At 54.3% G+C, this 70,501-nt stretch overlaps 2 protein-coding genes across 4 annotated transcripts; both read left to right on the top strand.

Annotated features, from left to right (window-relative positions):
* The first annotated feature begins 7,061 nt into the window (after window positions 1-7,061).
* On the top strand, window positions 7,062-12,601 carry LOC140845714 (ral-GDS-related protein-like). Of its 2 annotated transcripts, XM_073220537.1 has the most exons (3): window positions 7,062-10,167; window positions 10,918-11,130; window positions 11,475-12,601. In XM_073220537.1, exons 1-3 carry the CDS (start codon window positions 9,886-9,888, stop codon window positions 11,631-11,633), a joined length of 654 nt encoding a protein of 217 aa, XP_073076638.1. In that variant the 5' UTR covers window positions 7,062-9,885; the 3' UTR covers window positions 11,634-12,601. The 2 variants fall into 2 exon arrangements, with proteins under 2 accessions (XP_073076638.1, XP_073076637.1); XM_073220536.1 differs by having other exon boundaries at window positions 10,918-12,601.
* A 37,554-nt stretch (window positions 12,602-50,155) lies between these two features.
* On the top strand, window positions 50,156-58,255 carry LOC140845713 (ral-GDS-related protein-like). Of its 2 annotated transcripts, XM_073220535.1 has the most exons (3): window positions 50,157-55,821; window positions 56,572-56,784; window positions 57,129-58,255. In XM_073220535.1, exons 1-3 carry the CDS (start codon window positions 55,540-55,542, stop codon window positions 57,285-57,287), a joined length of 654 nt encoding a protein of 217 aa, XP_073076636.1. In that variant the 5' UTR covers window positions 50,157-55,539; the 3' UTR covers window positions 57,288-58,255. The 2 variants fall into 2 exon arrangements, with proteins under 2 accessions (XP_073076635.1, XP_073076636.1); XM_073220534.1 differs by having other exon boundaries at window positions 50,156-55,821; window positions 56,572-58,255.
* The last annotated feature ends 12,246 nt before the right edge of the window (window positions 58,256-70,501 follow it).

Genomic DNA, 70,501 nt, shown 5'->3' with positions numbered 1-70,501 from the left:
ACTATTAGCAGACATAATATAGGGGGGCCACGGGGAGGGCTGTACAACACAGAGAAAACAAGTAGGGATTCTATAGCATCTTACTATGCTGACGGACACTGATTGTAATCGGGTATGTGGGGGGGACTTGATGATGGGGGAGTCTGGTAAACATAATGTTGCTCATGTAACTGTAGCTTGATACCAAAAAATAATCATAATAACAACTTAATAAAAAATTGAAAAAAAGATTATCATTTAAATTTGAAGGAGGGATTAAACAATTTCTAGATAAGCAAAAGCCGAGAGAATTTAGCTCCCAGCAACCATCTCTACAGTGTATTTTTGAGGGACTGATATAGATGGAAGTGTTCCTAACATTAAATAGCTGTCACCAGAAGTAACAAAAGGGGATAGACAAAGAGTACAGAATATGACACCTAATATATAAAGAATGAGGAGGGAAAATTAAAAAAACAGCCTCCCTTAGACTGTTTGTAATAGCATACTTAACTGAGTTAAGATAGATTCTTAGATAGTAAGGAAGGTAAGGCACCCTTGAACCTTTGGTCACCACGAACCTAAAGCCTGCAGTGGCAATAAAGACATACCTACTGCTAATCACCCTAAATGTAAATGCTCTGAATGCACCAATCAAAAGACACAGAGTCACTGAATGGATAAGAAAACAAGACCCATCTATATGCTGCCTACAAGAGACGACTCACTTCAAACCCAAGGACATACAAAGACTAAAAGTCAAGGGATGGAAAGAGATATTTCATGCAACTAATAGGGAGGAAAAAGCAGGTGTTGCAGTACTTGCATTAGACAAAATAGACTTGAAAACAAAGAACGTCACAAGAGACAAAGACAGACGTTACATAATGATAAAGGGGTCAATCCAAAAAGAGGATATAAGCATTATAAATATCTATGCACCCTACACAGAAGCACCTACATACGTGAAACAAATACTCACAGGATTCAAAGGGGAAATAGAATCAATGCATTCATGTTAGGAGACTTCAACACTCCACTCACTCCAAAGAACAGATCAACCAGACAGAAAATAAGTAAGGAGACAGAGGCCCTGAACAACACATTGGAACAATGGACCCGACAGACATCTACAGAACTCTCCACTCAAAAGCAGCAGGACACACATTCTTCTCAAGTGCACATGGCACATTTTCAAGAACAGATCATATACTAGGCCACAAAAAGAGCCTCAGGAAATTCAAAAGGATTGAAATTGTACAAACCAGCTTCTCAGACCACAAGGGTATGAAACTAGAACTAAATTACACACAGACGAAAAAGCCTACAATCACATGGAGGCTTAACAACATGCTCCTAAATAACCACTGGCTCAATGACCAAATAAACACAGAGATCAAGCGATATATGGCGAGAAATGACAACAATAATTCAACAACGAAAATCTGGGATGCAGCAAAGACACCGCCGAGAGGGAAGTATATTGCAGCACAGGCCTACCTCGGGGAAGAAGGGCAATCCCATATGGACACTGCAAACTCACAACCAACCAAGCCAGACAAAGAAGAAAAACTGAGGCCCAAAGTCAGTAGAGGGAGGGACATACTAAAGAGTAGAGCAGAAATAAATAAAATAGAGAAGAATAAAACAATAGAGGGAATCAATGAAAGCAGGAGCTGGTTCTTTGAGAAAATAAACAAAATAGTAAACCCCTAGCCAGACTTATCAAGAAAAAAAGAGAGTCAACGCACATGAACAGAATCAGAAATGAGAAAGGAAAATACAGTACTGACAGCACAGAAATATGAAGAATTATGAGAGAATACTATGAAAAATTATATGGAAAGAAACTGGATAACCTAGAAGAAATGGTCAACTTTCGAGAAAAACGCAACCTCCCACGGCTGAGCCAGGAAGAAACAAAACCTGAACAGACCAGGGGCCGCAGGGACGCTGACCCGGGAACCCCCGACGGCAAGGCCGACAGGCACCTCGGGAAACACTTCTGATTCCGAAGGCGCGGCCCCCGGCGGCCCGTCCCCCGCCGCCCCGACGCGGGCACCGCCGGGCCCCTCAGCGCGCCCGGCCCTCGCCCTCGAGGCCGCCGCCGAGAACCTCCACACGCGGCAGGACGCCCTCCGGCCTCCCGCCTGCGCGGCCCCCGGCCGGGCCCAGCGAGGACCCACCACCCGCGCAGCCCGCCGAGCCCTCGCGCGGCCGCCCCCTCAGCGGCGCCCCCGCGCCCGCAGGCGGAGGCACAGGTCCACGCGGACACCTACCTTCCGGCCCGCAGAGCCGTCGCTGTCGCCTTCACCCCTGAAGCGCGGCCCGCCCGGGACGCTCGGCCGCAGGTCCGCCGGGAGGAAGGCGCCGCCGAGCACAGCGCGGGTCCACCCTCACGCGGTCTCCGCGGGGCCCGCTGCGCGGACGGGGCGGCGGCCCGGAGCATGGACGGAGCCGCGGGAGCTGCCTGGGCCTACGGCGCCCGCGAGGCTACCGACTCTTGAATGCGGCGGCGGCGGCGCCTGCAGCTACTCAGCAGCCGCCGGGCTCACTGGTTCCGCGCGCTCGCCCAATGGCTGCCGGCTCCGCGGCGCCGCCTGGCTTATTGGCCGCGAGTGCCGTCAGTCGGAGGCGGGCCTTCTCGAGACCTGCGCGCTCATTGGCCGCCAGGGCAGTCCCGCGCCGGCTGTCATTTTCTTCGATAGACTTTCTGATTTTTCATGAGATGACCCACGCGTTAGTTTTTTAAAAAATTAATCAATTAATTAATTTAGGTGTCCTTAATACACAATCACATGAGCAACAATGTGGTTACTAGATTCCCCCCATTAAGTCCCCCCCCACCCCATTACAGTCACTGACGATCCGCGTAGTGAGACGCTGTAGAGTCACTACTTGTCGTGTCCGTGTTGTACCGCCCTCCCCGCGCCCCCCCTGCCTTCTGTGCGCTGCCCCTGCTGCCCCTCTTTCCCCTTGTCCCTCCCTCCCGAGTCCCTTTCCCGCTGGTAACTGTCAGTCCGCTCTTGGGTTCTGTGCGTCTGCGGCTGTTTCGTTCCTTCAGTGTTTGCTTTGTTCTTATGCTCCACACGAGTGAAATCATTTGGTGCTTGTCTTTCTCCGCCTGGCTTGTTTCACTGAGCGTAATACCCTCTAGCTCCGTCCATGGTGTTGCAAATGGTAGGAGTCGTTTTCTTCCTATGGCTGAATAATATTCCATTGTGTATATGCACCACATCTTCTTTATCCATTCATCTACTGAGGGACACTTAGGTTGCTTCCATTTCTTGGCTATTGTAAATAACTCACCTGTTATTAAGTTATTTAATTTTCAAGGGACTGGGGATTTTCTACATATCTTTGTATTACGGATTTGTAACTTAATGCACTACGGTCAGAGAACAAATATATTTTGTATGATTTCAATTCTTTGAAATTTAGTTCAGTTTTGTGATCTATGTGATCAATATGTTATATGCTCCTGAAAATTCTGTTGTTGTGGAGTGGGATGTTCTATTAGTGTTGACTAGATCTAGTTGGTGGATACCATTCAGTTTTTCTGCATCTTTGCTGAGTTTTTTATCTACTTGTCCTATCGGTTACTGAGAAAAAAAGTGTTGACATATCCAAGTAGATTGATGGACTTGTCTGTGCTTTCCCTTGAGTTACATTAGTTTTTCTTTTCTTTCTGTTAGCATTTTGGGATGCTTTTAGGAGGTGCTGTAATATATCCTCCTGGCGAGTTTATACTTTCCTCATGATGTTTGGAGATGGGTGTGAGCGCGCGGCCCGGTCCCGCTGCCTCTGCGTGTCTTCGGCGCGGGCGCCCCGGCACTTACACAGCGCACCTGCTGTTGCGGGAGAGCAGCGCGGGACGCGCGGCAGCAGGGTGCCCAGGGCGGCACGTGGCCGGCGGCGGGCGGCCCGGTCCGTGCCCGGGGTGGGGGGCGGGGCTCGAGGCCACGGACACCACCCTCGGGCGGCGGGCGCGCCCAGGGACCCAGGGACGGTGGTCCCCTCCTGTGGGGCCGGGCCTGCCCTACCTCCCTACCGTGGCCAGGAGGGGAAAAGCCCTGCCTCCGGGAGCGCAGCCCGGGCCCGGGGACGGAGGGTCTAAGGCCGGCGCTGGCCGGCGGGTGGGCGCGAGTGGAGGCGATAGGAGCGCAGGGCTTAGGGGCTCCCGCGCTGCGGAGGGAGCCCGGAGGGAGCCCAAGGCCTGCCTGCCTGCGGGCTGGGGAACCCGCCGGCCTGCCCGCGGGTTGGCCCTGCCTCTGGGCGGGGTTGCCAGGCTGAAGGCGGGTGTGCCCACCGCCACCCCCAGTCCCGGACGCGTGTGGGGGTGGGGGACGAGGCCCGGCAGCCGCAGGTGGTCACGGTGGGGCGGGGAAGGCGCTGGGCGGGGGGGGGGCACCCGCGGTCAGCGGGCAGGAGGGGCAGGTGGCCGCGGACTCTCTTGTCCCCCCCGCCAACCCCCACTGGCCACAGGAGCTCTTTTCTCCGACTTTCTCTCTAAATAAAAGCCTCCCTGGCTTTCTTTCCTACCTTGATCAGTGTTTGCCAAGTTCAGTCTTTGACTCTGGGAACAAGAACCCCGGTATCATTTTAGTCTTTTAAAATTCCCCGTTCTGCCCCCTCATTGTTTCTGTGTCCCATCAAGTATTTTATCAGACCTGTCCTGTTTTATATTCCTGTGAATTACTTCCCTTTCCCCTTGAAGTCGCAGACCCTCACCCCTTCTCCTTGGTTCAGGATGACACACAGACCTCATTCTCCCCACGTAACCCCAGGGAGGGGAGATCCCAGGGCAAAACACATTTGCAAGCCAAATCAGGCAAAGGGAGAAATAGTGTTCAAAAGCCGTTTATTGCCTACAAGCAGTCGCCCTGCGTCTCCCTCCCTCTCTCTCCTGCTGCAGTGGAAGAGAGCCAATACTCCCACCAAGCTCTCCGGTCCAGGGAAGCCCTCGCTCGCCCATGGAGACGGAATACCTCTCTCCACCCCTTGGGAACCCCTGTGGATGCGGACACGCACTAAAGCCAGCCCAAGAGAGTCGGCAAATACTGCAATTTTACCCACACCCTGTCTGTGGAACAGATGTCTATGGCTTCCCTGGATGTACTTGACTAAATTTTGTTACTTTTCCTCCTGTTCATCTGTTTCCTGTCAATCTGTTTCTTACTCCAGCTAAGGGAACCTCAGGGAGAGGAGAAATTCTTCCTGCCACCACCGGTCAAGTAGCTGTTTACCAAGGGCTGAACCAGGACCTCCACCTTTTTGTTGGAAGGAGCAGGATCGTGTGGAGAAAATGGAAATTATAGCCAGGCTTCTTGCCTGGGTGTCACACGTTGTAGACCTGAAGGGCCTGTTAGCACGTCTATGGGATGTTCACAGAGAGGCTGGTCAGTCTTTGGAGTGTTAGGCAGAAAGTCAGCTATGAGCGGGATGAGAGGGAATTAAGGCCAGTAAAGCCCACTAAAAAAGGGACTCAAAGAGCATTCTGTCCCAGGGGCTGAGGAGGAGCAGAAAAGAAAAACAAAACGCTAGGGAAGTGGCGCAGGAATGTCTGCTTTGGACCCTTGCAAGCAGCTACTTCATGTGTCTGCACCCCAGCCTCTCTCCTACCATTTCCCCTTGAAAAGCCCTGACCCCTTGCGTGTCAGGAGGACGGCGGTTCTCTAAGGCAGGAGCCTGCCACTCCCTTATTTGCTAGCAAGTCAATAAACTATTCTTTCCTTTCCTCAAAACCTTGTCACTGTGTTTTGTGATTTGACCTCAGGGACGAGGACCGGGTCTTGGTATCACGAGCAGCACCCCCGACCCCGACCAAGTGCCCGCAGGGCCGCTCCCTCAGTGTCAGAGGCCACAGGGCCGAGCTGTCAGGGACGCAGAGCTCCCGGCTTCCTCCTTGCTAGCCACAGGGGACTGTGCCGGCCAGGAGTGCCTGCTGTGTGGCGGGTCAAGCACAAGCCTCTAGAACTCCCTGTAAAGTATACATTGAAAGCAGTACTGCCTTCCAGGAGAGCTTACAGACTGGAGTGACCACCAAGGCCTTGGAAGATGTCGGGTGGTGATTTCCACAGACCCTTATTGAAGTCACTCACTTGGCCTACTCAGAAAAAGGATGAATCTTGGAGATGACAGTGCATGATGGTCACCGTGATCGGAGTGTCTCAGATTGCAGTCACTGCTGCACATGGGGCTTCATCACTTGGTCCCCAAGCACCCAGTGTGTAAGTATTGGTCAGGAAAATGCTCTTTGTTCTCCTCCTGTGAGTAAAGACCAGCAGGGCAGTTATCTTTGAGCCGGCAAGGAGAGAAAACTATCTCAGAGGTATGTCCAATCTCCAGACTTAGGTTGTCCCTTAGTTCGAAGGAACCTTCCTGTTCTTTTCCTTCCAGAAGCCGTCACACTGGCCAATCCCATTGATGGCACTACGCCCATTGGACCCAGGGATCAGGAAGTACAACTTGTCTAAGCACCCTGATAGAGCAGTCACGGGTCAGAAGGTGGGAAATAAATGCAACACAAATTCAGGGGCCTTTCATCTTCGAGAAGTTTCTACAAGTCTATTGTGTGGGCATGCCTACCTCTCCTAAGGTGATGAATGAGGTGCTGTACCTGGACTCTCCTCCACCCCCCACACACAAAGGGCACAGCAGCCTGGTAGACCAACTTGCATTTCAGAGGCAGCAGAGACCTCATTTCCAGTCTGCTACTCTGACCCATTTACTGATTGGTCTGAAAAGCACCTAGTCTGAGAGCAGCCTGGACCTTTGGAAGGTGGATGCCAGTAGATGGCAACACCTGGAACGCCTTTCATTGCTGCACCTTAGAGGTGCACCCCTGAAAACGGCCTACCGGGGGACTGACCTGCCCAAGATCACAAGGCCTGAACCCAAGCCTGACTTGCGTGGTGTTCCACGCCCCGTGCCAAGCCTGGTTTGCATTCTGCCATCTCCGAGTCTGTGCATCAGACACACGTGACACCAGCCCCCAGGAGCTGGACGGTCATCCATATATCCCTGGGGATGTCCCTAGGGAGGAATGTCTGGCGTGACCCTGCCTGTGAAGGTTGGGACGTTGGGCACCTCCTGGGAGATACTGTGGCCTCAGCGGGACAGGGAACTGGGGAGAAAAAGAGGCCTGAACTCAGCTGGACTCCTCAGAGCTGGGACCCTGGTGACACTGCCAAAGAGTGAGGGGAGGGCTCTTGTGGAGATCTGTGCAGTCGTGCTGGGCAAGGGCCAGGAGGGTGGGCAGTCAGCAGCCCAGAGGGGCATGTGGGCGTGTCTGAATGCAAGGAGGGGCCCCGGAAAAGGACCCTTGAAGAAGTGATGTCACTGAAGACACGCCCAGTAGAACCTGAATTGTGACCCGGACGGAACCCAGATCCTGGCCGCAGACCCCAGTCCTGCTCACTTGACCGGAGGCGCTCGACAGAGCAACATGCGGTCTTGTTGTGCGGAGCCTTCTGAAGGCGTGGGAGTCAGGGAAGCCGAGACGGAGAGTCCTGCTGCTCGCTGTGGGCGCTGGCTCAGTGACCTCCTCCACCGCCTCTGTCCATGTCTCCCGAGGAGCCCCGAGGTAACATAGGGTGGCCCAGAGCGGGCCCCTCCAGGGCCAGGCCACAGCGTGACCCATCCCGGGCTGAGCTTCCAATGGCTCTTCCTGTGTATGTGTGTGTGTTGGGCGTGGGGCATGGGTGGGACTGAAGGTTGGGGATGAGAGGGGCCGTTCCTGGGTGGCAGCATGTTCTGAGTTGGTGGACCCCTAGCAGGGCAGTCAATATCACAGCTCTGGTCTCAGCATTCATGACATGGAGGTGAGTGTTGGGACCAGGTACTTCCACGCACATGTTAATCCTGAGCCCGGGGGTGTCCTCTCCTTCCCTCAGGGACTGGATGTCTAGGCAGATGGCCCCGTGTGCCTGATCTCGGGGGCATGGTTTGGGGCCCACACTGGCGCCTGCGGGGAGGTCCGCGCAGCCCCAGGTGCCTCCTCCGCAGCTATGAGGGGCCAGCTTTGCAGAGCTCCACTCTGGGGTGCGACGTGGAGCTGGTGGATGAATTCACCTACTCCATCTCCCTGGACCCGGGGCAGGCTGTCTACACCCAGGACCCTGTTCCAAACCTGGCAACCTGCCAGGGCCCTCCCAGGGCTGCCCCATGAGAGTGGCCGACAGGCCCACTCCAGAGGGCCTGGAACCTCGTCCCTGGGGGCACCCCGTGCTTCTCATTGCTCGCACCGCAGGGGGCTGGAGGCTCTCGGGTGAGCTGCGAACCTCCCTCATCCTGGTGGTGCCTGGGTTTCCCACTGACTATATCCCTGCTGCCCCCCTCAGCCTGAATATGAGTCAACTATTCATGGGACTAAGGTCCCCAAAGTCAGGGATCCCTGGACACGCGTGAGAAGGAAGTGGAGAAAGCGCTCGGCACGAGTGGGACCAGCTCCAAACACCAGCCAGAGTGCTCCCGAGGCTACACTCCTTCCCGACCATGCTGACCACCCTACCACAGGCCAGCGGCTCCCCTGGTGAGTACCCAACCCCCTCCTCAGCACAGTCTGGCCTCTGCCCACAGTCCGTTCTGTGTCTTGAGCGTGCCCACATGTGTCTGAGCCATGGTGTGTTCCTCTGACAGGTAGAGTGGCTGGTGATCAGCCTGTTAGGGTGCCCATGGGGAACATGGGAGGAGCGTTAGAGGGGCTCCCCAGGCACTAGGTGCTGCAGAAAGGACTGCCGGCCAAGCTGGGCCACTTCGGGGCTATTACTTCTCTGTACCTGACGAAAAGCTTTCGGCGTCACCCGTCAGTGGCCTCGATTTGGAAAAGCACAAGGAAAGCAGCCTTGGGAGCAGAGGCTCGCGATTCCCTCTGTCTGGGCCCGGTCTTGTCCTCACTGAGTTCACATGAGGGGCCTCTGGGGACAGCAGAGGGGTACCTGGACAGGTTCTGCGGGGACTTCCTTCAGCAACAATAGGTGTGCAGCACCCATTTGGTGCAGGCCCTTTGGGCACACTTAGCATAACTGTGTGAAGGAAGCAGACACAATACTGGGACCCTGTTCCGGGGGGAGTCGGGAAGTCACTTGAGGTGTAATCCGCAGGTCATGGCCGGGGAGCGCCATGGGCGATGCCCTCACGGATTCCTCATGTGATGGGGGGCATGACGAGGGCCCAGAGAATGAACTGAGAATGTGAGTTTTCACCACGCCCAGAGGGGGCACCGCCCGTGTGCACAGAATGGGGGGAGGAGGCGTTTGGGGCTTGGGGCAGGGGGCGCCCAGCAGAGCCCAGCAGGTCACCCATCTTTGGATTCCCACGGGCCGGCTGACGACTGGGGACTTCCTACTCGGGAGGACGGGAGAGGATGGGGACCCAGGACAGACACGCAGGGTCAGGAAGGGGGGTGGCAGGTGCCTGGGCAGGCAGGGGAGGGCAGAGCGGCTGGAAACACCAGCCTTCTCACTCTGCCACCCACCTGCCTTATCGCAGCCCGAGGACAGGACTGGCTAGGCGCCTTCCCTGGGAGCCCGAGAGTGCGCCCGCGGTCCACCATGACAGCCAGCCTTCATCCACCCTGGAGGGCCAAGTTCTCCACCATTTGGTCCAGGAGGAGCACCTGGGGCCCACAGTGGCAGAGCTGGAAGGTGAGGGGCTGCAGCCAGGGGACCTTCTAACGTGGGCTTCCCTTCAAAGCCATGAGGGCTTTTCTGTCATTGTGGGGCGTGGGGAATCAGGCCCGGAGTGACCCTTTCTCTGTGTCCTGCTCCAGCACTACGTCAGAATAAACAGAGATGGCGCTGCCGGTACCTGTCGTGCCAGCTGTATCTACAGCCACTTAAGGAGCTCCCTGAGACCCCTGTGCTGGAGCTACACCCGGCGTCACCTGCTTCGGTCCCTGCAGAGATGGAGGACGTCCCAGCAGTGTCCTCAGTCCCGGTGCTAGCTGTGAGCACCGGGGACATCCCAGGAGTGGTCTCAGGCCCCGAGCTGGAGCCCCTTGAGCCCTCAGGCCCGGGGCTCAGGGCACCTGCAGGAATGGCACCAGGCCTGATAGAGCCAGAGGCAGACCCGGAGCCCACCAGCCCCTGTGCCGCGAGCACCCCCTGTGCCGTGAGGGAGGAGCCGCCCACCATCCTGCAGTTCACCCCCCGCCTGGTGGCTGAGCAGCTGACCCTGATGTGTGCGGTGAGCAGAGCGGGCTCTCGGGGTCGGGGCTGGGCCTTCCCTGTGTCACGGGCTGCCCGAGACCTGCCCTCCCCTGACGTGGACTCCTGTGATCTGGGCCCACGTCCCAGCTTCCGCACGACTCACCCTGTGCCCTGAGAGACCCTCCCCACGCCCAAGACTGCACTGAGCACAGGGGGACGGTAGGGCTGGCCCGTAGGGGTCCTTGCCGACCAACGAGGAGTGGAGGGAAGGTGGGCAGGGCCTGGCTGGGCTGGGAGGGGCAGGGCAGGGGAGGGGTGTTCAGGGAGGTGCTGCCAGGGCCTGAGGTCCTCCGGCCATTGGCCTGGCAGTCCTCCACAGCCTCGGCACTTCAGAGGCCCCTGCCATGGACCTGACGGCGTGGGAGACACAGACACCACCAAAGGCCCTGGGTGCAATCGTTTTGGGGAAACTACACCTGAGTGGGTACCGGGATCCACGGGGTGGCAGAATGGGAGGTAGATCCCCCAGGATGGCAGGGTGAGCTGCCTTGTGCTGCAGGGAGGAGGTGAGCGAGGGTGCCTGCGAGCAGAGCCCCTCCGTTCCCCACCACTGTGGGGCCATGTGCATCCGGTCCTGGGCGACTCAGTGGACGGGCTGCAAAGCCCGGATGGCCACAAGGCTCACAGCACACCCCCAGCTGCCTGGGCTCCAGCTCTGAACGGTCACCCTGCCTGGGCATGGGGGCACGAGGGGCACACCTGGATGACACACACTTGTCATCCCTAGGAGCTGTTCACCAAGCTGACATATTCTGAATGGAAGGCCAACCTTTGGCACCAGGCACCGACAAGAACCATTGAGCACCTAGCCCCCACCATCCATCAGATCAGGCAATCTGGTGCCACAGCTAACGTGGTCACCTCCTCCTGCCTTGGGGCCCCGAGCATGACGGACCGGGACAGGGCCCGAGTGGTGGAGTTCTGGATCTGGGTGGCCAAGGTGAGTCATGGGACAGCCCCTGGGGTCCATCCTGGCATCTTGGGACCGGCTCCCCTCCTTGGTCTGCTGTCAGGATGGGTGCCTGGGGCTGCCTACACAGTATCTGGGCCCCTCCTGCCTGGGGAATGTGGACCTGGACCCACAGGCCCCAGGGGGCGGGGGGCAGGGACAGTCATCCCTGGCCCCTTCCTTGGGTTGAGCTACAGTCCTCCACCCAGGAGGGCTGCTCAGCAGGTACCAGGTGTGCTGCGCTCCCTGGGTGTCTGTCTCCTTAAGGACAGGAATTCATGGGGGGACAGAAGCAGAGAAGCAGGCCATGCGCTCAGCTCTGTCTTCCCTCCCAGGAGTGTCTGGCCCTCAGGAACTTTGCTGCCCTACATGCCATTCTCTTGGCCCTGCAGTGCCCTGCTATTCGTCGTCTGGAGAGCACCTGGAGACATGTGTCCTGGTGGGTAGTCCTGTACCAGGGACCAGGGTACCTGAGGGGACAGGGATACCCCTAGGTCTGGGAGTGTCCCCTCAGTCGGCTGGGACCTCCTGGGAGGCGGCAGAGCCTAGGGACAGGGATGGCGGGCACTTGGGGCCCCCTGTGGGTTAGGTCAGCGATACCCCTGGAGGAATCAGTTCCCCGCAATGTCAGGTGTGGGGTGAAGCCAACTGGAGACCTCGAGCATGCGTTCTGCAGCAGGAGGTCTCTGCCCCAAGGACAGCGACCTGGCCCAAAGCAGATTCGCCCCTGGGAGAACTGGGAATGGAGGCCCCGGGTGGAAACAGCAGCCCCCTCCCCAGGCCACGGAGTCCCCAGGGCTCAGGGCCGTGCTGGAAAGCCTCCTGCAGGCTAGTGGGTCTCGTGGATGCCCCAGGAAAAGGGGTCTGCCCCCAAACTCTCCTTCTGGCCATGTTTCTCCCTGCTCCTGTCCCCTCCCCGTAGGAAGAGCTCCTGGATCTACAAAAAACTTAAAAACACGGACAAGGGGGTTAACAGGAAGCAGCACCTCAAGGTAAGTGGGGGCTGGGGGTCTGGAAGGGACGGGTCCATGGGGCAAGTCCTCTGCCGTGCTGTGGCCCAGCCTTGGGGCAGACTTGAGGTGTGCGCGGTGGGAGGGGGAGCTGATGGGGGAAGTAGGGTCCCCCAGGCCCCTAAGGCCCTCGTCTTTCTCCCTCCCTGGCCCCACTTGACTGGGGTCCTGGCATCCAGTGAGGACCCAGAGGACAGGCCCCTGGTCAGGGCTGGGGCTGGCGCGGGGTCGGCAGCAGGGGTGGGGCCCGTGACTGAGCAAGGTCGGCCTCTCCCTGGATCCTCTGAGACCGTTATCCTGGGGTGCGGACCTGCCAGGTGGGCAGGGTCCAGGGAGCACAAGACGGGCTTCAGCTTTGTGCACCCCACCTGCTTGTGTGAGGGGAGTCATGCTGATAGCCAGGAGACACTGAGACCTAAGGGCACCCTGGGAGGCAGGGAACTCTCCTGACACTCGGCAGGTGAGGAAGCCCCTTGGGGCATCCAGATGCCTTCTGAGGACACCTGTGATTATGGGTAAGTTCTGGAGCTGCGATTGGCCTACACTGAGAGCCTGCTGGAGGTGGGGACAGCATAGCTGCCAGGGGGCTCAGGCAAAGCATCCACCCACCACGGTCTGCTTGTGGGAGGCATGTGGGAGGGGAGCACGAGCACCTGAGTGTCCGGGGCCTTGCAGGAGGCGACAGCCACCATGATGCAACAGCTGTGGGCCCCCAAGGGATCCCAGGATATGAAGAAGCAGGTGAGAGTGGCGTGGCGCGTGTCACGGGCGGTGGGGGTGACCCTGCACCTGCTCCTGGTCCCACCAGCTCTGAACTGCCAGCTCTGGTGTGACCAGGAGGGCGAGAGCAGCTGGGTACAGGGGGAAGGTGGAGGACAGGTGGAGGGACCACAGGTCCTGGGATTGGCCAAAAGCCAGCCCTGGGAGTGCCCGGGAGGGTACAGCAGGGTGAAGGGAGGGGAGGGAGGCAGCACAGGGTGGTCCACAGGAGATGGGGGCTGCGGGTATGGGGTTCAGGGGAGGCCCTGTGGGATTCCCTGGTGCAGGTGGGGACTCATCAACTCCCCACCCCGGTGGCACAGGGCATGGTCCCGTTCCTCGGAGTGTTTCTGGATGACCTGCTCGCAGACAAACTCCTGAAACATAGGGAAAACGTGAGTGAACCAGCAGGGCACAGGGGGTCAGGATAGTCAGCATTAGAGAGGAGACAGCGCCCACTGAGCCTGGACGTCACAGCACCAGCCTCACCAACCTCCTTAGTGCCCCCAACTCTACCCCAGGAGCTGGGCTTCTTGGAGAGGGATGGAGTCAAGAACCCATGGGCAGGACCCTGTCTGGCACATCCCCTGGGTTTAACGTATCTTCACACAGTTGAGACATGCAGAGCTGAGGACACTAAAGGCTTTGTCAGGTGGGGGGTGGGGGTGGCATCAAGGACACCTTCCTGGAGGAGGAGCTGGAGACCCAATACAAGGAACAGGCAGGGTTGGTTGGCATTGGAGTAAAGGCAGATTCCAGTGAGCAAAGATCCAGGACCATCCCAGTGACCACTCCTCACCCCCCTCCTTGTCTACATCCTGTACTTCCTCTGCCACAGGTCACTGACATCCTAGATGAGATCATGGCATACAAGGGTGTGGCCACGCTGTATGACCTGGATCCCGAGAAGCGCTTCCTGTCCTTTTTCCGGTCTGTGGAGCCCCTGGATGAGCAGCAGAGGTGAGGCCGGCAGGAGTCAGGCGTGGGCTGCAGCTGCCCGCAGGCTCTGGGAGAAGGTACCCTGACGTGTGCCTCCAGGGGCTCACAGGTGTCCTTCTGTTCCGCAGCTACAACCTGTCCTGCGAGCTGGAGCCAGAGGGCCAGAGGGCCGGCAGAAAGTGGCTGTTGCAGTTCTTCAAGTCCGACAAGATTTAACCTTCCTGACCAGGGCCAGGTGAGTTTCCGTGCAGGGGTGATCGGCAGGGGGTGGGCTGCTCCACAGCCTCAGGGAAGCTTCTGGCCACATGGGGTGTGGGGGCGTCCTAAAGACAGGTGGGCCTGTGATCCCAGCTGCACGACAGACCAGTCCTGTCAGACTGAAGGGTGGTTCCCCTCCCCCTCTGGGACTCAGCCTCCTCCTCTGTGAGTAGGGAACGCCCAGGACGCTTCCCGAGACACGGACACCCCGGAGGCTGGTGATTGACAGGACCCTTCGTACAGGGGCCAGAAGCCCAGAGGGCAGTGGGGACGGGATGGAAGCAGGATAACGGGGGGAACCCGGGATAACCTGCCTCTTCTGTTCACCTGTGTGGCCCTGCAGCTGCCGTCCTCTTCCTCCCCCTCCTCATCCTCAGCCTCTGCTGCGGCAGGTCCTCTGGCACCTCCTCCATCAGTCGGCAGACCCGGGCAGCTCCCCAGGCTGCCGCAGCACCCTCAAGGACCTGTACGTAGCTGCAGCCAATCTGGCCTCCTTCGTGCTGGGTCGTCCCCTCTGATCGTGGCCCGTTGGACAGAGGCGAGCTGCCCCACCACGCGGAGGGTGTTACCAATTGTGCACGTGGCCTCCCGTATTGTCAATACCACCTGCTGCCTGGGTGCCATCAGCCACCGAGTTCTAGCCACACGGTTCCAGGAAAAGTTGGGGCCGTCCTCACCAGGCCTGGACATTCCTGGGATGGACACAGACACAGCGCAGTGCTGCGCGGAACCACGACCTCCTGGGTGCCCAGAGGAGCCATCTGAGGATGCAGGGGTGGACAGCGGTCACAGGTTCCCAGGGGTGGCCCTGAGCAACTTCCACCCCTCATCCCTAAGAAACAGCCTCCCTGGGGATTAAAGACGGCGGGGTGAGAGGTGAGACAGAGACCTCCTCCCAAAACCACATATAATATGAAAATATAATTCATACAACACAGCCTGAAAGAATAACAGGAAAGAAGGCTACGCAGACTGCACACACCTAGAGAAAAGAGCAGACCTCGCGGAACAGGGTAAGGTTCCAGAGCTGTGACCCGGCCGGACTCGAGTCCTTCCCCAACCCCAGCGCATCGGCAGGAGTAAGAGACACACACCAGGGACGGGATGGACGCCTGGCACTGCTGAACACCCAGCTCTGGAGATCTGTTCGGAACACAAACCTACATTGCATGGTGCTCTGGTGATTAGCGGGGCTGGAATACCTGGAGAGATGGAGATTCCCGCTGCTTGTGGAGAACAGGGATTCATATCCGGCTACTCTGGGCGGGCAGTCTCAAAAACTTCCTAAAACCAAGAGGGCTGCTGAAGGGGCAAGGATTGCACAGAGCTTACTGCTCAGGAGAAAGGACAGGTAGACAGAATTGGGTGGGTGCACTCTGCCCAGCAGGTTGGGAACTTAAAACGATCTTCAGGCGCTACATCCCTCTGGCTGGCCACGCAGCTCCGAGGACCCCCACGCTGATATGCAGCCTGCTGTGTCTTCCTCCTGGCTAGACTGTACCTGGCTCGCAAAACCGCCTGTCCCTGCCCTGGCATCACGCCGACCAGACGGACGTCCCGCCTACTCCAGGGTACAAACACAAAGCACAGAGGCTGACACCTGTGTGTGCGGCCACTGGTTCTGGCCGTGGAGAGAGGCACAGCAGCTGGGAAACAGGGAACAGCTCTGTCCTCCCCGAAGGCACCAGCACCACTCCCCTGCGACCCCCAGCACTTACAAACATGAAACCTCAAAAGAACCTCGTTCAAAGCAAACTCTAAACACTAGAGAAAGGATGGAGTGAGACTGAATTAATAAATCTTCCTGAAAGAGATTTCAAAGTAAAAATCATAAACATGTTCATGGAGGTACAGAAAAATATTCAAGAACTCAGCAACGAATTTAGGAAGGAGATCCAATCGCTCAAGAGCACAATAGAGGGTATTAAAAGCAGGTTGGATACGGTGGAGGAGATGATAAATCAAAGAGAAATTAGGGAAGGGAAATACAAAGAAGCTGAACAACAGAGAGAAAAAAGGATCTTCAGTAATGAGAAAATACTGAGAGAAATGTGTGACCAATCCAAATGGAACAATATTCATATTACAGGGGTAGTAGAAGAAGAAGAGAGAAAAATGGGTGGAAAGTGTCTTTCAGGAGGTAATTGCTGAAAGCTTCCCCAATCTCAGGAAGGACATAGTCTCTGAGGCCACGGAGGTGCACAGATCTCCCAACACAAGGGACCCAAGGAGGATAACACCAAGACATATAATAATTAAAATGGAAAAGATCAAGGATAACGACAGACTATTAAAAGCAGCCAGAGAGAGAAATTAGATCACATACAAAGGAAACCCCATCACGCTGTCATCAGACTTCTCAGCACAAACCTCACAGGCCAGAAGGGTGTGGCATGGTACATTTACTACAACGAAGCAGAAGGGCCTCGAACCAAGAATACTTTATCCAGCCAGATTATCATGTAAATTTGAGGGAGGGATTAAACAATTTCCGGATAAGAAAAACCTGAGAGAATTTAGCTCCCACAAACCATCCCTACAGTGTATTTTGGAGGGACTGCTACAGATGGAAGTGTTCTCAGGGTTAAATAACTGTCACCAGAGGTAATAAAAAGGGATGGACAGAGAGTCCAGAATATGATACATAACATATAAAGAATGGAGAAGAAAAAAAGGGAGGAAAAAAAGACCTTTATATTGTGTTTGTCATAGCACAATAAGTGAGGTAAGTTAGGCTCTTAGTAAGGAAGTTACCCTTGAACCTTTGGTAACCACGAATCAAAAGCTTGCAATGGCAATGAGGACATACCTACCGATAACCACCCTAAATGAAAATGGTCTCAATGCACCAATCAAAAGACACAGAGTCACTGAATGGATAAAAAAACAAGACCCAACTATATGCTGCCTACAAGAGACTCACTTCAAACCCAAAGACATACAAAGACTAAAAGTGAATGGATGGGAAAAGATATTTCAAGCAACCTATAGGGAGAAGAAAGCAGGGGTTGCAGTACTTTTATCAGACTGAATACACCTCAAAACAAAGAAAGCCACAAGAGACAAAGAGGGACATTGCGTGATGATAAAGGGGTCAATTCAACAAGAGGATATACGCATCATAAATATCTATGCACCCAACACAGTATCACTTACATATGTGAAACAAATACAGAATTCAAAGGGGAACTAGAATGCAATGCATTCACTATAGGAGACCTCAACAGTCCACTCACTCCAAGGAACAGATCCCCCAGACAGAATATAAGGAGACAGAGCCATGGAACAACACATTACAACAGATGGACCTACTGGACGTCTACAGAACTCTCCACCCAACAGCAACAGGATACACATTCTTCTCAAGTGCGGCACATGGAACATTTTCAAGAATAGATCATATACTCGGCCACAAAAAGAGCCTCAGGAAATTCAAAAAGATTGAAATTGTACCTCCCAGATTCTCACACAACAAGGGTATGAAACTAGAAATAAATTACGTAAAGAAAATGAAAAAGCCTACACACACATGGAGACTTAACAACATGCTTCTAAATAACCAACGGATCAATGACCAAATAAAAACAGAGATCAAGCAATATATGGAGACAAATGACAATAATTCAACAACACAAAACTTGTGGGACACAGACAAGGCGGTGTAAGAGGGAAGTACATGGCAATACAGGCCTACCTCAGGAAAAAAGAACAGTCCAATATGAACAGCTGAAACTCACCGTTAACCAAACTAGAAAAAGAAGAACAAATGAGGCCCAAAGTCAGTAGAGGGAGGGACATAATAAAGATTACAACAGAAATTAAATCGAGAAGAATAAAACAATAGAAAGAATCAATGAAAGCAGGAGCTGGCTCTTCGAGAACATAAGCAAACTAGATAAAACCCTAGCCAGACTTATCAAGAAAATAAGAGTCGACATGCATAAACAGAATCAAAAATGACAAAGGAAAAATCACTACGGACACCACAGAGATACAAAGAAGTACTAGAGAATACTATGAAAAATTATATGCTAACAAACTGGATAACCTAGGAGAAATGGACAACGTTCTCCAAAAGGACAACCTTCCAAGGCTGACCCAGAGAGAAACAGAAGATCTGAACAGACCAGTTACTGGCAACAAAACTGAATTTGTAATAATAAAAGTACCTCAGGACAAAACCCCCGGAATAGAGGGCTTCACCACTGAATTTTACCAAACATTTAGTGAAGAACTAATAATACCTATTTATTCTCCTCAAAGTCTTCCAAAATGTAGAAAAGGAAGGAATACTTCCAAACGCATTCTATGAGCCCAGCTGATGAACATAGATGCAAAAATTCTCAACGAAATACTAGCAAACCGACTTCAAAAATGCATCCAAAAGACCATCCATCATGATCAAGTAGGATTTATTGTGGGGAAGCAAGGATTGGTACAGTATTAGAAAACCCACCATCATCATCCATATCAACAGAAAGAAGGACAAAAAACCAGATGATCATCTCCATGGATGCCAAGAAAGCATTTGACAAAATTCAACACCTATTCATGATAAAAACTCTCAACAAAATGGGCACAGAGGGCAAGCACCTCAACATAATAAAGGCCATAGATGACAAGCCCACAGCCAACATCATATTGACAGCGAGAAGCTGAGAGCCTTTCCTCTGAGATCCGAAACAAGACAGGGATGCCCACCCTCCCCACTTTTCATCAACACAGTACTGCAGGTCCTTGGCACAGCAATCAGAAAGCGCAAAGAAATAAAAGGCATCCAGATTGGTAAGGGAGTCAAACTGTCCCTGAATGCAGATGACATGATATAGTACATAAAAAACCCTAAAGAATCCACTCCAGCACTATGACAACTAATACCTGAATTCAGCAAAGTAGCAGGATACAAAACTTGGAAGCACGGGGGGAGGGCTGCTCTGGGCCCAGGCACGGGGCTCTGGGCACAGCCCGTCATCGGAACCCACAGAGAAGCCATGTGGCCGAAGCTGCCAGCACCATCCATGCCCGCAGCTGCTGCTCCAGGGGCAGGGACGTCAGGAGCCTGTCCCATCCTCTGCTGCACTGGGCAGATCCTCTGGGTGCCCAGTGTATGGACACAGCCCCGGCCCCTCCCTTCAGGGAGGCCTGTTGGCCAGAGGGGCAGCTGGCCAACTGAGCAGGGGAGGCCCTGGCCCTTGCTGCCCACCACTGAATTTTCATGTGAAACCTTCATAAGAGTGTATATCAATAATACCTTAATAAAAAAAAAAAAAAAAAGAAATAGCCTCCCTGAGGGCAGTGTGATGTGGATGTTGTCCCTGAGGGTCACCCCTGTGCAGGTGGGATGCAGTCAGTGAGAGGACTGCCCCCACACTGCTCTTTCTTCTCAAAGCTCTGCCCCACAGGCAGACATCGTGTGCCTCCCGACCCCACCCCGGCCCTCAAACTCTCTGACACAGGGACGCCCTGACCTCTGCCAGAGTTCCCACCATCCTCTGTCCTCCCCCATAAGGTGCTCAGGAAGAGCGGAGCGCTCTAAGCCCCAGGCGGGCACACCTTGGCAGCACTGGGGAGGGCTGCCCAAAAAGAACCTGGGCCTTATTGCCTGTCACCTATAGATTATGATCAGACATGAAAATCGATTGATTAGAAGCCCCGGGGTGTCTCCTCACATCTGGGACACCAATGCCCATGTAACCCAAATAGATCCCAGGGTTGCAGGCCACCAGTCTAGCTGTGTCCCATTGATGAGACACAGCTGCCCCACACGTTCAAGAAATTCGGTTCCCAAAAATATTGAACTTGGACTCTGAATGCACCTTCAGGAGGTGCGTGCCTTCCATTGGGGGGGCTTTCTCTGAGCCCAATTTCTCCACGCTTCACAACTCACAGCACCCCCCAAAACTCCCCGGTCCCCAGTCCTACACCCATGGTGCCCCTCAGCTGCCCATCCCTAGAGCAGGCTGATGTGAGGCCCTTGGTGTGCCGCTCCTGGGTCCTGGCTGAGTGGCCTGAAATCTGTGACAAATGGCTGGGGAGGCTGAGCGGAGGCACTTGGCTCTGATTCTCCCCACAACGCTCCCCCAGGGCTCTCAGGATGTGTTCACCCTCCCAGAAGGGGAGGCCTGGCCTGGAGGGGAGTTCCAGGATCAGCACAAGCACCCCTTTGGGGGTCTCCAGGCTAGAGACAGTCTCCAGGGCCTTATGCTGCAGGTGGAGCCCCAGACTGGGCACTGGGGAAGCGGGCGTGGGCACTACTGACAACTTCAGGTGACCAGGTGACAGGAGATAAAATCGGGACACCCAGGCCCAACCTACATTCCCTGCCTCCTGCCCACCAGCACCCTCAGAGCCATCTGCCTGCATGGTGGTCCCAGGGATGACCTCAGGCTCCCCAGCCACATAGGGAGGGAGGTTTGGGCAGGAGGACGGCAGACGGGCCCCTAGCAAGCCAAGGGCCCAGGTCAGACCTGTCATCCTGCACGGCCCCACCAGCCTCAACCTGACACAGAAGAGCTCTGGGCCCAGAAACAAAGCAGCCAGCCCTGGGCCTGCTGGGTGGTCACTGGGCCAGCGGTCCGTCCTGCCCAGGGTCTGTGCGTTACAAGCCTAGACCGCTGGTGCAGGGACACCAGGATCACACGGCGGCGTGGCCACCCTGACTGTGGGCTGCAGCCCACCTTCTCCACCCGGCGTGTGCTCGGGGAGGTGGCTGGGCCCTCTGGTCCCTGGTGCGCTCCTCTGCACCCAGGCACGGGCTCTGGGGGCTCCCCGTCTTTGGGCTCTTCCGAGAAGCTGATGCTGGTGTTCTTGTTCACAGGCTCAGAGAATGAACTTTGCAAGCACTCAAGGAAGGTGAGCATGGGCGAGGCTTCTATTTACAGATAACGCAGAGGACAGAGCTCCTGGCTTGCCCCTGCCCGAAGGGGACAAGAGAGCCCTGGGGTGATGCACTGTCCTAGGGGATGTAGAGGCAGGTGAGAGACAAAGGGCCAGGGATGCAGACCTGCTGAACGGTCCCCAAATGCTTATCTTTGAAGAGACAGTTAACTTTCCTACTTGCCTACATTGCACATCATTTGGTTAGGGCTAGAGGAAGAAAAGCAGCATCTGGGTAGTTAAAGAAAATGAGCTGGGCCTTTGAGCAGCTACGGTACATTTTACAACAGCCTCATTGAATGGACACAGTGAAGACATGGGCGATGCTGCGGTCTTTTCGTATGTGGGGGATATTCAAACATTTCAGGCCAAGTCACTCCTGGCTTCTTAGTTTTATTTAATCTCACACAACAACGCTTATATTACTTCAGAGAATGAATGTGACTGACTTTGCTTAATTGTCTGATACGGAGTTTTCAGTAGGGGTTTTATTCCGGAGGCCCTCACCCGGCTCTGTCTGCACCCACGGTCCCCTGCCTCGCCAGCACTCAGGCCCCGTGGCTTCCCTCCCCAGCTGCCATTCCCTCCGAGTTCCTCCTCCAGGCTTCCCTTCCACACTCCCCAAGCTCTCTGCTCCCATCTGCTCGCACCCCTCTCCCCCCGCCTCCCTCCCACCCTTCCCCTTCCCCCCACCCCTCCCCTGGGCTGGGACTCCTGTTAGGAGGGCTTGTGTGTTCTCCTGGGTTCTTGTCCCCTTGCCCCGCTGCAGCAAAGAACTGAGGGGCAGAGACACAGTAGTGAAGGAGAGTAAAAGTTTTATTTAAAGAGAAAAAGTGTGCCCTCAGAGGAGAGGGGACTGTGGGCTACCACAGAGAGAGGCACACTGAAAGGGTGAGGGTTCCCCGTTTTAAGGATTTTTGAGGAATATGACAGAGGGCTAGGGGTGTGGACTTCTTAAGTGGTCTCAAGATGAGACATGAAGTTTCTTATCAGTCCTCCGGGTAATTCTGCAAAATTAACTTAACACAAGAAATGCACTGCTCGGATTCCCTCCACAATAGCAGCTTCCTGGTTGGGGAGCATATCAATTAAGACTGCCTTTCCTGCCTCCAAGGTGGGCTGAGTTACTGTATGTTCGCTGAAGAGTATGCTAAGTGTGGATAAAATGAAAATTCCTGGGGCCAGGATTCTCACCTGGGCCTAGTCGGCTAGCTCACTACTCATGTGGGCAATCGGTTGCTGCTGACTCTATATAAAAGTGCTCCCACCCAGTGCTCTGGGTGACACGGTGACACGGCTGCGAGGCTGCAGGAGAGCAGAGCAGAGGCTGGAGTGGTGGCAGCGCTGAGGTCAGAGGCCTAGAGGATGTCTGCAGGACGGCTGTGCAGGCAGAGAGGCCCAGGGGCAGAGACCGGCTTGCTGCATGCAGACTCGCTCTCATTGGATGGCATGTTAGGGATTGACCTGCCACGGTGGAAATAAAGTTGGGTATAGCCCTTCCACCCTGAGAACGGTTTACTGTCATTGCTTTGATCACATTGAATCCATAGCGAACTTGCCTGGGGTTGAAATCGATCAGCAGGACATTAAAACTCTTACTTCTTCACTTCCTGGGCTTTGAAATGCAATCTTAGCTTTACAATCGACTCTTTCCTGTCTTACTGTGCTGCGATGGCTGGGCTGGCGTGCTACGTGAACTGTCCAGTCCGCAAATTACTTGAATATACGGGGATGGAGGAGGAGAAAGAGCACATAGGTACAGGTAAAAAAATAAGCTGGGCCTTTAAGCAGGCTACGTGAGTCTCACCATGACATGATTCACTAAACACAATCAAGACAAGGGTGTGCCGAGAGACCTTCCTTTGTCTGGGGAATACTCAAGCATTCCAGGCCAGTTACTCCTGGCTTCTGGAACTTTAAGTGATCTCACTGAAGAATGCCTATATTCTTAGTTTGCTCTTTTTACCCTAGAGAAGGGAGAAGCACAAGGTGCCAAAGAGCCCCGTGCACCTTATTAAGAAGTGCAGACTCTATTTCATTGGCCATACAGGGTCAGAGAAGGGTTCTGAGCAGCGAAATATGATCACTTTCTGATAGGTAGGTCATCTACACTAGTGAGGGGGAAGAATTTAAGTGGGAGGCACTGAAGGCTTGGGGGTCAAGTAGGAGGCCACTGCACAGCTTAGGGGAGAGACGGTGAGGGCTTGGAAACCCAGTGTGGTGGTGAGAACTGAGAGGAGACACAGACGTGAGAAAGAGCAAAGTCACTGGAACTGGGCCTGACTCGCTATGCGCAGGACGGAAGGGGAAGGCGTCCCCTGGCCCTGGGATGGCTGGGGGACAGGTACCGATACTGGTAAGAAAGTTGGGGCACAGGAAGATAATGGACTAACTTTGGAAGATTTTAGGTTTGAGATACTTGTGAGTAACCAAGGTCGGTAATGTGTAACAAGAATTTGAATTCATGAGTCTGAAGGTCAGAAGAGTCAGCACGGGCAGCTGACCACTCGAGCAGATGGCTCACCTACGCAGGCTGCAGGAAGAAAGGAGCAGCAGCCCGTGGGGACAACCTTGGGTTTTCCCAAAATTCAGGAAAATCTTGATCCTTTTTGGAATAAGCAAAAACAATTCTACACGAAAATGTAAAGCAGGTCTCATATCAAATCCTGAGAGCCAGCTAAATGTCAGAGAAAAACAGAATGGTTAACTTAATACGATATATCCACACCCGAGAATGTTGACTATTTTAAATGATGTGTAGGAAGAGTTGACAGAAAGATAACACGTTTATGATGAAATGTCAAAAGTTTTTTACCTTTATTTTTAAGACTGTGTGTTGTGTAAACCTTTAACAATATGCATAACAAAGCCTATAAATAAATATATAATTATATTAAAGTAACTTTTCAGATTATTCCAGATTGTCCGCATAATATTTTATAATGGGGAAACAACTGTTAAGAGTACACTTCCCCACTACGAGATGACAGCTCACATCGTAGGTGTCACCTATTGTAGGGTGGCTATATCAAAAAGAGACAGTGGCGAGGATAGGAGAAACTGTGACCCCCATAAATTGCTAGCAGAGACGTGAAATGGTGCAGCCACTTTGGAAAATGGCTTGACAGTTTCTTAAGGTTAAACGCAGAGTTACCATGTGACCCAGCAACTCCTAAGGATATACCCAAGAAAAATGAAAACATACATCCACACAAACACTTGCACAGGGCTGTTCATTCACAGTAGCCAAAGAGTCCAAACAGCCCAAACATTTATTCAAATGGTGACTTAAAATGCAGGACAGCCATACAATGTAATATTATTCAGCAATAAAAGGGAAGGAAGTACTGACATGTGCTCCAAGTTGGACGAACCTTGAAAGCATCATGTTAAGTGAAAGAAACCATGCTTCAAGGACCCCAGATTGTAAGGCTCCATTATATGAAATGTCGAGAGCAGCCGTATCTTATGGACACAGAGGACGTGGGGAGGTGGGGAGAGGAACTGGGGTAGACCAGTAAGCCGGATTGGATTTGTTTTGGGGGTGATGAAGTCCTAAAATTAGATATTGATGGTGACTGTGCAACTCTGTAAATACACCAATATCCATTGCACTGTATACTTTAAGCAAACCATCTGGTATATGAATTATAATATCTCAATAGAGCCTTAAAGAAATGTTTCCTCAACAACAAAATGAAAAGGTAACTTACTGTATGGAAGGACATATTTGCAAATGACAAAGGGCTAATATTTACCAATATGGAAGGAACTCATACAACTCAACACCAAAATAACAACAAATAATCCTATTGAAAAACGGCCAGGGGTCCGGAATAGACATTTTTCCAAAGAAGACATACAGATGGCCAACCGACGCTTGAAAGGATGTTGCACATGGCTCATCTTCAGGGGAACGCAAATCAAAGCTGCGCTGACGTATCACTTTCACACCAGTCAGAATGAATGGCCACCATCCAAAAGACAAGAAAATAACAAGTGTTGGTGAGGGTGTGGAGAAAAGGGAACCCTTGGGCGCTGCTGGTGGGAGCGTAAAGTGGCGCAGCCACTATGGGAAACAGTATTTAGATTCCTCAAAAATCTGGAATAGAAACACCACACAACTAGGTAATTCCACTTCAGGGAATTTACTCAAAAGAAAACAAAACCACTAATTCGTGAAATCGTATTTGCGCAACCGAGTGACAATGCGGCCCCCTGTGCCTCCACGCTGTATTCGTCTCCTCTGCTGCCTTAACCTTTGGGCCAAAAGGAGAAAGGACGAAGGGCTTCTGCTCAGGCTGCAGCCCTGCACACAGGCTTGTTGATCTTTCAAAGCAATTCGGCTGACAGGGTGAGATTTCTGTCAACAGCCCCTTACCTGAAGCTTGCCTCCCACAGGACATACGGAAATTATGTATCAAAATAATGACTGTCTTGTCAAGGAGTTTTAGGAACATCCGGCCAGATCTAAGTCGGCAAGAGTCACCTAAGCAAGGACACAGAGTTGCTCAGCTCTCCGTGGAGCCTCGCTGGCACCCAGATGTCTGCAGGCTTCTCACGCCCAAACCTGCTCCCCCTCCCGTTCCCCCTCCCGTGAGCACAGAAGCAGCTCGCAAACAACCCTTAGTTAAGGTGGGGCTTTAAGACACGAGTGCCCCGTCTTCTTGGTCGGCTGGCTCTCCGAACAAAGCTGCTTTCCTTGGCCCGCCGCTGCTCCCCGTCCAGCCCCGCTGCTGCGGCGCCTCCTCCTCCAGCCCCGCGGCCGCTGCTCAGTGTCGATGCTCCTCCTCCCCCTCCTGCCCCGCCGCTGCAGCCCCTCCTGCCCCGCCGCTGCAGCCCCTCCTGCACCGCCGCTGCAGCCCCTCCTGCCCCGCCGCTGCAGCCCCTCCTGCCCCGCTGCGCCTCCTCCTCCATCCTTTCAGCCGACAGGGGGAGAAAAGTATCTCAGCAGTGCATCGCATCTCCAGACCGAGGTTGTCATTCCGTCAGAAGGAACCTTCCTGTCCTTTCCCTTCCAGAAGCCGTCCCGCTGGCCCATCCCATTGACGGCACCACGACGCCTGCACCCAGGGATCAGGAAGCACACCCTGTCTGAGCCCCCTGATAGAGCGGTCACGGGTCAGAAGGTGGGAAATAAACGAACACAAATTCAGGGGCCTTTTTCTTTTCTTTCATTTACCATTTATTCTTTTTTTCCTTCTTCTTGATCTTCCCTTTTTCTTTTAAGTTTTATTTTGGTATTATTAATCGACAGTTACATGAAGAACATTATGTTTACTAGGCTTCCTTCCCCCTTCACCAAGTCTCCCCCCCCCCACAAACCCCATTACACTCACTTTCCGTCAGCATAGTAAGATGCTGTAAAATCACTACTTGTCTTCTCTGTGTTGCACAGCCCTCCCCATGCCCCCCCCCATAGTATACATGCTAATCATGCTGCCCCCTTTCTTTTTCTCCACCCTTATACCTCCCTTCCCACCCGCCCTCCCCAGTCCCCTTCTCTTTGGTAACTGCTGGTCCATTCTTGGGTTCTGTGATTGTGCTGCTGTTTTGTTCCTTCAGTTTTTCCTGATTCTCATACTCCACATATGAGTGAAATGATTTGGTCCTTGTCTTTCTCCTCCTGCCTTAGTTCACTGAGCATAATACCCTCTAGCTCCATCCATGTTGCTGCAAATGGCAGGATATGTTGTCTTCTTACGGCTGAACAATATTGCATTGTGTATATGTCCCACTTCTTTATCCATTCACCAACTGATGGACATTTAGGTTGCTTCCATTTCTTGGCTATTGTGAGTAGTGCTGCGATAAACATAGGGGTGCATCTGTGTTTTTCACACTGGGCTACAGTATTCTTAGAGTAAATTCCTAGAAGTGGAATTCCTGGGTCAGATGGTATTTCTATTTTGAGCTTTATGAGGAACCTCCATACTGCTTTCCACAATGCTTGAACTAATTTACATTCCCCCCAGCAGTGCAGGAGGGTTCCCCTTTGTCCACAACCTCGCCAACATTTGTTGCTGTTTGTCTTTTGGATGCTGGCGATCCTTACTGGTGTGAGGTGACATCTCCTTGTGCTTTTAATTTGCATTTCTCTGATGACAAGCGATGTGGAGCATCTTTTCAGGTGTCTGTCGGCCATCTGAATTTCTTCTTTGGAGAACTGCCTCTTCAGCTCCCCTGCCCATTTTTTAATTGGATTATTTGCTTTGTGTTTGTTGAGGTGCGTGAGCTCTTTATATATTTTGGATGTCAACCCTTTATCGGGTTTGTCACTCATGAATATATTCTCCCATACTGTAGGATACCTTTTGTTCCATTGACGGTGTCCTTTGCTGTACAGAAGCTCTTCAGCTTAATAGAGTCTCACTTACTCATTTTTGCTTTTGTTTCCCTTACCGGGGAGATATGTTCATGAACAAGTCGCTCATGTTTATGTCCATGAGATTTTTGCCTATGTGTTTTTCTAAGAGTTTTATGGTTTTATGACTTACATTCAGGTCTTTGATCCATTTCGAATTTACTTTTGTGTATGGGGTTAGACAACGCTCCAGTTTCATTCTCTTACATGTGGCTGTCCAGCTTTGCCAGCACCAACTGTTGAAGAGGCTGTCTTTTCCCCATTGTATGTCCATGGCTCCTTTATCATCTATTAATTGACCATATATGTTTGGGTTAATGTCTGGACTCTCTATTCTGATCCACTGGTCTGTGGCTCTGTTCTTGTGCCAGTACCAAATTGTTCTGATTGCTGTGGCTTTTTAGTAGAGCTTGAAGTTGGGGAGCGAGATCTCCCCCACTTTGTTCTTCCTTCTCAGGATTGCTTTGGCTATTTGGGGTCTTTGGTGGTTCCATATGAATTTTTGAACTACTTTTTCCAGTTCGTTGAAGAATGCTGTTGGTAATTTGATAGGGACTGCATTGAGTCTGTATATTGCTTTGGGCAGGGTGGCCATTTTGACAATATTAATTCTTCCTAGCCAAGAGCATGGGATGAGTTTCCATTTGTTAGTGTCTTCTTTAATTTCTCTTAAGAGTGTCCTGTAGTTTTCAGGGTATACGTCTTTCACTTCCTTGGTTAGGTTTATTCCTAGGTATTTTATTCTTTTTGATGCCATTGTGAATGGAATTGTTTTCCTGATTTCTCTTTCTATTAGTTCATTGTTAGTGTATAGGAAATCCACAGATTTTTGTGTCTTAATTTTGTATCCTGCAACTTTGCAGAATTCTGGTATTAGTTCTAGTAGTTTTGGAGTGGAATCCTTAGGGTTTTTTATGTACAAGATCATGTCATCTGCAAATAGTGACAGTTTAGCTTCTTCTATACCAATCTGGGGTTCCTTGTATTTCTTTGCTTTGTCTGATTGCCGTGGCTAGGACCTCCAGTACTATGTTGAATAACAGTGGGGCGAGTGGGCATCCCTGTCTTGTCCCCGATCTCACAGGAAAAGCTTTCAGCGTCTCGCTGTTCAGTATGACGTTGGCCGTGGGTTTGTCACATATGGCCTTTATTATGTTGAGGTACTTGCCCTCTATACCCATTTTGTTCAGAGTTTTTATCATGAAAGGATGTTGAATTTTGTCGAATGCTTTTTCACCATCTATGGAGATGATCATGTGGTTTTTGTCCTTCTTTTTGGTGATGTGGTGGATGATGTTGATGGATTTTCGAATGTTGTACCATCCTTGCATCCCTGAGATGAATCCCACTTGGTCATGGTGTATGAGCCTTCTGATGTATTTCTGAATTCGGTTTGCTAATACTTTGTTGAGTATTTTTGCATCTACATTCATCAGGGATATTGGCCTGTAGTTTCCTTTTTTAGTGGGGTCTTTGCCTGGTTTTGGTATTAGGGTGATGTTGGCTTCATAGAATGAGTTTGGGAGTATTCCCTCCTCTTCTTTGTTTTGGAAAACTTTAAGGAGAATGGGTATTATGTCTTCTCTGTATGTCTGATAAAATTCCGAGGTAAATCCATCTGGCCCAGGGGTTTTGTTCTTGGGTAGCGTTTTGATTACCGCTTTAATTTCGTTGCTGGTAATTGGTCTGTTTAGATTTTCTGTTTCTTTCTGGGCCAGTCTCGGAAGGTTGTATTTTTCTAGGAAGTTGTCCATTTCTTCTAGGTTTTCCTGCTTCTTGGCATAGAGGTTTTCATAGTATTCTCTAATATTTCTTTGTATTTCTGTGGGGTCCGTCATGAGTTTTCCTTTCTCGTTTCTGATTCTGTTGATGTGTGTTGATTATCTATTTTGTTTATTTTCTCAAAGAACCAGCTCTTGGTTTCACTGAGTTTTTTCCTTTTGTTTCATTCTTCTCGATTTTATTTATTTCTTCTCTGATCTTTATCATGTCCCTCCTTCTGCTGACTTTAGGCCTCATTTGTTCTTTTTCCAATTTTGATAATTTTGACTTGAGACTATTCATTTGGGATTGTTCTTCCTTCTTTAAATATGCCTGGATTGCTATATACTTTCCTCTTGAGACTGCTTTCGCTGCGTCCCACAGCAGCTGGGGCTTTGTGTTCCTGTCATTTGTTTCCATATATTGCTTCATCTCTATTTTAACTTGGTCATTGATCCATTGATGATTTAGGAGCATGTTGTTAAGCCTCCATGTGTTACTGAGCCTTTTTGTTATCTTTGTACAATTTATTTCTAGTTTTATACCTCTGTGGCCTGAAAAGTTGGTTGGTAGAATTTCAATCTTTTGGAATTTACTGAGGCTCTTTTTGTGGCCTAGTATGTGGTCTATTCTGGAGAGTGTTCCATGTGCACTTGAGAAGAATGTGTATCCTATTGCTTTTGGACATAGAGTTCTGTAGATGTCTATTAGGTCCATCTGTTCTAGGGTGTTGTTCAGCACCTCTGTGTCCTTATTTATTTTCTGTCTGGTGGATCTATCCTTTGGAATGAGTGCTGTGTTGAAGTCTCCTAAAATGAATGCATTGCATTTTATTTCCTCCTTTAATTCCGTTAGTATTTGTTTCACATATGCTGGTGCTCCAGTATTGGGTGCATATACATTTGTAATGGTTATATCCTCTTGGTGGACTGACCCCTTTATCATTATGCAACGTCATTCTTTATCTCCTGTTACTTTTCAGGGGCCTTTTGTCTTAGAGAACGTTCTAGAAGTCTATCGTGTGGGCCTGCCAAGCTCTCCCTTCTAAGGTGGTGAATGAGGTGCTGCATCTGGTCTCTTCTCCCCGCCCCCGGCACACACACACATAAAAGGGCACAGCAGCCTGGTGGACCACCTCGGATTCCAGAGGCAGCACAGACCTCATTTCCAGTGGGCTACTCTGACCCATTCACTGATTGGTCTGAAAAGCACCTAGTTTGAGAGCAGCCTGGACCTTTGGTAGGTGGATGCCACTAGGAGACACAACCTGGAACTCCTCCCATTGCCATCCCTTCAAGGTGCACACCTGAAAATGGCCTACCGGGGGACTGACCTGCCCAAGATCACAAGGCCTGAACCAAGGCCTGACTTGCGTGGTGTTCCACGCTCCATGCCAAGCCTGGTTGGCATTCTGCCATCTCTGAGTCTGTGCATCAGACACATGTGACACCAGCCCCCAGGAGATGGAGGGGTCATCCATGTATTCCTGGGGACGTCCCTAGGGAGGAAGGTCTGGTGTGACCCTGCCTGTGCAGGTTGGGACATTGGGCAGCTCCTGGGGGGTACCGTGGCCTCAGAGGGACAGGGAACTGGGGAGAAAAAGAGGCCTGAGCTCAGCTCTTGTCTCCTCAGAGCTGGGACCCTGGTGTCATTGCCAAAGAGAGAGGGGAGGGCTCTGGTGGAGATCTGTGTACTCATGCATGGCAAGGGCCAGGAGGGTAGGCAGTCAGCAGCCCAGAGGAGCATGTGGGTGTGTCTGAATGCAGGGAGGGGCCCCGGAAATGGACCCTTGAAAAAGTGATGTCACTGAAGACACGCCCAGTAGAACCTGAATTGTGACCCGGACGGAACCCAGATCCTGGCCGCAGACCCCAGTCCTGCTCACTTGACCGGAGGCGCTCAACAGAGCAACATGCGGTCTTGTTTTGCGGAGCCTTCTGAAGGCGTGGGAGTCAGGGAAGCCGAGACGGAGAGTCCTACTGCTCGCTGTGGGCGCTGGCTCAGTGACCTCCTCCACCGCCTGTGTCCGTGTCTCCCGAGGAGCCCCGAGGTAACACAGGGCGGCCCAGAGCGGGCCCCTCCAGGGCCAGGTCACAGTGTGACCCATCCCGGGCTGAGCTTCCAACGGCCCTTCCTGTGTGTGTGTGTGTTGGGCGTGGGACATGGGTGGGACTGAACGCTGGGGATGAGGGGAGCTGTTGTTCCTGGGTGGCAGCACGTCCTGAGTTGGTGGAACCCTAGCGGGGCAGTCAGTGTCACAGCTCTGGTCTCAGCATTCAGGACGTGGAGGTGAGTGTTCAGACCCGGTACTTCCACCCACATGTTAGTCCTGAGCCCGGGAGTGTCCTCTCCTTCCCTCAGGGACTGGATGTCTAGGCAGATGGCCCCGTGTGCCTGATCTCGGGGGCACGGTTTGGGGCCCACACTTCCCCCTGCAGGGAGGTCCAAGCAGCCCCGGATGCCTCCTCCGCAGCTACGAGGCGCCAGCTTTGCAGAGCTCCACCCTGGGGTGCGACGTGCAGCTGGTGGATGGATTCACCTACTCCATCTCCCAGGACCCGGGGCAGGCTGTCTACACCCAGGACCCCGTTCCAAACCTGGCAACCTGCCAGGGCCCTCCCAGGGCTGCCCCACGAGAGTGGCCGACAGGCCCACTCCAGAGGGTCTGCAACCTTGTCCCCGGGGGCACCCCGTGCCTCTCCTTGCTCGCACTGGAGGGGGCTGGAGGCTCTCCGGTGAGCTGCGAACCTCCCTCACCCTGGTGGTACCTGGGTTTCCCACTGACTATATCCCTGCTGCCCCCCTCAGCCTGAACATGAGCCAACTGTCCCTGGGACTGAGGTCCCCAGGCTCAGGGCTCCCCGGACTCGCGTGAGGAGGAAGTGGAGAAAGCGCTCGGCACGAGTGGGACAGGCTCCAAACACCAGCCGGAGCACTCCTGAGGTCACCCTCCCTCCCGAGGAAGCCGAGCAGCCGACCACGGGACAGCGGCTCCCCTGGTGAGCACCCAACCCCTCCTCGGCACAGTCGGGCCTCTGCCCACAGCCCGCGGTGTGTCTTCAGTGTGCCCACATGTGTCTGAGCCATGGTGTGTTCCTCTGATGGGTAGGGTGGCTGGTGATCAGCCTGTTAGGGTGCCCATGGGGAACACGGGAGGAGCCTCAGAGGGGCTCCCCAGGCACTGGGTGCTGCAGAAAGGACTCCCGGCCAAGCTGGGCCACTTTGGGGCTATTACTTCTCTGTACCTGATGAAAAGCCTTTGGCTTCACCCGTCAGTGGCCTCAGTTTGGAAAAGCACAAGGAAAGCAGCCTTGGCAGCAGAGGCTCACGATTCCCTGTGGCTGGGCCCGGTCCTTGTCCTCACTGAGGCCACATGAGGGGCCTCTGGGGGCAGCAGAGGGGTACCTGGACAGGTTCTGGGGGGACTTCCTTCAGCAACAATAGGTGTGCAGCACCCACTTGGTGCAGGCCCTTTGGGCACACTTAGCATAACTGCGTGAAGGAAGCAGGCACAATACTGGGACCCCGTCCCGGGGGGAGTCGGGCAGTCACCTCAGGCGTCATCCGCAGGTCATGGCCGGGGAGCGTCATGGGCGATGCCCTCACAGCCTCCTCATGTGATGGAGGGCATGACAAGCGGCCAGAGGAGGAAGTGAGAATGTGAGTTTTCACCAGGCCCAGAGGGGGCACTGCCCGTGTGCACAGAATGGGCAGGGGAGGCGTTTGGGGCTTGGGGCAGGGGGCGCCCAGCAGAGCCCAGCAGGTCACCCATCTTTGGATTCCCACGGGCGGGCTGACGACTGGGGACTTCCTACTCGGAGGACGGGAGAGGATGGGGACCCAGGACAGACACGCAGGGTCAGGAAGGGGGGTGGCAGGTGCCTCGGCAGGCAGGGGAGGGCAGAGCGGCTGGAATGACCAGGCTTCTCACTCTGCCACCCCCCGGTTATATCCTCTTGGTGGACTGACCCCTTTATCATTATGCAACCTTCCTAGGCGCCTTCCCTGGGAGCCCGAGAGTGTGTCCAGCGTCCTCCACTGCACCCAGCCTTCAATCACCCTGAAAGGCCAAGTCCTCCACCACTTGGGCCAGAAGGAGCACCTGCAGCCCACGGTGGCTGAGCTCAAAGGTGAGGGGCTGGACCCAGGGAACCGTCTAGGGTGTGCTTCCCGGACTGGGGTTCCCTTCACCCCAGTGAGGCGCGGGGAATCGGGCACGGGTTGACGCTTCCTCTGTGTCCTGCTCCAGCACAACGGCAGATGCAGCTGGGTCCAGAGACACAGAGAAGACCGTCCTCAAGGCTAGAGCCCATCCCGGAGCTCCCTGACACCCCTGAGCTGGAGCTACGACCGGTGTCACCTGCTTCAGCCCGTGGAGAGCCGGAGGATGTCCCAGCAGTGGCCTCAGCCCCGGCTCCAGGACCCAAGCTGGAGCCCCATGAGCCCTCAGGCGTGGGGCCCGGAGCACCTGTCGGAGTGGCACCGGGCCTGCCAGAGCCAGAGGTGGGCCTGGACCCCACCAGACACTGTGCCGTGAGCCCCTGGGACATCCCAGGAGGGGTCTCATGCCCCGAGCTGGAGCCCCGAGAGCCCTCGGGCCCGGGGCACGTAGCACCTACCGGAATGGCACCATGCACGGCAGAGCCAGAGGCAGGGCCAGTGCCCACCAGCCCCTGTGCCGCGAGCACCCCCTGTGCCATTAGGGAGGAACCGCTCACCATCCTGCAGTTCCCTCCCCACCTGGTGGCCAAGCAGCTGACCCTGATCTGTGCGGTGAGTGGAGCGGGCTCTCGGGGTCGGGGCTGGGCCTTCCCTGTGTCACGGGCTGCCCTCGACCTCCCCTCCCCTGACGTGAACTCCAATGATGTGCGCCCACGTCCCAGCTTCCCCACGGACTCAGCCTGTGCCCTGAGAGACCCTCCCCACGCCCAAGACTGCACTGAGCACAGGGGGACGGTAGGGCTGGCCCTTAGGGTTCCTTGCCGACCAACGAGGAGGAGTGGAGGGAAGGTGGGCAGGGCCTGGCCGGGCTGGGAGGGGCAGGGCAGGGGAGGGGTGCTCAGGGAGGTGTTGCCAGGGCCTGAGGTCCTCCAGCCATTGGCCTGGCAGTCCTCCACAGCCTCGGCACTTCAGAGGCCCCTGCCATGGACCTGATGGCGTGGGAGACACAGACACCACCAAAGGCCCAGGGTGGAATTGTTTTGGGGGAAACTGTACCTGACTGGGTACCAGCATCCACGGGGTGGCAGAATGGGAGGCAGATACCCCAGGATGGTAGGGTGAGCGGCCTTGTGCTGCAGGGAGGAGGTGAGCGAGGGTGCCTGCGAGCAGAGCCCCTCCGTTCCCCACCACTGTGGGGCCCTGTGCATCTGGTCCTGGGTGCCTCAGTGGACGGGCTGCAAAGCCCGGATGGCCACAAGGCTCACAGCACACCCCCAGCTGCCTGGGCTCCAGTTCCGACCGGTGGCTGCCTGGCACAGCGGCACCAGGGGCAGAGCTGGATGACACCCCTTGTCATCTCCAGGAGCTGATCACCAAGGTCACCCGTGATGAATGCGAGGCCTACGTTGCATACAAGCCACAGATGGGAAGAAGGTACCAGCCAGGGAAGGCAAGCATTGAGCACATGGCCCCCACCATCCATAAGGTCATGAAGAAGTTTGAAGCCACGGTTAGGTTGGTCACCACCTCCTGCCTCGGGACCCCGAGCATGACAGCCCAGGACAGGGCCCGAGTGGTGGAGTTCTGGATCCGGGTGGCCAAGGTGAGTCATGGGACGGCCCCCGGGGTCCATCCTGGCGTCTTGGGACCTGCTCCCCCCCTTTGCCAACTCTCATGATGAATGCCTGCGGTCTGCCCTGCACTGTCCCTGGGCCCTCCTGCCAGGGGAGTGCGGACCTGGACTCACAGGCCCCAGGGGGGGACAGCCATCCCTGCCCCTTCTTTGGGTTGAGCCACCCAGGAGGGCTGCTCACCAGGTACCAGGTGTGCTGGGCTTCAGGACAGGAGTTCATGGGGGGACAGAGCAGAGAAGCAGGCCACGCTCTCAGCTCTGTCTTCCCTCCCAGGACTGTGAGACCTTCCTGAATTTTGCATCCCTCCACGCGATTCTCTTGGCCCTGCAGTGCCCTCCTGTAGGTCGTCTTCAAACCACCTGGGGACATGTTTCCTGGTGGGTAGTCCTGTCCCCGGGACCAGGGCACCTGAGGGGACACGGATACCCCTAGGGCCTGGGAGTGTCCCCTCAGTCGGCTGGGACTTCCTGGGTGGCAGCAGAGCCTAGGGACAGGGGTGGTGGGCTCTTGAAGCCCCTGTGGGTTAGGGCAGCGATACCCCTGGAGGAATCAGTTTCCCGCAATGTCAGGTGTGGGGTGAAGCCAACGGGAGATCTCGAGCATGCGTTCTGCAGCAGGAGGTCTCTGCCCCAAGGACAGCGACCTGGCCCAAAGCAGATTCGCCCCCAGGACACCTGGGAATGGAGGCCCCGGGTGGAAACACGCAGCCCCCTCCCCAGGCCACGGAGTCCCCAGGGCTCAGGGCTGTGCTGGAAAGCCTCCTGCAGGCTAGTTGATATCTGGGGTCTCCAGGAAAACGGGTCTGCACCCAGACTCCCCACCTGCTGGCCACATGTCCCCTCCTCCTCTCCCCGCCCCTTAGGAAGAGCGCCTACATGTTTAAACAACTTAAAAAGATGGACAAGAAGGCTGACCGGCAGTGGTTCCACGCGGTAAATGGAGGCTAGAGGTCTGGAAGGGAGGGGTCCTTGGGGCAAGTCCTCTGCCGTACGGGGGCCCAGCCTTGGGGCAGACTTGAGGTGTGCAGGGTGAGAAGGGGGAGCTGATGGGGGAAGTAGGGTCCCCCAGGCCCCCAACGGCCTCGTCTGTCTCCTTCCCTGGCCCCAGTTGACTGGGTTCCTGGCATCCTGTGAGGACCCAGAGGACAGGTCCCTGGTCAGGACTGGGGCTGGCGCGGGGTCGGCAGCAGGGGTGGGGCCCGTGGCTGAGCAAGGTCGGCCTCTCCCTGGGTCCTCTGAGACCGTTACCCTGGGGTGCGGACCTGCCAGGTGAGCAGGGTTCAGGGAGCGCAAGACGTGCTTCAGCTTGGTGCCCATCCCACCTTATGGTGTGAGGGGAGCAGTGGTGATAGCCAGGTGACAGTGGGTGCTCAGGGCACCCTGGGACGCAGGGACCTCCCCACACACTGTGCAGGTGAGGAGCCTCTCATGGCGGCTGGCCGCGGCCCAAGGACACAAGAGAGGATGAGTGTGTGCCGGAGCTGGGGTCGCTCTAGGCTGAGAGCCTGCTGGAGGTGGGGACAGCATAGGTGCCAGGGGACGCGCGCAAGGCACCCATCAACCAAGGCCTGGTGGTGGGAGGCCGCGTGGGAGGGGAGCACGAGCACCTGAGTGTTCTGGACCTTGCAGGCGGGGAGATACCTGTTGCTGCGATGGCGGTGGGGTCGCACGGTATCCCACTACCAGGAGAACCAGGTGAGAGTTGTGTGGCACAGGTTATGGGCAGTGCGGGCGGGCCTGCACCTGCTCCTGGTACCAAGAGCCCTGAGCTGCCAGCACTGGGGTGACCAGGAGGGCGATAGCAGCTGCGTACAGGGAGAAGTTGGAGGACAGGTGCAGGGACCATAGGTCCTGGGATTGGCCAAAAGCCAGCCCTGGGAGGGACCGGGAGAGGAGCGCAGGGTGAAGGGAGGGGAGGAAGGCAGCACAGGGTGGTCCAAGGTAGCCGGGGCTGCGGGTGTGGGGTTAAAGAGAAGCTCTGTGGGCGCCCCTGAGGTAGGCGGGGACTCATCACCTCCGCACCCCCGTGGCATAGGGCATGGTCCCCTTCCTCGGATATATTCTCGATGACGTGCCCATGGAGCAACTCCCGGAATATAATGATGAAGTAAGTGAGCCCAGCGGGACACAGGGGGGCAGGATGGTGAGCTTTGGGGAGGAGAGAGCCCCAGTGAGCCCACACCTCTCAGCACCTGGCCACCCCGACTTCTGAGAGTCTCCCCTCCACACCAGGAGCTGGACCTCTAGGAGAGGACGCACGTAAGCCCCCCGGTCCTGGCCCCAGGGAAGGCGGGGCTGAGGGCTAGAGGGGCAGCATCTGGGCAGGACTGTCCTCCGCCTCAGGCCCTGCCCAGGGGGAGGCGTGTTGCTCCTTCAGGGCAGGAAGCACATCAGGGGGCTGGCAGTGCCTGCCCGCCTGAGGCCCCGTCTCCCTGTCTGCCATCACGGAGAGTTGCGTGGGAAGCTTGGCCTCAGCTCCCCAGTCCATTCCCCGCCTCTCGGTAGCCCCGATCCCGGGCCAGGTCCGGGTGCTGTTTCTGGGCAGGCCGCCCCATGGAGGGCCCTGGAGGTCCTCCACCTTGAGAAACGGTGGGGACGTTCCAGCATCGTTCTGGGCTCAGGGGGCTGCTTCCGATGCACTTTGGCTGCCTTGCTGCCTTGCAGGGTGATGGTATAAAATAAGAGTTGAGTGCCCAGCCATGAAAGGTGAGGGACAGAGTCAAGAAGCCCTGGGTGGGACCTTGTCCACCCCATCCCCTGGGTCTAACGTGTCTTGAGAGAGTTAAGCCACCCAGAGCTGAGGACACTGAAGGCGTTGTCAGCTGGGGGGTGGGGGCAGCATCAAGGCCGCCTTCCTGGAGGAGGAGCTGGAGAATCAACAGTGGGAACAGGCAGGCCTGGATGGCACTGGAGGGAAGGCGGGTCCCCGTGTGAGCAAAGATCCGGGACCATCCCAGTGCCCCCACTCCTCACCCCCCTCCTCGTCTGCATCCTGTCCTTCCTCTGCCCCAGGTCATCTCCATCCTAGACGAGATCTGGATTCAAAGGCGTGTGGCCAGGCAGTACGACCTGGAGCCCGATGAGCGCTTCCAGTCCTTTCTCCAGGCCGTGGAGCCCCTGGATGAGCAGCAGAGGTGAGGCCGGCCGGAGTCAGGCGTGGGCTGCAGCTGCCCGCAGGCTCTGGGAGAAGGGACCCTGACGTGTGCCTCCAGGGGCTCACAGGTGTCCCTCTGTCCTGCAGCTACATCCTGTCCTGCCAGCTGGAGCCAGAGGGCCAGAGGGCCGGCAGAAAGGGGCTGTCGCAGCTCTTCAGGCGCCACAACATTTAAACTTTCTGGCCAGGGCAAGGTGAGTTTCCAGGCGGGGGCGATCGGCAGGGGGTGGGCTGCTCCACAGCCTCAGGGAAGCTTCGGGACACATGGGGTGTGGGGGCGTCCTAAAGACAGGTGGGGCTGGGATCCCCCAGCTCCTTGGTGGACCAGTCCTGCCAGACTGAAGGGTGGTACCCCTCCCCCTCTGAGACCCAGCCTCCTCCTCTGTGACTAGGTGACGCTCAGGAGACTTCCCGTGACAGGGACGACCCGGGTGCTTGTGATTGACAGGACCCTCCGTGCAGGACCAGGGGCCCAGAGGGCAGTGGGGACGGGGTGCAAGCAGGATAACGGGGGGAACCCGGGATAACCTGCCTCTTCTGTGCACCTGTGTGGCCCTGCAGCTGCCGTCCTCGGGCCCGCAGCCCTGGTGGTGCCCTGGCTGCGTGCGGACGAGAGCTCCCCCTTCGGGCAGGCGGCACCCGGCACTCCCAGGCCCTAGCCTGCTTCCTGCTCCTCTTCCTGCCCCTGCTCATCCTCAGCCTCTGCTGCGGCAGGTGCTCTGGCACCTCCTCCGTCGGTCGGCAGACCCGGGCAGCTCCCCAGGCTGCCGCTGCACCCCAAGGACCCGTACGGAGCTGCAGCCAATCTGGCCTCCTTCCTGCTGGGTCGTCCCCTCTGATCGTGGCCCGTTGGACAGAGGCGAGCTGCCCCACCACGCGGAGGGTGTCACCACTTGTGCACGTGGCCTCCCGTGTTGTCAACACCACCAGTGCCTGGGTGCCATCAGCCACCGAGTTGTAGCCACACGGTTCCAGGAAAAGTTGGGGCCGTCCTCACCAGGCCTGGACATTCCCGGATGGACACAGACACGGCACAGTGCTGTGTGGAACCACCGCCCCCTGGGTGCCCAGAGGAGCCATCTGAGGATGCAGGGGTGGCCGGCGGCCACAGGTTCCCAGGGAATGCTCCCAGGGGCGACCCTGTGCAACTTCCACCCCTCATCCCTGAGAAACAGCCTCCCTGGGGATTAAAGACGGCAGGGTGAGAGGTTACACAGAGACCTCCTCCCAAAACCACATATAATATGAAAATATAATTCACACAACTCAGCCTGAAAGAATAAAAGGAAAGAAGGCTACGCAGACTGCACACACCTAGAGAAAAGAGCAGACCTCGCGGAACAGGGTAAGGTACCAGAGCTGTGACCCGGCGGGACTCGAGCCCTTCCCCCACCGCAGCGCATCGGCGGGAGGAAGAGACACAGACCAGGGACGGAGTGGACGCCTGGCACTGCTGAACACCCAGCTCTGGAGATCTGTTCGGAGCACAAACCTACATTGCATGGTGCTCTGGTGATTAGCAGGGCTGGAATACCTGGAGAGATGGAGATTCCCACTGCTTGTGGAGAACAGGGATTCATCTCCGGCTGCTCTGGGCGGGCAGTCTCAAAAACTTCCTAAAAGCAAGAGGGCTGCTGAAGGGGCAAGGATTGCACAGAGCTTACTGCTCAGGAGAAAGGCACAGGGCTCTGGGGACAGACCATCATCGGAACCCAGAGAGAAGCCATGTGGCCGAGGCTGCCAGCAGCATCGATGCCGGAAGCTGCTGCTCCAGGGGCAGGGATGTCAGGAGCCTGTCCCATCCTCCGCTGCGGTCGGCAGATCCTCTGGGTGCCAAGTGTATGGACACAGCCCCGGCCCCTCCCTTCAGGGGAGGCCTGCTGGCCATAGGGGCAGCTGGCCACCGGAGGAGGTGAGGCCCTGGCCCTTGCTGCCCCCCCACTGTTTTTTCAGAAGATATATTTAACTTTAATAATAAAAATAAAGAAATAGCCTCCCTGAGGGCAGTGTGATGTGGATGTTGTCCCTGGGGGTCACCCCTGTGCAGGTGGGATGCAGTCAGTCAGAGGACTGCCCCCACCCTGCTCTTTCCTCTCATAGCTCTGCCCCACAGGCAGTCATCTTGTGCCCCCCGACCCACCCCGGCCCTCAAACCCTCTGACCCAGGGTGGTCCCGACCTGTGTATGCCAGGTTGCCCTCCATTCTCCGTCCTTGCTCATAAGGTGCTCAGGAAGAGCGGGGTGCTCTAAGACCCAGGCGTGCACACCTTGGCAGCACTGGGAAGAGCTGCCCAAAAAGAACCTGGGCCTTACTGCCTGTCACCTATAGATTATGATCAGACATGAAAGTCTACTGATTAGAAGCCCCGGGGTGTCTCCTCATGTCTGGGACACCAATGCACATGTAACCCAAGTAGATCCCAGGGCTGCAGGCCACCAGTCTAGCACTGTCCCACTTGATGAGACACAGCTGCCCCACACATTTCAGAAATTCCATTGCAAAAAGGTGGAACTTGGTCTCTCAAAGCACCTCCAAGAGGTGCATGCCTTCCATTGGGGGGCTTTCTCTGAGCCCAATTTCTCCACACTTCACACCTCAAAGCTCCCAGGACCCCAGTCCTCCCCCATGGTGCCCCTCAGCCGCCCATCCCCAGGCCAGGCTGGTGTGAGGCCCCTGGTGTCCCGCTCCTGGGTCCTGGCTGAGTGGCCTGAAATCTGTGACAAATGGCTGGGGAGGCTGAGCGGAGGCACTTGGCTCTGATTCTCCCCACACGCTCCCCCAGGGCTCTCAGGATGTGTTCACCCTCCCAGGAGGGGAGGCCTGGGCTAGAGGGGAGTTCCAGGATCACCACAAACACCCCCTTGGGGGGCTCCAGGCTGGAGACAGTCTCCAGGCCTTATGCTGCACGTGGAGCCACAGACTGGGGACTGGGGAAGCAGACGTGGGCCCTCCTGACAGCCTCAGGTGACCAGGTGGCAGGAGGTAAAATCGGGATACCCAGGCCACCCTCCTTTCCCTGGTCCTGCCCACAGAACCCTCAGAGCCATCTGCCTGCATGGTGGTCCCAGGGATGACCTCAGGCTCCCCGGCCACATAGGGAGGGAGGTTTGGGCAGGAGGACGGCAGACGGGCCGCTAGCAAGGCAGGGGCCCAGGTCAGACCTGTCATTCTGCACGGCCCACCAGCCTCAACCTGACACAGAAGAGCTCTGGGCCCAGAAACAAAGCAGCAGCCCTGGGCCTGCTGGGTGGTCACTGGGCCAGCGGTCCGTCCTGCCCAGGGTCTGTGCGTTACAGCCTAGACCGCTGGTGCAGGGACACCAGGATCACACGGCGGCGTGGCCACCCTGACTGTGGGCTGCAGCCCACCTTCTCCACCCGGCGTGTGCTGGGGAGGTGGCTGGGCCCTCTGGTCCCTGGTGCGCTCCTCTGCACCCAGGCACGGGCTCTGGGGGCTCCCCGTCTTCGGGCTGTTCAGAGAAGCTGATGCTGGTGTTCTTGTTCGCAGGCTCAGAGAATGAACTTTGCAAACACTCAAGGAAGGAGAGCATGGGCGAGGCTTCTATTTACGGATAATGCAGAGGACAGAGCTCCTGGCTTGCCCCTGCCCGGACGGGACAAGAGAGCCCCGGGGTGATGCACTGTCTAGGGGATGTAGAGGCAGGTGAGAGACAAAGGGCCAGGGATGCAGACCTGCTGAACGGTCCCCAAATGCTTATCTTCGAAGAGACACTAAGTTTCTGACCAGTCTTCCAGATTATTTTGCTTACTTGCCTGTATTACTTGCCTCCATTGCACATCATCTGATTAGGGCTAGAGGAAGAAAAGCAGCATCTGGGAAGTTAAAGAAAATGAGCCGGGCCTTTGAGCAGCTACGGTACATTTTACAACAGCCTCATTGAATGGACACAGTGAAGACATGGGCGATGCTGCAGTCTTTTCTTATGTGGGGGATATTCAAACATTTCAGGACAACTCACTCCTCCTGCCTTTTTAGTTTGAATTAATCTCACACAAGAACGCTTATGTTACTTTAGAGAATGAATGTGACTGACTTTGCTTAATTGTCTGATACGGAGTTTCAGTAAGGGTTTTATTCCGGAGGCCCTCACCCGGCTCTGTCTGCGCCCACAGTCCCTGCCTCGCCAGCACTCAGGCCCCGTGGCTTCCCTCCCCAGCTGCCATCCCCTCCGAGTTCCTCCTCCAGGCTTCCCTTCCACACTCCCCAAGCTCTCTGCTCCCATGCTCGCACCCCTCTCCCTCCGCCCTCCCAGCCTTCTCCTACCCCCACCCCTCCCCTGGGCTGGGACTCCTGTTAGGAGGGCATTGTGCATTTTTCTCACTTCTTGTCCCCGCTGCAGCAAAGAACTGAAACGCAGAGACACAGTAGTGAAGTAGAATAAAAGTTTTATTTATGGAGAGAAAGTGCACACTCAGACAGAGGGGAGTGTGGGCTACCTCAGAGAGAAAGGCGCATGGAAATGTAGGGGGATCCCGCTTTTAAGGATTTTTCAGGAATGTGACAAAGGGCTAGGGGTGTGGACCTGTGAAGTGGTCTCAAGATGAGACGTGACGTTTCTTATCAGTCCTCCGGGTAATTCTGCAAAATTAGCTTAACACAAGAAATGCACTGCTCAGATTCCCTGCAGAATAGCAGCTTCGTGGTTGGAGAGCATATCATTTAAGACTGCCTTCCCTGCCTCCAAGGTGGGCTGAGTTACTGTATGTTTGCTCAAGAGCATGCTAAGTGTGGATAAAATGAAAATTCCTGGGTCCAGGATTCTCACCTGGGCCTAGTCGGCTAGCTCACCACTCATGTGGGCAATAGGTTGCTATTGACTCTATATAAAAAAGCTCCCACCCAGTGCTCTGGGTGACACGGTGACAGGGCTGCGAGGCTGCAGGAGAGCAGAGCAGAGGCTGGAGTGGTGGCAGCGCTGAGGTCAGAGGCCTAGAGGATGTCTGCAGGACGGCTGTGCAGGCAGAGAGGCCCAGGGGCAGAGACCGGCTTGCTGCATGCAGACTCGCTCTCATTGGATGGCATGTTAGGGATTGACCTGCCACGGTGGAAATAAAGTTGGGTATAGCCCTTCCACCCCGAGAGCGGTTTACTGTCATTGCTTTGATCACATTGAATCCATAGCGAACTTGCCTGGGGTTGAAATCGATCAGCAGGACATTAAAACTCTTACTTCTTCACTTCCTGGGCTTTGAAATGCAATCTTAGCTTTAAGATCGACTCTCTCCTGTCTTACTGTGCTGCGATGGCTGGGCTGGCGTGCTACGTGAACTGTCCAGTCCGCAAATTACTTGAATATACGGGGATGGAGGAGGAGAAAGAGCACATAGGTACAGGTAAAAAAATAAGCTGGGCCTTTAAGCAGGCTACGTGAGTCTCACCATGACATGATTCACTAAACACAATCAAGACAAGGGTGTGCCGAGAGACCTTCCTTTGTCTGGGGAATACTCAAGCATTCCAGGCCAGTTACTCCTGGCTTCTGGAACTTTAAGTGATCTCACTGAAGAATGCCTATATTCTTAGTTTGCTATTTTTACCCTAGAGAAGGGAGAAGCACAAGGTGCCAAAGAGCCCCGTGCACCTTATTAAGAAGTGCAGACTCTATTTCATTGGCCATACAGGGTCAGAGAAGGATTTTGAGCAGCGAAATATGATCACTTTCTTATAGGTAGGTGATCTACAGTAGTGAGGGGGAAGAATTTAAGTGGGAGGCAGTGAAGGCTTGGGGGTCAAGTAGGAGGCCACTGCACAGCTTAGGGGAGAGACGGTGAGGGCTTGGAAACCCAGTGTGGTGGTGAGAACTGAGAGGAGACACAGACGTGAGAAAGAGCAAAGTCACTGGAACCGGGCCTGACTCGCTATGCGCAGGATGGAAGGCGAAGCCGTCTCCCAGGTTTCTTCCTGGGATGGCTGGGGGACAGGTAGCGATACTGGTAATAAAGTTGTGGGCAGAGGAAGATAATGGACTAAGTTTGGAAGACTTTAGGTTTGGGATACTTGTGAGTAACCTAGGAAGAATTAATATTGTCAAAATGGTAATCCTACCTACGGCAATCTACAGATTCAAATGCAAACCCTATCAAAATACCAACAGCATTCTTCAACGAACCAGAACCAATCGTTCTAAACTTCATAGGGAACCACAAAAGACCCCGAATAGCCAAAGCAATCCTGAGAAGGAAGAATAAAGCCGGGGGCATGTCACTTCCAAAATTTCAACTCTTAGTAAATCTGCATAAAAAGTCAAGATCTACTACAAAGACACAGTAATCAAGACAATTTGGTACTGGCACAAGAACAGACCCACAGACCAGTGGAACACAGTAGAGAGTCCAGATATTAACCCAAACATATGCGGTCAATTAATAGGCGATAAAGGAGCCATGGATTTATAATGGGGAAATGACAGCCTCTTCAACAGCTGGTGTTGGCAAAACCGGACAGCTACATGTTATAGAATAAAACTGGATCACTGTCTAACCCCACACACAAAAGGAAAGTCAAAATGGGTCGAAGACCTGAATGTAAGTCATGAAACCATAAAACACTTAGAAAAAAAACATAGGAAAAACTCTCCTGGACAGAAACAGGAGCAACTTCTTCATGAACATATCTCCCCAGGCAAGGGAAACAAAAGCAAAAATGAACAAGTGGGACTATATCAAGCTGAAAAGCTTCTGTACAGCAAAGGACACCGTCAACAGAACAAAAGGACATCCTACAGTATCGGAGAATATGTTCATAAATGACATATCCGATATGGGGTTGACATCCAAAATATATAAAGACCTCACGAACCTCAGCAGACAAAAAGCAAATAATCCATTTAGAAAATGGGCACAGGATTAGAACAGACACTTCTCCAACGAAGAAATTCAGATGGCCAACAGGCACATGAAAAGATGCTCCGCAATTGCTAATCATCAGAGAAATGCAAATTAAAACCTCAATGATACATCACCTCATACCAGTGAGGATGACCACCATCCAAAAGACAAACAACAAATGTTGGCGAGGATGTGGAGAAAGGGGAAGCGTCTTCCACTGCTGGTGGGAATGTAAATTAGTTCAACCATTGTGGAAAGCAGTATGGAGGTGCCTCAAAAATCTCCAAAGAGAAATACCATTGACCCCGGAATTCCACTCCTAGGAATTTACCCTAAGAATGCAGCAGCCCAGTTTGAAAAAGACAGATGCACCCCTGTTTATTGCAGCACAATTTACGATAGTCAGGAAATGGAAGCAACCTAAGTGTCCCTCAGTAGATGAATGGATAAAGAAGATGTGGTACATATACACAATGGAATATTATACAGCCAGAAGAAGAAGAAAATCCTACCATTTGCAACAACATAGCTGGAGCTAGAGGGTATTATGCTCAGTGAAATAAGCCAGGCAGAGAAAGACAAGTATCAAATGATTTCACTCATCTGTAACAACAAAGAAAAAAAACCTGAAGGAACAAAACAGCAGCAGACTCGCAGAACCCAAGAATGGACTGACAGTTACCAAAGGGAAAGGGACTGGGGAGGATGGGTGGGAAGGGAGGGATCAGTGGAATAAAAGGTGCATTACTATTAGCAGACATAATATAGGGGGGCCACGGGGCGGGCTGTACAACACAGAGAAAACAAGTAGGGATTCTATAGCATCTTACTATGCTGACGGACACTGATTGTAATTGGGTATGTGGGGGGGACTTGATGATGGGGGAGTCTGGTAAACATAATGTTGCTCATGTAACTGTAGCTTGATACCAAAAAATAATCATAATAACAACTTAATAAAAAATTGAAAAAAAGATTATCATTTAAATTTGAAGGAGGGATTAAACAATTTCTAGATAAGCAAAAGCCGAGAGAATTTAGCTCCCAGCAACCATCTCTACAGTGTATTTTTGAGGGACTGCTACAGATGGAAGTGTTCCTAACATTAAATAGCTGTCACCAGAAGTAACAAAAGGGGATAGACAAAGAGTACAGAATATGACACCTAATATATAAAGAATGAGGAGGGAAAATTAAAAAAACAGCCTCCCTTAGACTGTTTGTAATAGCATACTTAACTGAGTTAAGATAGATTCTTAGATAGTAAGGAAGGTAAGGCACCCTTGAACCTTTGGTCACCACGAACCTAAAGCCTGCAGTGGCAATAAAGACATACCTACTGCTAATCACCCTAAATGTAAATGCTCTGAATGCACCAATCAAAAGACACAGAGTCACTGAATGGATAAGAAAACAAGACCCATCTATATGCTGCCTACAAGAGACGACTCACTTCAAACCCAAGGACATACAAAGACTAAAAGTCAAGGGATGGAAAGAGATATTTCATGCAACTAATAGGGAGGAAAAAGCAGGTGTTGCAGTACTTGCATTAGACAAAATAGACTTGAAAACAAAGAACGTCACAAGAGACAAAGACAGACGTTACATAATGATAAAGGGGTCAATCCAAAAAGAGGATATAAGCATTATAAATATCTATGCACCCTACACAGAAGCACCTACATACGTGAAACAAATACTCACAGGATTCAAAGGGGAAATAGAATCAATGCACTCATGTTAGGAGACTTCAACACTCCACTCACTCCAAAGAACAGATCAACCAGACAGAAAATAAGTAAGGAGACAGAGGCCCTGAACAACACATTGGAACAATGGACCCGACAGACATCTACAGAACTCTCCACTCAAAAGCAGCAGGACACACATTCTTCTCAAGTGCACATGGCACATTTTCAAGAACAGATCATATACTAGGCCACAAAAAGAGCCTCAGGAAATTCAAAAGGATTGAAATTGTACAAACCAGCTTCTCAGACCACAAGGGTATGAAACTAGAACTAAATTACACACAGACGAAAAAGCCTACAATCACATGGAGGCTTAACAACATGCTCCTAAATAACCACTGGCTCAATGACCAAATAAAAGCAGAGATCAAGCGATATATGGCGAGAAATGACAACAATAATTCAACAACGAAAATCTGGGATGCAGCAAAGACACCGCCGAGAGGGAAGTATATTGCAGCACAGGCCTACCTCGGGGAAGAAGGGCAATCCCATATGGACACTGCAAACTCACAACTAACCAAGGAGACAAAGAAGAAAAACTGAGGCCCAAAGTCAGTAGAGGGAGGGACATACTAAAGAGTAGAGCAGAAATAAATAAAATAGAGAAGAATAAAACAATAGAGGGAATCAATGAAAGCAGGAGCTGGTTCTTTGAGAAAATAAACAAAATAGTAAACCCCTAGCCAGACTTATCAAGAAAAAAAGAGAGTCAACGCACATGAACAGAATCAGAAATGAGAAAGGAAAATACAGTACTGACAGCACAGAAATATGAAGAATTATGAGAGAATACTATGAAAAATTATATGGAAAGAAACTGGATAACCTAGAAGAAATGGTCAACTTTCGAGAAAAACGCAACCTCCCACGGCTGAGCCAGGAAGAAACAAAACCTGAACAGACCAGGGGCCGCAGGGACGCTGACCCGGGAACCCCCGACGGCAAGGCCGACAGGCACCTCGGGAAACACTTATGATTCCGAAGGCGCGGCCCCCCGGCGGCCCGTCCCCCGCCGCCCCGACGCTGGGCACCGCCGGGCCCCTCAGCGCGCCCGGCCCTCGCCCTCGAGGCCGCCGCCGAGAACCTCCACACGCGGCAGGGACGCCCTCCGGCCTCCCCGCCTGCGCGGGCCCCCGGCCGGGCCCAGCGAGGACCCACCACCCGCGCAGCCCGCCGAGCCCTCGCGCGGCCGCCCCCTCAGCGGCGCCCCCGCGCCCGCAGGCGGAGGCACAGGTCCACGCGGACACCTACCTTCCGGCCCGCAGAGCCGTCGCTGTCGCCTTCACCCCTGAAGCGCGGCCCGCCCGGGACGCTCGGCCGCAGGTCCGCCGGGAGGAAGGCGCCGCCGAGCACAGCGCGGGTCCACCCTCACGCGGTCTCCGCGGGGCCCGCTGCGCGGACGGGGCGGCGGCCCGGAGCATGGACGGAGCCGCGGGAGCTGCCTGGGCCTACGGCGCCCGCGAGGCTACCGACTCTTGAATGCGGCGGCGGCGGCGCCTGCAGCTACTCAGCAGCCGCCGGGCTCACTGGTTCCGCGCGCTCGCCCAATGGCTGCCGGCTCCGCGGCGCCGCCTGGCTTATTGGCCGCGAGTGCCGTCAGTCGGAGGCGGGCCTTCTCGAGACCTGCGCGCTCATTGGCCGCCAGGGCAGTCCCGCGCCGGCTGTCATTTTCTTCGATAGACTTTCTGATTTTTCATGAGATGACCCACGCGTTAGTTTTTTAAAAAATTAATCAATTAATTAATTTAGGTGTCCTTAATACACAATCACATGAGCAACAATGTGGTTACTAGATTCCCCCCATTAAGTCCCCCCCCACCCCATTACAGTCACTGACGATCCGCGTAGTGAGACGCTGTAGAGTCACTACTTGTCGTGTCCGTGTTGTACCGCCCTCCCCGCGCCCCCCCTGCCTTCTGTGCGCTGCCCCTGCTGCCCCTCATTGCCCTTGTCCCTCCCTCCCGAGTCCCTTTCCCGCTGGTAACTGTCAGTCCGCTCTTGGGTTCTGTGCGTCTGCGGCTGTTTCGTTCCTTCAGTGTTTGCTTTGTTCTTATGCTCCACACGAGTGAAATCATTTGGTGCTTGTCTTTCTCCGCCTGGCTTGTTTCACTGAGCGTAATACCCTCTAGCTCCGTCCATGGTGTTGCAAATGGTAGGAGTCGTTTTCTTCCTATGGCTGAATAATATTCCATTGTGTATATGCACCACATCTTCTTTATCCATTCATCTACTGAGGGACACTTAGGTTGCTTCCATTTCTTGGCTATTGTAAATAACTCACCTGTTATTAAGTTATTTAATTTTCAAGGGACTGGGGATTTTCTACATATCTTTGTATTACGGATTTGTAACTTAATGCACTACGGTCAGAGAACAAATATATTTTGTATGATTTCAATTCTTTGAAATTTAGTTCAGTTTTGTGATCTATGTGATCAATATGTTATATGCTCCTGAAAATTCTGTTGTTGTGGAGTGGGATGTTCTATTAGTGTTGACTAGATCTAGTTGGTGGATACCATTCAGTTTTTCTGCATCTTTGCTGAGTTTTTTATCTACTTGTCCTATCGGTTACTGAGAAAAAAAGTGTTGACATATCCAAGTAGATTGATGGACTTGTCTGTGCTTTCCCTTGAGTTACATTAGTTTTTCTTTTCTTTCTGTTAGCATTTTGGGATGCTTTTAGGAGGTGCTGTAATATATCCTCCTGGCGAGTTTATACTTTCCTCATGATGTTTGGAGATGGGTGTGAGCGCGCGGCCCGGTCCCGCTGCCTCTGCGTGTCTTCGGCGCGGGCGCCCCGGCACTTGCACAGCGCACCTGCTGTTGCGGGAGAGCAGCGCGGGACGCGCGGCAGCAGGGTGCCCAGGGCGGCACGTGGCCGGCGGCGGGCGGCCCGGTCCGTGCCCGGGGTGGGGGGCGGGGCTCGAGGCCACGGACACCACCCTCGGGCGGCGGGCGCGCCCAGGGACCCAGGGACGGTGGTCCCCTCCTGTGGGGCCGGGCCTGCCCTACCTCCCTACCGTGGCCAGGAGGGGAAAAGCCCTGCCTCCGGGAGCGCAGCCCGGGCACGGGGACGGGGGGTCTAAGGCCGGCGCTGGCCGGCGGGTGGGCGCGAGTGGAGGCGATAGGAGCGCAGGGCTTAGGGGCTCCCGCGCTGCGGAGGGAGCCCGGAGGGAGCCCAAGGCCTGCCTGCCTGCGGGCTGGGGAACCCGCCGGCCTGCCCGCGGGTTGGCCCTGCCTCTGGGCGGGGTTGCCAGGCTGAAGGCGGGTGTGCCCACCGCCACCCCCAGTCCCGGACGCGTGTGGGGGTGGGGGACGAGGCCCGGCAGCCGCAGGTGGTCACGGTGGGGCGGGGAAGGCGCTGGGCGGGGGGGGGGGCACCCGCGGTCAGCGGGCAGGAGGGGCAGGTGGCCGCGGACTCTCTTGTCCCCCCCGCCAACCCGCACTGGCCACAGGAGCTCTTTTCTCCGACTTTCTCTCTAAATAAAAGCCTCCCTGGCTTTCTTTCCTACCTTGATCAGTGTTTGCCAAGTTCAGTCTTTGACTCTGGGAACAAGAACCCCGGTATCATTTTAGTCTTTTAAAATTCCCCGTTCTGCCCCCTCATTGTTTCTGTGTCCCATCAAGTATTTTATCAGACCTGTCCTGTTTTATATTCCTGTGAATTACTTCCCTTTCCCCTTGAAGTCGCAGACCCTCACCCCTTCTCCTTGGTTCAGGATGACACACAGACCTCATTCTCCCCACGTAACCCCAGGGAGGGGAGATCCCAGGGCAAAACACATTTGCAAGCCAAATCAGGCAAAGGGAGAAATAGTGTTCAAAAGCCGTTTATTGCCTACAAGCAGTCGCCCTGCGTCTCCCTCCCTCTCTCTCCTGCTGCAGTGGAAGAGAGCCAATACTCCCACCAAGCTCTCCGGTCCAGGGAAGCCCTCGCTCGCCCATGGAGACGGAATACCTCTCTCCACCCCTTGGGAACCCCTGTGGATGCGGACACGCACTAAAGCCAGCCCAAGAGAGTCGGCAAATACTGCAATTTTACCCACACCCTGTCTGTGGAACAGATGTCTATGGCTTCCCTGGATGTACTTGACTAAATTTTGTTACTTTTCCTCCTGTTCATCTGTTTCCTGTCAATCTGTTTCTTACTCCAGCTAAGGGAACCTCAGGGAGAGGAGAAATTCTTCCTGCCACCACCGGTCAAGTAGCTGTTTACCAAGGGCTGAACCAGGACCTCCACCTTTTTGTTGGAAGGAGCAGGATCGTGTGGAGAAAATGGAAATTATAGCCAGGCTTCTTGCCTGGGTGTCACACGTTGTAGACCTGAAGGGCCTGTTAGCACGTCTATGGGATGTTCACAGAGAGGCTGGTCAGTCTTTGGAGTGTTAGGCAGAAAGTCAGCTATGAGCGGGATGAGAGGGAATTAAGGCCAGTAAAGCCCACTAAAAAAGGGACTCAAAGAGCATTCTGTCCCAGGGGCTGAGGAGGAGCAGAAAAGAAAAACAAAACGCTAGGGAAGTGGCGCAGGAATGTCTGCTTTGGACCCTTGCAAGCAGCTACTTCATGTGTCTGCACCCCAGCCTCTCTCCTACCATTTCCCCTTGAAAAGCCCTGACCCCTTGCGTGTCAGGAGGACGGCGGTTCTCTAAGGCAGGAGCCTGCCACTCCCTTATTTGCTAGCAAGTCAATAAACTATTCTTTCCTTTCCTCAAAACGTTGTCACTGTGTTTTGTGATTTGACCTCAGGGACGAGGACCGGGTCTTGGTATCACGAGCAGCACCCCCGACCCCGACCAAGTGCCCGCAGGGCCGCTCCCTCAGTGTCAGAGGCCACAGGGCCGAGCTGTCAGGGACGCAGAGCTCCCGGCTTCCTCCTTGCTAGCCACAGGGGACTGTGCCGGCCAGGAGTGCCTGCTGTGTGGCGGGTCAAGCACAAGCCTCTAGAACTCCCTGTAAAGTATACATTGAAAGCAGTACTGCCTTCCAGGAGAGCTTACAGACTGGAGTGACCACCAAGGCCTTGGAAGATGTCGGGTGGTGATTTCCACAGACCCTTATTGAAGTCACTCACTTGGCCTACTCAGAAAAAGGATGAATCTTGGAGATGACAGTGCATGATGGTCACCGTGATCGGAGTGTCTCAGATTGCAGTCACTGCTGCACATGGGGCTTCATCACTTGGTCCCCAAGCACCCAGTGTGTAAGTATTGGTCAGGAAAATGCTCTTTGTTCTCCTCCTGTGAGTAAAGACCAGCAGGGCAGTTATCTTTGAGCCGGCAAGGAGAGAAAACTATCTCAGAGGTATGTCCAATCTCCAGACTTAGGTTGTCCCTTAGTTCGAAGGAACCTTCCTGTCCTTTTCCTTCCAGAAGCCGTCACACTGGCCAATCCCATTGATGGCACTACGCCCACTGGACCCAGGGATCAGGAAGTACAACTTGTCTAAGCACCCTGATAGAGCAGTCACGGGTCAGAAGGTGGGAAATAAATGCAACACAAATTCAGGGGCCTTTCATCTTCGAGAAGTTTCTACAAGTCTATTGTGTGGGCATGCCTACCTCTCCTAAGGTGATGAATGAGGTGCTGTACCTGGACTCTCCTCCACCCCCCACACACAAAGGGCACAGCAGCCTGGTAGACCAACTTGCATTTCAGAGGCAGCACAGACCTCATTTCCAGTGTGCTACTCTGACCCATTTACTGATTGGTCTGAAAAGCACCTAGTCTGAGAGCAGCCTGGACCTTTGGAAGGTGGATGCCAGTAGATGGCAACACCTGGAACGCCTTTCATTGCTGCACCTTAGAGGTGCACCCCTGAAAACGGCCTACCGGGGGACTGACCTGCCCAAGATCACAAGGCCTGAACCCAAGCCTGACTTGCGTGGTGTTCCACGCCCCGTGCCAAGCCTGGTTGGCATTCTGCCATCTCCGAGTCTGTGCATTAGACACACGTGACACCAGCCCCCAGGAGCTGGACGGTCATCCATATATCCCTGGGGATGTCCCTAGGGAGGAATGTCTGGCGTGACCCTGCCTGTGCAGGTTGGGACGTTGGGCACCTCCTGGGAGATACTGTGGCCTCAGCGGGACAGGGAACTGGGGAGAAAAAGAGGCCTGAACTCAGCTGGACTCCTCAGAGCTGGGACCCTGGTGACACTGCCAAAGAGTGAGGGGAGGGCTCTTGTGGAGATCTGTGCAGTCGTGCTGGGCAAGGGCCAGGAGGGTGGGCAGTCAGCAGCCCAGAGGGGCATGTGGGCGTGTCTGAATGCAAGGAGGGGCCCCGGAAAAGGACCCTTGAAGAAGTGATGTCACTGAAGACACGCCCAGTAGAACCTGAATTGTGACCCGGACGGAACCCAGATCCTGGCCGCAGACCCCAGTCCTGCTCACTTGACCGGAGGCGCTCGACAGAGCAACATGCGGTCTTGTTGTGCGGAGCCTTCTGAAGGCGTGGGAGTCAGGGAAGCCGAGACGGAGAGTCCTGCTGCTCGCTGTGGGCGCTGGCTCAGTGACCTCCTCCACCGCCTCTGTCCGTGTCTCCCGAGGAGCCCCGAGGTAACATAGGGTGGCCCAGAGCGGGCCCCTCCAGGGCCAGGCCACAGCGTGACCCATCCCGGGCTGAGCTTCCAATGGCTCTTCCTGTGTATGTGTGTGTGTTGGGCGTGGGGCATGGGTGGGACTGAAGGTTGGGGATGAGAGGGGCCGTTCCTGGGTGGCAGCATGTTCTGAGTTGGTGGACCCCTAGCAGGGCAGTCAATATCACAGCTCTGGTCTCAGCATTCATGACATGGAGGTGAGTGTTGGGACCAGGTACTTCCACGCACATGTTAATCCTGAGCCCGGGGGTGTCCTCTCCTTCCCTCAGGGACTGGATGTCTAGGCAGATGGCCCCGTGTGCCTGATCTCGGGGGCATGGTTTGGGGCCCACACTGGCGCCTGCGGGGAGGTCCGCGCAGCCCCAGGTGCCTCCTCCGCAGCTATGAGGGGCCAGCTTTGCAGAGCTCCACTCTGGGGTGCGACGTGGAGCTGGTGGATGAATTCACCTACTCCATCTCCCTGGACCCGGGGCAGGCTGTCTACACCCAGGACCCTGTTCCAAACCTGGCAACCTGCCAGGGCCCTCCCAGGGCTGCCCCATGAGAGTGGCCGACAGGCCCACTCCAGAGGGCCTGGAACCTCGTCCCTGGGGGCACCCCGTGCTTCTCATTGCTCGCACCGCAGGGGGCTGGAGGCTCTCGGGTGAGCTGCGAACCTCCCTCATCCTGGTGGTGCCTGGGTTTCCCACTGACTATATCCCTGCTGCCCCCCTCAGCCTGAATATGAGTCAACTATTCATGGGACTAAGGTCCCCAAAGTCAGGGATCCCTGGACACGCGTGAGAAGGAAGTGGAGAAAGCGCTCGGCACGAGTGGGACCAGCTCCAAACACCAGCCAGAGTGCTCCCGAGGCTACACTCCTTCCCGACCATGCTGACCACCCTACCACAGGCCAGCGGCTCCCCTGGTGAGTACCCAACCCCCTCCTCAGCACAGTCTGGCCTCTGCCCACAGTCCGTTCTGTGTCTTGAGCGTGCCCACATGTGTCTGAGCCATGGTGTGTTCCTCTGACAGGTAGAGTGGCTGGTGATCAGCCTGTTAGGGTGCCCATGGGGAACATGGGAGGAGCGTTAGAGGGGCTCCCCAGGCACTAGGTGCTGCAGAAAGGACTGCCGGCCAAGCTGGGCCACTTCGGGGCTATTACTTCTCTGTACCTGACGAAAAGCTTTCGGCGTCACCCGTCAGTGGCCTCGATTTGGAAAAGCACAAGGAAAGCAGCCTTGGGAGCAGAGGCTCGCGATTCCCTCTGTCTGGGCCCGGTCTTGTCCTCACTGAGTTCACATGAGGGGCCTCTGGGGACAGCAGAGGGGTACCTGGACAGGTTCTGCGGGGACTTCCTTCAGCAACAATAGGTGTGCAGCACCCATTTGGTGCAGGCCCTTTGGGCACACTTAGCATAACTGTGTGAAGGAAGCAGACACAATACTGGGACCCTGTTCCGGGGGGAGTCGGGAAGTCACTTGAGGTGTAATCCGCAGGTCATGGCCGGGGAGCGCCATGGGCGATGCCCTCACGGATTCCTCATGTGATGGGGGGCATGACGAGGGCCCAGAGAATGAACTGAGAATGTGAGTTTTCACCACGCCCAGAGGGGGCACCGCCCGTGTGCACAGAATGGGGGGAGGAGGCGTTTGGGGCTTGGGGCAGGGGGCGCCCAGCAGAGCCCAGCAGGTCACCCATCTTTGGATTCCCACGGGCCGGCTGACGACTGGGGACTTCCTACTCGGGAGGACGGGAGAGGATGGGGACCCAGGACAGACACGCAGGGTCAGGAAGGGGGGTGGCAGGTGCCTGGGCAGGCAGGGGAGGGCAGAGCGGCTGGAAACACCAGCCTTCTCACTCTGCCACCCACCTGCCTTATCGCAGCCCGAGGACAGGACTGGCTAGGCGCCTTCCCTGGGAGCCCGAGAGTGCGCCCGCGGTCCACCATGACAGCCAGCCTTCATCCACCCTGGAGGGCCAAGTTCTCCACCATTTGGTCCAGGAGGAGCACCTGGGGCCCACAGTGGCAGAGCTGGAAGGTGAGGGGCTGCAGCCAGGGGACCTTCTAACGTGGGCTTCCCTTCAAAGCCATGAGGGCTTTTCTGTCATTGTGGGGCGTGGGGAATCAGGCCCGGAGTGACCCTTTCTCTGTGTCCTGCTCCAGCACTACGTCAGAATAAACAGAGATGGCGCTGCCGGTACCTGTCGTGCCAGCTGTATCTACAGCCACTTAAGGAGCTCCCTGAGACCCCTGTGCTGGAGCTACACCCGGCGTCACCTGCTTCGGTCCCTGCAGAGATGGAGGACGTCCCAGCAGTGTCCTCAGTCCCGGTGCTAGCTGTGAGCACCGGGGACATCCCAGGAGTGGTCTCAGGCCCCGAGCTGGAGCCCCTTGAGCCCTCAGGCCCGGGGCTCAGGGCACCTGCAGGAATGGCACCAGGCCTGATAGAGCCAGAGGCAGACCCGGAGCCCACCAGCCCCTGTGCCGCGAGCACCCCCTGTGCCGTGAGGGAGGAGCCGCCCACCATCCTGCAGTTCACCCCCCGCCTGGTGGCTGAGCAGCTGACCCTGATGTGTGCGGTGAGCAGAGCGGGCTCTCGGGGTCGGGGCTGGGCCTTCCCTGTGTCACGGGCTGCCCGAGACCTGCCCTCCCCTGACGTGGACTCCTGTGATCTGGGCCCACGTCCCAGCTTCCGCACGACTCACCCTGTGCCCTGAGAGACCCTCCCCACGCCCAAGACTGCACTGAGCACAGGGGGACGGTAGGGCTGGCCCGTAGGGGTCCTTGCCGACCAACGAGGAGTGGAGGGAAGGTGGGCAGGGCCTGGCTGGGCTGGGAGGGGCAGGGCAGGGGAGGGGTGTTCAGGGAGGTGCTGCCAGGGCCTGAGGTCCTCCGGCCATTGGCCTGGCAGTCCTCCACAGCCTCGGCACTTCAGAGGCCCCTGCCATGGACCTGACGGCGTGGGAGACACAGACACCACCAAAGGCCCTGGGTGCAATCGTTTTGGGGAAACTACACCTGAGTGGGTACCGGGATCCACGGGGTGGCAGAATGGGAGGTAGATCCCCCAGGATGGCAGGGTGAGCTGCCTTGTGCTGCAGGGAGGAGGTGAGCGAGGGTGCCTGCGAGCAGAGCCCCTCCGTTCCCCACCACTGTGGGGCCATGTGCATCCGGTCCTGGGCGACTCAGTGGACGGGCTGCAAAGCCCGGATGGCCACAAGGCTCACAGCACACCCCCAGCTGCCTGGGCTCCAGCTCTGAACGGTCACCCTGCCTGGGCATGGGGGCACGAGGGGCACACCTGGATGACACACACTTGTCATCCCTAGGAGCTGTTCACCAAGCTGACATATTCTGAATGGAAGGCCAACCTTTGGCACCAGGCACCGACAAGAACCATTGAGCACCTAGCCCCCACCATCCATCAGATCAGGCAATCTGGTGCCACAGCTAACGTGGTCACCTCCTCCTGCCTTGGGGCCCCGAGCATGACGGACCGGGACAGGGCCCGAGTGGTGGAGTTCTGGATCTGGGTGGCCAAGGTGAGTCATGGGACAGCCCCTGGGGTCCATCCTGGCATCTTGGGACCGGCTCCCCTCCTTGGTCTGCTGTCAGGATGGGTGCCTGGGGCTGCCTACACAGTATCTGGGCCCCTCCTGCCTGGGGAATGTGGACCTGGACCCACAGGCCCCAGGGGGCGGGGGGCAGGGACAGTCATCCCTGGCCCCTTCCTTGGGTTGAGCTACAGTCCTCCACCCAGGAGGGCTGCTCAGCAGGTACCAGGTGTGCTGCGCTCCCTGGGTGTCTGTCTCCTTAAGGACAGGAATTCATGGGGGGACAGAAGCAGAGAAGCAGGCCATGCGCTCAGCTCTGTCTTCCCTCCCAGGAGTGTCTGGCCCTCAGGAACTTTGCTGCCCTACATGCCATTCTCTTGGCCCTGCAGTGCCCTGCTATTCGTCGTCTGGAGAGCACCTGGAGACATGTGTCCTGGTGGGTAGTCCTGTACCAGGGACCAGGGTACCTGAGGGGACAGGGATACCCCTAGGTCTGGGAGTGTCCCCTCAGTCGGCTGGGACCTCCTGGGAGGCGGCAGAGCCTAGGGACAGGGATGGCGGGCACTTGGGGCCCCCTGTGGGTTAGGTCAGCGATACCCCTGGAGGAATCAGTTCCCCGCAATGTCAGGTGTGGGGTGAAGCCAACTGGAGACCTCGAGCATGCGTTCTGCAGCAGGAGGTCTCTGCCCCAAGGACAGCGACCTGGCCCAAAGCAGATTCGCCCCTGGGAGAACTGGGAATGGAGGCCCCGGGTGGAAACAGCAGCCCCCTCCCCAGGCCACGGAGTCCCCAGGGCTCAGGGCCGTGCTGGAAAGCCTCCTGCAGGCTAGTGGGTCTCGTGGATGCCCCAGGAAAAGGGGTCTGCCCCCAAACTCTCCTTCTGGCCATGTTTCTCCCTGCTCCTGTCCCCTCCCCGTAGGAAGAGCTCCTGGATCTACAAAAAACTTAAAAACACGGACAAGGGGGTTAACAGGAAGCAGCACCTCAAGGTAAGTGGGGGCTGGGGGTCTGGAAGGGACGGGTCCATGGGGCAAGTCCTCTGCCGTGCTGTGGCCCAGCCTTGGGGCAGACTTGAGGTGTGCGCGGTGGGAGGGGGAGCTGATGGGGGAAGTAGGGTCCCCCAGGCCCCTAAGGCCCTCGTCTTTCTCCCTCCCTGGCCCCACTTGACTGGGGTCCTGGCATCCAGTGAGGACCCAGAGGACAGGCCCCTGGTCAGGGCTGGGGCTGGCGCGGGGTCGGCAGCAGGGGTGGGGCCCGTGACTGAGCAAGGTCGGCCTCTCCCTGGATCCTCTGAGACCGTTATCCTGGGGTGCGGACCTGCCAGGTGGGCAGGGTCCAGGGAGCACAAGACGGGCTTCAGCTTTGTGCACCCCACCTGCTTGTGTGAGGGGAGTCATGCTGATAGCCAGGAGACACTGAGACCTAAGGGCACCCTGGGAGGCAGGGAACTCTCCTGACACTCGGCAGGTGAGGAAGCCCCTTGGGGCATCCAGATGCCTTCTGAGGACACCTGTGATTATGGGTAAGTTCTGGAGCTGCGATTGGCCTACACTGAGAGCCTGCTGGAGGTGGGGACAGCATAGCTGCCAGGGGGCTCAGGCAAAGCATCCACCCACCACGGTCTGCTTGTGGGAGGCATGTGGGAGGGGAGCACGAGCACCTGAGTGTCCGGGGCCTTGCAGGAGGCGACAGCCACCATGATGCAACAGCTGTGGGCCCCCAAGGGATCCCAGGATATGAAGAAGCAGGTGAGAGTGGCGTGGCGCGTGTCACGGGCGGTGGGGGTGACCCTGCACCTGCTCCTGGTCCCACCAGCTCTGAACTGCCAGCTCTGGTGTGACCAGGAGGGCGAGAGCAGCTGGGTACAGGGGGAAGGTGGAGGACAGGTGGAGGGACCACAGGTCCTGGGATTGGCCAAAAGCCAGCCCTGGGAGTGCCCGGGAGGGTACAGCAGGGTGAAGGGAGGGGAGGGAGGCAGCACAGGGTGGTCCACAGGAGATGGGGGCTGCGGGTATGGGGTTCAGGGGAGGCCCTGTGGGATTCCCTGGTGCAGGTGGGGACTCATCAACTCCCCACCCCGGTGGCACAGGGCATGGTCCCGTTCCTCGGAGTGTTTCTGGATGACCTGCTCGCAGACAAACTCCTGAAACATAGGGAAAACGTGAGTGAACCAGCAGGGCACAGGGGGTCAGGATAGTCAGCATTAGAGAGGAGACAGCGCCCACTGAGCCTGGACGTCACAGCACCAGCCTCACCAACCTCCTTAGTGCCCCCAACTCTACCCCAGGAGCTGGGCTTCTTGGAGAGGGATGGAGTCAAGAACCCATGGGCAGGACCCTGTCTGGCACATCCCCTGGGTTTAACGTATCTTCACACAGTTGAGACATGCAGAGCTGAGGACACTAAAGGCTTTGTCAGGTGGGGGGTGGGGGTGGCATCAAGGACACCTTCCTGGAGGAGGAGCTGGAGACCCAATACAAGGAACAGGCAGGGTTGGTTGGCATTGGAGTAAAGGCAGATTCCAGTGAGCAAAGATCCAGGACCATCCCAGTGACCACTCCTCACCCCCCTCCTTGTCTACATCCTGTACTTCCTCTGCCACAGGTCACTGACATCCTAGATGAGATCATGGCATACAAGGGTGTGGCCACGCTGTATGACCTGGATCCCGAGAAGCGCTTCCTGTCCTTTTTCCGGTCCGTGGAGCCCCTGGATGAGCAGCAGAGGTGAGGCCGGCAGGAGTCAGGCGTGGGCTGCAGCTGCCCGCAGGCTCTGGGAGAAGGTACCCTGACGTGTGCCTCCAGGGGCTCACAGGTGTCCTTCTGTTCCGCAGCTACAACCTGTCCTGCGAGCTGGAGCCAGAGGGCCAGAGGGCCGGCAGAAAGTGGCTGTTGCAGTTCTTCAAGTCCGACAAGATTTAACCTTCCTGACCAGGGCCAGGTGAGTTTCCGTGCAGGGGTGATCGGCAGGGGGTGGGCTGCTCCACAGCCTCAGGGAAGCTTCTGGCCACATGGGGTGTGGGGGCGTCCTAAAGACAGGTGGGCCTGTGATCCCAGCTGCACGACAGACCAGTCCTGTCAGACTGAAGGGTGGTTCCCCTCCCCCTCTGGGACTCAGCCTCCTCCTCTGTGAGTAGGGAACGCCCAGGACGCTTCCCGAGACACGGACACCCCGGAGGCTGGTGATTGACAGGACCCTTCGTACAGGGCCAGAAGCCCAGAGGGCAGTGGGGACGGGATGGAAGCAGGATAACGGGGGGAACCCGGGATAACCTGCCTCTTCTGTTCACCTGTGTGGCCCTGCAGCTGCCGTCCTCTTCCTCCCCCTCCTCATCCTCAGCCTCTGCTGCGGCAGGTCCTCTGGCACCTCCTCCATCAGTCGGCAGACCCGGGCAGCTCCCCAGGCTGCCGCAGCACCCTCAAGGACCTGTACGTAGCTGCAGCCAATCTGGCCTCCTTCGTGCTGGGTCGTCCCCTCTGATCGTGGCCCGTTGGACAGAGGCGAGCTGCCCCACCACGCGGAGGGTGTTACCAATTGTGCACGTGGCCTCCCGTATTGTCAATACCACCTGCTGCCTGGGTGCCATCAGCCACCGAGTTGTAGCCACACGGTTCCAGGAAAAGTTGGGGCCGTCCTCACCAGGCCTGGACATTCCTGGGATGGACACAGACACGGCGCAGTGCTGCGCGGAACCACGACCTCCTGGGTGCCCAGAGGAGCCATCTGAGGATGCAGGGGTGGACAGCGGTCACAGGTTCCCAGGGGTGGCCCTGAGCAACTTCCACCCCTCATCCCTAAGAAACAGCCTCCCTGGGGATAAAAGACGGCGGGGTGAGAGGTGAGACAGAGACCTCCTCCCAAAACCACATATAATATGAAAATATAATTCATACAACACAGCCTGAAAGAATAACAGGAAAGAAGGCTACGCAGACTGCACACACCTAGAGAAAAGAGCAGACCTCGCGGAACAGGGTAAGGTTCCAGAGCTGTGACCCGGCGGGACTCGAGCCCTTCCCCAACCCCAGCGCATCGGCAGGAGTAAGAGACACACACCAGGGACGGGATGGACGCCTGGCACTGCTGAACACCCAGCTCTGGAGATCTGTTCGGAACACAAACCTACATTGCATGGTGCTCTGGTGATTAGCGGGGCTGGAATACCTGGAGAGATGGAGATTCCCGCTGCTTGTGGAGAACAGGGATTCATATCCGGCTGCTCTGGGCGGGCAGTCTCAAAAACTTCCTAAAACCAAGAGGGCTGCTGAAGGGGCAAGGATTGCACAGAGCTTACTGCTCAGGAGAAAGGACAGGTAGACAGAATTGGGTGGGTGCACTCTGCCCAGCAGGTTGGGAACTTAAAACGATCTTCAGGCGCTACATCCCTCTGGCTGGCCACGCAGCTCCGAGGACCCCCACGCTGATATGCAGCCTGCTGTGTCTTCCTCCTGGCTAGACTGTACCTGGCTCGCAAACCGCCTGCCCCTGCCCTGGCATCACGCCAACCAGACGGACGTCCCGCCTACTCCAGGTACAAACACAAAGCACAGAGGCTGACACCTGTGTGTGCGGCCACTGGTTCTGGCCGTGGAGAGAGGCACAGCAGCTGGGAAACAGGGAACAGCTCTGTCCTCCCCGAAGGCACCAGCACCACTCCCCTGCGACCCCCAGCACTTACAAACATGAAACCTCAAAAGAACCTCGTTCAAAGCAAACTCTAAACACTAGAGAAAGGATGGAGTGAGACTGAATTAATAAATCTTCCTGAAAGAGATTTCAAAGTAAAAATCATAAACATGTTCATGGAGGTACAGAAAAATATTCAAGAACTCAGCAACGAATTTAGGAAGGAGATCCAATCGCTCAAGAGCACAATAGAGGGTATTAAAAGCAGGTTGGATACGGTGGAGGAGATGATAAATCAAAGAGAAATTAGGGAAGGGAAATACAAAGAAGCTGAACAACAGAGAGAAAAAAGGATCTTCAGTAATGAGAAAATACTGAGAGAAATGTGTGACCAATCCAAATGGAACAATATTCATATTACAGGGGTAGTAGAAGAAGAAGAGAGAAAAATGGGTGGAAAGTGTCTTTCAGGAGGTAATTGCTGAAAGCTTCCCCAATCTCAGGAAGGACATAGTCTCTGAGGCCACGGAGGTGCACAGATCTCCCAACACAAGGGACCCAAGGAGGATAACACCAAGACATATAATAATTAAAATGGAAAAGATCAAGGATAACGACAGACTATTAAAAGCAGCCAGAGAGAGAAATTAGATCACATACAAAGGAAACCCCATCACGCTGTCATCAGACTTCTCAGCACAAACCTCACAGGCCAGAAGGGTGTGGCATGGTACATTTACTACAACGAAGCAGAAGGGCCTCGAACCAAGAATACTTTATCCAGCCAGATTATCATGTAAATTTGAGGGAGGGATTAAACAATTTCCGGATAAGAAAAACCTGAGAGAATTTAGCTCCCACAAACCATCCCTACAGTGTATTTTGGAGGGACTGCTACAGATGGAAGTGTTCTCAGGGTTAAATAACTGTCACCAGAGGTAATAAAAAGGGATGGACAGAGAGTCCAGAATATGATACATAACATATAAAGAATGGAGAAGAAAAAAAGGGAGGAAAAAAAGACCTTTATATTGTGTTTGTCATAGCACAATAAGTGAGGTAAGTTAGGCTCTTAGTAAGGAAGTTACCCTTGAACCTTTGGTAACCACGAATCAAAAGCTTGCAATGGCAATGAGGACATACCTACCGATAACCACCCTAAATGAAAATGGTCTCAATGCACCAATCAAAAGACACAGAGTCACTGAATGGATAAAAAAACAAGACCCAACTATATGCTGCCTACAAGAGACTCACTTCAAACCCAAAGACATACAAAGACTAAAAGTGAATGGATGGGAAAAGATATTTCAAGCAACCTATAGGGAGAAGAAAGCAGGGGTTGCAGTACTTTTATCAGACTGAATACACCTCAAAACAAAGAAAGCCACAAGAGACAAAGAGGGACATTGCGTGATGATAAAGGGGTCAATTCAACAAGAGGATATACGCATCATAAATATCTATGCACCCAACACAGTATCACTTACATATGTGAAACAAATACAGAATTCAAAGGGGAACTAGAATGCAATGCATTCACTATAGGAGACCTCAACAGTCCACTCACTCCAAGGAACAGATCCCCCAGACAGAATATAAGGAGACAGAGCCATGGAACAACACATTACAACAGATGGACCTACTGGACGTCTACAGAACTCTCCACCCAACAGCAACAGGATACACATTCTTCTCAAGTGCGGCACATGGAACATTTTCAAGAATAGATCATATACTCGGCCACAAAAAGAGCCTCAGGAAATTCAAAAAGATTGAAATTGTACCTCCCAGATTCTCACACAACAAGGGTATGAAACTAGAAATAAATTACGTAAAGAAAATGAAAAAGCCTACACACACATGGAGACTTAACAACATGCTTCTAAATAACCAACGGATCAATGACCTAATAAAAACAGAGATCAAGCAATATATGGAGACAAATGACAATAATTCAACAACACAAAACCTGTGGGACACAGACAAGGCGGTGTAAGAGGGAAGTACATGGCAATACAGGCCTACCTCAGGAAAAAGAACAATCCAATATGAACAGTTGAAACTCACCATTAACCAAACTAGAAAAAGAAGAACAAATGAGGCCCAAAGTCAGTAGAGGGAGGGACATAATAAAGATTACAACAGAAATTAAATCGAGAAGAATAAAACAATAGAAAGAATCAATGAAAGCAGGAGCTGGCTCTTCGAGAACATAAGCAAACTAGATAAAACCCTAGCCAGACTTATCAAGAAAATAAGAGTCGACATGCATAAACAGCATCAAAAATGACAAAGGAAAAATCACTACGGACACCACACAGAGATACAAAGAAGTACTTAGAGAATACTATGAAAAACTAATATGCTAACAAACTGGATAACCTAGGAGAAATGGACAACGTTCTCCAAAAGGACAACCTTCCAAGGCTGACCCAGAGAGAAACAGAAGATCTGAACAGACCAGTTACTGGCAACAAAACTGAATTTGTAATAATAAAAGTACCTCAGGACAAAACCTCCCGGAATAGAGGGCTTCACCACTGAATTTTACCAAACATTTAGTGAAGAACTAATAATACCTATTCTCCTCAAAGTCTTCCAAAATGTAGAAAAGGAAAGGAATACTTCCAAACGCATTCTATGAGCCCAGCTGATGAACACAGAGATGCACAAAATTCTCAACGAAATACTAGCAAACCGACTTCAAAAATGCTATCCCAGAAGACCATCCATCATGATCAAGTAGGATTTATTGCGGGGAAGCAAGGATTGGTACAGTATTAGAAAACCCAGCATCATCATCCATATCAACAGAAAGAAGGACAAAAACAGGATGATCATCTCCATGGATGCCAAGAAAGCATTTGACAAAATTCAACACCTATTCATGATAAAAAACTCTCAACAAAATGGGCACAGAGGGCAAGCACCTCAACATAATAAAGGCCATAGATGACAAGCGCACAGCCAACATCATATTGACAGCAAGAAGCTGAGAGCCTTTCCTCTGACATCCGAAACAAGACAGGGATGCCCACCCCTCCCCCACTTTTCATCAACACAGTACTGCAGGTCCTTGGCACAGCAATCAGAAAGCGCAAAGAAATAAAAGGCATCCAGATTGGTAAGGGAGTCAAACTGTCCCTGAATGCAGACGACATTGATAGTAGTACACTAAAAAAACCCTAAAGAATCCACTCCAGCACTATGACAACTAATACCTGAATTCAGCAAAGTAGCAGGATACAAAACTTGGAAGCACGGGGGGAGGGCTGCTCTGGGCCCAGGCACGGGGCTCTGGGCACAGCCCGTCATCGGAACCCACAGAGAAGCCATGTGGCCGTAGCTGCCAGCACCATCCATGCCCGCAGCTGCGGCTCCAGGGGCAGGGACGTCAGGAGCCTGTCCCATCCTCTGCTGCACTGGGCATATCCTCTGGGTGCCCAGTGTATGGACACAGCCCCGGCCCCTCCCTTCAGGGGAGGCCCTGTTGGCTCAGAGGGGCAGCTGGCCAAACAGAGCAGGGGAGGCCCTGGCCCCTTGCTGCCCACCACTGAATTTTCATGTGAAACCTTCATAAGAGTGTATATCAATAATACCTTAATAAAAAAAAAAAAGAAAAGAAATAGCCTCCCTGAGGGCAGTGTGATGTGGATGTTGTCCCTGAGGGTCACCCCTGTGCAGGTGAGGATGCAGTCAGTGAGAGGACTGCCCCCACACTGCTCTTTCTTCTCAAAGCTCTGCCCCACAGGCAGACATCGTGTGCCTCCCGACACCACCCAGGCCCTCAAACTCTCTGACACAGGGGCGCCCTGACCACTGCCAGGGTGCATTCCATCCTCTGTCCTCCCTCATTAGGTGCTCAGGAAGAGCGGAGCGCACTAAGGCCCCAGGCGGGCACACCTTGGCAGCACTGGGGAGGGCTGCCCAAAAAGAACCTGGGCCTTATTGCCTGTCACCTATTAGATTATGATCAGACATGAAAATCGATTGATTAGAAGCCCCGGGGTGTCTCCTCACATCTGGGACACCAATGCAAATGTAACCCAAATAGATCCCAGGGTTGCAGGCCACCAGTCTAGCTGTGTCCCATTGATGAGACACAGCTGCCCCACACGTTCAAGAAATTCCGTTCCCAAAAATATTGAACTTGGACTCTGAATGCACCTTCAGGAGGTGCGTGCCTTCCATTGGGGGGGCTTTCTCTGAGCCCAATTTCTAGACGCTTCACAACTCACAGCACCCCCCCAAAACTCCCCAGTACCCCAGTCCTCCACCATGGTGCCCCTCAGCTGCCCATCCCTAGGCCAGGCTGATATGAGGCCCTTGGTGTGCCGCCTCCTGGGTCCTGGCTGAGTGGCCTGAAATCTGTGACAAATGGCTGGGGAGGGCTGAGCGGAGGCACTTGGCTCTGATTCTCCCCACAACGCTCCCCCCAGGGCTCTCAGGATGTGTTCACCTCCTCCAAGAGGGGAGGCCTGGCCTGGAGGGGAGTTCCAGGATCAGCACAAGCACCCCTTTGGGGGGCTCCAGGCTGGAGACAGTCTCCAGGCCTTATGATGCAGGTGGAGCCACAGATTGGGCACTGGGGAAGCGGGCGTGGGTCCTACTGACAACCTCAGGTGAACAGGTGACAGGAGGTAAAATCGGGACACCCAGGCCAACCTCCTTTCCCTGGTCCTGCCCACAGTACCCTCAGAGCCATCTGCCTGCACGGTGGTCCCAGGGATGACCTCAGGCTCCCCAGCCACATAGGGAGGGAAGTATGGGCAGGAGGACGGCAGACGGGCCCCTAGCAAGGCAGGTGCCCAGGTCAGACCTGTCATCCTGCACGGCCCACCAGCCTCAACCTGACACAGAAGAGCTCTGGGCCCAGAAACAAAGCAGCAGCCCTGGGCCTGCTGGGTGGTCACTGGGCCAGCGGTCCGTCCTGCCCAGGGTCTGTGCGTTACAGCCTAGACCGCTGGTGCAGGGACACCAGGATCACACGGCAGCGTGGCCACCCTGACTGTGGGCTGCAGCCCACCTTCTCCACCCGGCGTGTGCTGGGGAGGTGGCAGGGCCCTCTGGTCCCTGGTGCGCTCCTCTGCACCCAGGCACGGGCTCTGGGGGCTCCCCGTCTTCGGGCTCTTCAGAGAAGCTCATGCTGGTGTTCTTGTTCGCAGGCTCAGAGAATGAACTTTGCAAACACTCAAGGAAGGAGAGCATGGGCGAGGCTTCTATTTACAGATAACGCAGAGGACAGAGCTCCTGGCTTGTCCCTGCCCGGAGGGGACAAGAGAGCCCCGGGGTGATGCACTGTCTAGGGGATGTAGAGGCAGGTGAGAGACAAAGGGCCAGGGATGCAGACCTGCTGAATGGTCCCCAAATGCTTATCTTTGAAGACACACTTAACTTTCCTACTTGCCTACATTGCACATCATTTGGTTAGGGCTAGAGGAAGAAAAGCAGCATCTGGGTAGTTAAAGAAAATGAGCCGGGCCTTTGAGCAGCTACGGTACATTTTACAACAGCCTCATTCAATGGACACAGTGAAGAAATGGGCGATGCTGCGGTCTTTTCGTATGTGGGGGATATTCAAACATTTCAGGCCAAGTCACTCCTGGCTTCTTAGTTTTATTTAATCTCACACAACAACGCTTATATTACTTCAGAGAATGAATGTGACTGACTTTGCTTAATTGTCTGATACGGAGTTTCAGTAGGGGTTTTATTCCGGAGGCCCTCACCCGGCTCTGTCTGCACCCACGGTCCCTGCCTCGCCAGCACTCAGGCCCCGTGGCTTCCCTCCCCAGCTGCCATTCCCTCCGAGTTCCTCCTCCAGGCTTCCCTTCCACACTCCTCAAGTTCTCTGCTCCCATGCTCGCACCCCTCTCCCCCCACCCTCCCAGCATTCCCCTTCCCCCACCCCTTCCCTGGGCTGGGACTCCTGTTAGGAGGGCTTGTGTGTTCTCCTGGGTTCTTGTCCCCTTGCCCCGCCGCAGCAAAGAACTGAGGGGCAGAGACACAGTAGTGAAGGAGAGTAAAGGTTTTATTTAAAGAGAAAAAGTGTGCCCTCAGAGAGAGGGGACTGTGGGCTACCTCAGAGAGAGGCACACTGAAAGGGTGAGGGTTCCCCGTTTTAAGGATTTTTCAGGAATATGACAGAGGGCTAGGGGTGTGGACTTGTTAAGTGGTCTCAAGATGAGACATGAAGTTTCTTATCAGTCCTCCGGGTAATTCTGCAAAATTAGCTTAACACAAGAAATGCACTGCTCGGATTCCCTCCACAATAGCAGCTTCCTGGTTGGGGAGCATATCAATTAAGACTGCCTTCCCTGCCTCCAAGGTGGGCTGAGTTACTGTATGTTCGCTGAAGAGTATGCTAAGTGTGGATAAAATGAAAATTCCTGGGGCCAAGATTCCCACCTGGGCCTAGTCGGCTAGCTCACTACTCATGTGGGCAATCGGTTGCTGCTGACTCTATATAAAAGTGCTCCCACCCAGTGCTGTGGGTGACACGGTGACACGGCTGCAAGGCTGCAGGAGAGCAGAGCAGATGCTGGAGTGGTGGCAGCGCTGAGGTCAGAGGCCTAGAGGATGTCTGCAGGACGGCTGTGCAGGCAGAGAGGCCCAGGGACAGAGACCGGCTTACTGCATGCAGACTCGCTCTCATTGGATGGCATGTTAGGGATTGACCTGCCACGGTGGAAATAAAGTTGGGTATAGCCCTTCCACCCCGAGAGCGGTTTACTGTCATTGCTTTGATCACATTGAATCCATAGCGAACTTGCCCGGGGTTGAAATCGATCGGCAGGACATTAAAACTCTTACTTCTTCACTTCCTGGGCTTTGAAATGCAATCTTAGCTTTAAGATCGAATCTTTCCTGTCTTACTGTGCTGCGATGGCTGGGCTGGCGTGCTACGTGAACTGTCCAGTCCGCAAATTACTTGAATATACGGGGATGGAGGAGGAGAAAGAGCACATAGGTACAGGTAAAAAAATAAGCTGGGCCTTTAAGCAGGCTACGTGAGTCTCACCATGACATGATTCACTAAACACAATCAAGACAAGGGTGTGCCGAGAGACCTTCCTTTGTCTGGGGAATACTCAAGCATTCCAGGCCAGTTACTCCTGGCTTCTGGAACTTTAAGTGATCTCACTGAAGAATGCCTATATTCTTAGTTTGCTATTTTTACCCTAGAGAAGGCACAAGCACAAGGTGCCAAAGAGCCCCGTGCACCTTATTAAGAAGTGCAGACTCTATTTCATTGGCCATACAGGGTCAGAGAAGGGTTCTGAGCAGCGAAATATGATCACTTTCTGATAGGTAGGTCATCTACACTAGTGAGGGGGAAGAATTTAAGTGGGAGGCACTGAAGGCTTGGGGGTCAAGTAGGAGGCCACTGCACAGCTTAGGGGAGAGACGGTGAGGGCTTGGGAACCCAGTGTGGTGGTGAGAACTGAGAGGAGACACAGACGTGAGAAAGAGCAAAGTCACTGGAACCGGGCCTGACTCGCTATGCGCAGGACGGAAGGGGAAGGCGTCCCCTGGCCCTGGGATGGCTGGGGGACAGGTCCCGATACTGGTAAGATACTGTGGGCAGAGGAAGATAATGGACTAACTTTGGAAGATTTTAGGTTTGAGATACTTGTGAGTAACCAAGGTCGGTAATGTGTTAACAAGAATTTGAATTCATGAGTCTGAAGGTCAGAAGAGTCAGCACGGGCAGCTGACCACTCGAGCAGATGGCTCACCTACGCAGGCTGCAGGAAGAAAGGAGCAGCAGCCCGTGGGGACAACCTTGGGTTTTCCCAAAATTCAGGAAAATCTTGATGCTTTTTGGAATAAGCAAAAACAATTCTACACGAAAATGTAAAGCAGGTCTCATATCAAATCCTGAGAGCCAGCTAAATGTCAGAGAAAAACAGAATGGTTAACTTAATACGATATATCCACACCCGAGAATGTTGACTATTTTAAATGATGTGTAGGAAGAGTTGACAGAAAGATAACACGTTTATGATGAAATGTCAAAAGTTTTTTACCTTTATTTTTAAGACTGTGTGTTGTGTAAACCTTTAACAATATGCATAACAAAGCCTATAAATAAATATATAAATATATTAAAGTAACTTTTCAGATTATTCCAAATTGTCCGCATAATCTTTTATAATGGGGAAACAACTGTTAAGAGTACACTTCCCCACTACGAGATGACAGCTCACATCGTAGGTGTCACCTATTGTAGGGTGGCTATATCAAAGAGACAGTGGCGAGGATAGGAGAAACTGTGACCCCCATAAATTGCTAGCAGAGACGTGAAATGGTGCAGCCACGTTGGAAAATGGCTTGACAGTTTCTTAAGGTTAAACGCAGAGCTACCATGTGACCCAGCAACTCCTAAGGATATACCCAAGAAAAATGAAAACATACATCCACACAAACACTTGCACAGGGCTGTTCATTCACAGTAGCCAAAGAGTCCAAACAACCCAAACATTTATTCAAATGGTGACTTGAAATGCAGGACAGCCATACAATGTAATATTATTCAGCAATAAAAGGGAAGGAAGTACTGACATGTGCTCCAAGTTGGACGAACCTTGAAAGCATCATGTTAAGTGAAAGAAACCATGCTTCAAGGACCCCAGATTGTAAGGCTCCATTATATGAAATGTCGAGAGCAGCCGTATCTTATGGACAGAGAGGACGTGGGGAGGTGGGGAGAGGAACTGGGGTAGACCAGTAAGCCGGACTGGATTTGTTTTGGGGGTGATCAAGTCCTAAAATTAGATATTGACGGTGACTGTGCAACTCTGTAAATACACCAATATCCATTGCACTGTATACTTTAAGCAAACCATCTGGTATATGAATTATAATATCTCAATAGAGCCTTAAAGAAATGTTTCCTCAACAACAAAATGAAAAGGTAACTTACTGTATGGAAGGACATATTTGCAAATGACAAAGGGCTAATATTTACCAATATGGAAGGAACTCATACAACTCAACACCAAAATAACAACAAATAATCCTATTGAAAAACGGCCAGGGGTCCGGAATAGACATTTTTCCAAAGAAGACATAC

Source organism: Manis javanica, chromosome 13 (genome assembly GCF_040802235.1).
Source record: "Manis javanica isolate MJ-LG chromosome 13, MJ_LKY, whole genome shotgun sequence".
NCBI classification, from domain to species: Eukaryota; Metazoa; Chordata; class Mammalia; order Pholidota; family Manidae; genus Manis; species Manis javanica.
The sequence above is the reverse complement of the archived record's forward strand: the minus strand, read 5'-3'. Positions and strand labels throughout refer to the sequence as shown.

Bases quoted from the DNA above. Each gene is read 5' to 3' on its own strand.
- LOC140845714 (XM_073220536.1), top strand. From the start codon at position 9,886: ATGGAGGACGTCCCAGCAGTGTCCTCAGTCCCGGTGCTAGCTGTGAGC. The intron at 10,168-10,917 runs GTGAGCAGAGCG...TGTCATCCCTAG, and splicing joins AGCTGACCCTGATGTGTGCG to GAGCTGTTCACCAAGCTGAC.
- LOC140845713 (XM_073220534.1), top strand. From the start codon at position 55,540: ATGGAGGACGTCCCAGCAGTGTCCTCAGTCCCGGTGCTAGCTGTGAGC. The intron at 55,822-56,571 runs GTGAGCAGAGCG...TGTCATCCCTAG, and splicing joins AGCTGACCCTGATGTGTGCG to GAGCTGTTCACCAAGCTGAC.